General features: G+C 32.1%; 2 protein-coding genes across 4 annotated transcripts; one reads left to right on the top strand and one right to left on the bottom strand.

The window, feature by feature from the left end:
* Positions 1–22592: 22592 nt before the first annotated feature.
* On the bottom strand, positions 22593–55274 carry LOC143064986 (PMS1 protein homolog 1-like). Of its 2 annotated transcripts, XM_076238241.1 has the most exons (17): positions 55003–55274; positions 47530–47689; positions 46322–46447; positions 45261–45541; positions 44478–44600; positions 41790–41930; positions 37525–38929; positions 37361–37470; positions 35513–35602; positions 32418–32517; positions 29977–30100; positions 28367–28448; positions 27320–27444; positions 26799–26993; positions 26464–26591; positions 25827–25981; positions 22593–22795 (listed from the first exon to the last, which is right to left on the bottom strand). In XM_076238241.1, exons 1-17 carry the CDS (start codon positions 55141–55143, stop codon positions 22610–22612), a joined length of 3672 nt encoding a protein of 1223 aa, XP_076094356.1. In that variant the 5' UTR covers positions 55144–55274; the 3' UTR covers positions 22593–22609. The 2 variants fall into 2 exon arrangements, with proteins under 2 accessions (XP_076094356.1, XP_076094355.1); XM_076238240.1 differs by having other exon boundaries at positions 37361–38929.
* On the top strand, positions 55256–71794 carry LOC143064987 (ORM1-like protein 1). Of its 2 annotated transcripts, none has more exons than XM_076238242.1 (4): positions 55256–55369; positions 63743–63926; positions 66646–66797; positions 68072–71794. In XM_076238242.1, the coding sequence occupies exons 2-4, from the start codon at positions 63753–63755 to the stop codon at positions 68205–68207; spliced, it is 462 nt and encodes a 153-aa protein (XP_076094357.1). In that variant the 5' UTR covers positions 55256–55369; positions 63743–63752; the 3' UTR covers positions 68208–71794. The 2 variants fall into 2 exon arrangements, with proteins under 2 accessions (XP_076094357.1, XP_076094358.1); XM_076238243.1 differs by lacking the exon at positions 55256–55369 and adding an exon at positions 61827–61885.
* Positions 71795–72089: the final 295 nt, after the last annotated feature.

Genomic DNA, 72089 nt, shown 5'->3' with positions numbered 1-72089 from the left:
CAAGCTTTCATTTAAACCATTACAACTGAAATTTCCATTAGAAATAAAATGTTTAGCATGGGTGTACTGAAAATTCGACATTTTTTGAAAATGACCCATATATATACCAAAAGTGCGCATATTGTCTTTTTTTTGTAAACGACATGTTGCTAAATTTGGCATTTTGAAATTATTATATAAAGGCACGTAGAGCACTTAGTCTGTTTACTCCTTCTATAGTGTATAATTTCAAGGTGGCACTTTTGTAATGCGACTATAGTGGTTTGTCGAGTATATATAGAAAATGCATACATATTCTCCATTGTTTTTATTGTACAATTTTTCACAAATGACAGAGTGTTGAACTTTGTCTTTTCAAATGTAATTTTGAATATAGTTTGTAAGGTTTGTCCGCAACTACGCACACAACCCAAACCTTTATCTCATACAAAGTATATACTATATTAAAAATTCGCATTATTTTATCTATGGCTTTTATAACTAACGGAATGGTTTTTTTTATGGCTGCATTACAAATGTGTCTTTTAGACACAACTCTATTTCATATTGTATTGTATCGTTCTGAACATGCCTGAAATATTTGCCTCTGGACATTTTGAGGCTTCAAATCAATCATTTCAAATTGAACTTGAAAATCACTGTTTACAAATCAAGTTTTTGAAGCACTTTATCCATGCATGGAAGTAGTGGTGGCATTACCTTTGTCTAGTTTGGTAGTATTAAGATGTGGATATGTTGTTTTTTTTATCCTTGTAGAATATAAAGGAAATTTATTTACATATCCCGTAACATATTTTTTCAATACAATACCTCCGAGTAAAAATATTCAGAAAAGTCATCTTTTTCTGCCAAATTCTATGCATATCGGTAAATTTTGAGGCAATGTATCTAAAAAACTAGAGGTTCTAAAGAGCCTGTGTCGCTCATCTATGAGCATATTAAACAAAGGACACAGATGGATTCATGACAAAATTGGGTTTTGGTGTTGGCCAGTGATGTTTTTGTAGATCTTACTATATTAAACAATCTTGCTGCTTACAATTATCTCTATCTATAATGAAATTGGCCCAGAAGTGACAGTGGAAAATATTTTGTAACTAGATGCTCCGCATGGCGCAGCTTTATACGACCGCAGAGGTTGAACCCTGAACGGTTGGGGCAAGTATTGACACAACATTCAAACTGGATTCAGCTCTAAATTTGGATTGTGATTAAATAGTTGACACAGCATAGGTTTCGGACACAGAATGAATGTGGTCTAATGAACTCAAAATACTTTTTTTGCCTTTGAGCAATTCACTATGCTGTTGAATATTAATCCTCTCAAAAAAATGTTTGAAGAAATTTTCTTTTTATTTATGAAATCTGAAATGGGAAAAATTTAACCCCCCCCCCTCCCCCATTTTTTCACACCCCCCTTTCCCTTTTTCCAAAACTGATCTCAATTCAAATTTCTAATGAAGTTTGCAACAATAACTACTCATTTAAATACATCATAAAATATTAAAATGTAACAAAAGGTGCTTGTTATCACTGAATGGTAAAGATTGTTTTAATTTATCAGTTGGTAGTAAAAGTGAATATACATTGTATACTGTATAAAACAATGATTTAAGTTGATTCAACTACTATTCTGGACAAAGAAAGATAACTCCAATCAATTGAACATTTCTTGCTATTGCAAAATATTGTGCAATTAGATATTTCTTGCTATTGTGGAATACTGTGCAATTGAAAATATTTGCTATTGCACAATACTGTGCAATTCAAGATTTCTTGCTATTGCACAATACTGTGCAATTCAAGATTTCTTGCTATTGCTGAATACTGTGCAATTGAAAATTTCTTGCTATTGCACAATACTTAATATAATAATTTTGGATCCTGATTTGAACCAACTTGAAAACTGGGCCCATAATCAAAAATCTAAGTACATGTTTAGATTCAGCATATCAAAAAAGCCCAAGAATTCAATTTTTGTTAAAATCAAACTTAGTTTAATTTTGGACCCTTTGGACTTTAATGTAGACCAATTTGAAAACGGGACTAAAAATTAAGAATCTACATACACAGTAAGATTTGGCATATCAAAGAACCCCAATTATTCAATGTTTGATGAAATCAAACAAAGTTTAATTTTGGACCCCCATTTGGACCAACTTGAAAACTGGGCAAATAATCAAAAATATAAGTACATTTTTAGATTCAGCATATCAAAGAACCCCAAGGATTCAATTTTTGTTAAAATCAAACTAAGTATAATTTTGGACCCTTTGGACCTTAATGTAGACCAATTTGAAAACGGGACCAAAAATTAAGAATCTATATACACAGTTAGATTCGGCATATCAAAGAACCCCAATTATTCAATTTTTGATGAAATCAAACAAAGTTCAATGTTGGACCCTTTGGGCCCCTTTTCCCTAAACTGTTGGGACCAAAACTCCCAAAATCAAACCCAACCTTCCTTTAATGGTCATAAACCTTGTGTTTAAATTTCATAGATTTCTATTGACTTATACTAAAGTTATTGTGCAAAAACCAAGAATAATGCTTACTTGGGCCCCTTTTTGGTCCCTAATTCCTAAACAGTTCAGACCTCAACTCCCAAAATCAATCCCAACCTTCCTTTTGTGGTCATAAACCTTGTGTTTAAATTTAATTGATTTCTATTTACTTATACTAAATTTATTGTGCGAAAACCAAGAATAATGCTTATTTGGGCCCTTTTTTGGCCCGTAATTCCTAAAATGCTGGGACCAAAACTCCCAAAATCAATCCCAACCTTCCTTTTGTGGTCATAAACCTTGTGTTAAAATTTCATAGATTTCTATTCACTTTTACTAAAGTTAGAGTGCGAAAACTAAAAGTATTCGGACGACGACGACGACGATGACGCAGACGACGACGCCAACGTGATACCAATATACGACCAAAATTTTTTTAATTTTTGCGGTCGTATAAAAATTGTTAAAAATTTACAAAATTGATGAACATTGTTAAAAATTGACTATAAAGGACAATAACTCCTTAAGGGGTCAATTGACCACTTTGGTAAAGTGGACTTATTTGTAGCTCTTACTTTGCTGTACGTTATTGCTATTTACAGTTTATCTCTATCTATAATAATATTCAAGATAATAACCAAAGCTGCAAAACTACAAATTCAGGGGCAGCAGCCCAACAACAAATTGCCCGATTGGTCTGAAAATTGCAGGGCAGATAAATCTCAATCTAATTAAAAACCGATCTCTCATGCTCCCGTTTTCTGATATATCGCGTGGGCGACATATCAGAAAACGGGAGCATGAGAGATCGGTTTTTAATTAGATTGGATAAATCTTGACCTAATGAACAAATTTACCATATGTCAGATTTGCTCTAAATGCTTTGGTTTCAGAGATATAAGCCAAAGTCTACATTTTACCCCTATGTTCTATTTTTAGCCATGGCAACCATCTTGGTTGGTTTGCCGGGTCACCGGACACATTTTTCAAATTACATACCCCATTGATGAGTGTGGTCAAGTTTGGTAAAATTTGGCCCAGTAGTTCAGAGGAGAAGATTTTTGTAAAAGTTAACAACGACGGACGACAGACGCAAAGTGATGAGAAAAGCTCACTTGGACCTTCGGGCCAGATGAGCTAAAAACCAAGGATTATGGCATGTGTTTCTATACATGCACGAACTAACAATAAAATCCTGGAAATTGTTAGTAATAAGACTTTCTTGGTATAATATAACAGATCGTTATGAATTAGTGATGTTAGGTTGTTTTCGGTTAATTTAATATTTAATGGAACTTTATGGGACTGTCATACAAGTGGGAGGTTTGGACAACTATAAAAACAAGTTTAATCCACCATTTTCTACATAAAAAAATATGTCTGTAATATGACAGTTGTTATCCATTCGTTTGATGTGTATGAGCTTTTGATTTTGCCATTTGACTTTCTGTTGTTAATTTTCCTCTGTTGAAGCTTTTTATTAAATAACTAAATTTTGATAAATTTTATAAACATTTATGTCTCCCTTTTCTCCTTTATCCCGCCCCCACTCTCCCCGTCTCCCTTTACCCTGTCCGACACCTCATTTTTGCTTATAGTATCTGAGAAACAGCAAACCACAGAACCTCTACATTTACTTATGAACAATTAATATCAAGTTTCTCAGTAGGGAAAACAAATGAACATAAAATTGATACTGCATCCCTATTTCTCAAGTTTTATGTTCAACCTTCAAGACAAAAACAAAGATCCAATAAAAAAAGATCTGATGGAAAATTAGTTTTACTTATGTGTAGATTTTTATTTTGCTAATCATTCTTTTCATGTTCATAGTTCAAAATTGTCAAGATAATATAGCATTTAACATAAATGTAAAATTCCCCATTCAAGGGCAATGACTCCCATTGGATTGAATTCTCGGTTTCCAGTGTGTATTCTTATTTGAATATTTTGCCATTTCAAAATAGGAAAGATCATATCATGGGGAACATGTATATTAAAAGAGGGACGAAAGATACCAGAGGGACAGTCAAACTCATAAATCGAAAATAAACTGACAACGCCATGGCTTAAAATAAAAAAGACAAACAGACAAACAATAGTACACATGACACAACATAGAAAACTTACGAATAAGCAGCACGAACCCCACCAAAAACTAGGGATGATCTCAGGTGCTCCAGAAGGGTAATCAGGTCCTGCTCCACATGTGTCACCCGTCTTGTTGCTCATGTTAAAACAAATCCGATAAATAGTTTAATTCGGTAGGTCACATTCATGAAAGGATAGGGGATTGTAGTTACGACGTAAGGAACATATTCGATATCATCTGTGAAATGGTTATTCCATAATGGTCAACCAACTCATGATGGCGTCCGTAAATTTTACGAAGGGATGATTTCAACTTCACCATTTGGAACTCTTTGTTTAATAGCTTGCTTGTGAGCAGCAACTCTTTATCAAGAAAATCATGATAGGAAATACAAGCACGGGAATATCGTATCAATTGGGAGATATATACCCCATATGCAGGTGCTTCTGCAATGTTGCTACTTAGAAATGGAAAGTTCACAATTGGAAAGCTGGAACCATCTCTTTTGTCATAAGGTTTTGTTTTCAACCGACCCTCATTGTCAATTTCTAGATGTAAGTCAAGATATGAGGTAAAGGATACAACAGATACAGTTAAGCTGTATCTGGTGTATCCTTTACCTCTAGTTCGATGGGATAGATACATTCAACATAGTCACCAAACTTTGAAATATTTAGTGAGAGAACATCATCTATATAGCAGAAAGTAAAGTTAAAGGAAATCAGCCTCATAATAATAAAGAAACAAGTTGGTAAGAAGAGTGCCCCAATTGGTTCTCATTGGAATGCCGATAGTCTGTTGAAAAACATGTCCTACAAACTTAACAAATATGTTGTCAATCAAGAAATCAAGCATCTTGATAATGTCAGTTTCAGAGAATTTTTTATTTGAATTAGAGAGATCTTTTACAAAGTAGGATGTATCCCTCCCTAACACAAGATACTTGCATCTACATTGGCCATTCTTTTTTATGAAACAAAGCAATACCAACCCTCTCAATTTGTCTTTTAGTTTTTTTAAGTTTCAAGTTGATTGGACTTCAACTTCATCAAAAACTACCTTGAACAAAAACTTTAACCTGAAGCAGGACAGATGGACGGACAAACATGCAGACAGACGCACAGACCAAAAAACATAATGCCCATAAATGGGCCATAAAAATGCACATTAAACAAACAAGATAGACAGCAACAAACAACCTCAGAATTATAGACTTCTCACTTGTGACAGGTATTAAAGAAAGTGTTTAAAAGATCAATATTTTTCTTTGTTAATCATATTTACTATTCCTCTAGTATAGTTTTAAAGATAACTGCCAAAAATTCAAAGTTTGGTACAAAACATGATAATTATGTAGAAATAGGAAAATAGGAGAATGTTAACATTATAAGCTTATTTTCCTGTCAGAATATCTGTTCATTATACCTCAGTATGTTTTTTCTATATAAAAAATAATGAAATAGTTGTGCTATTTCATTCCACAGACTATTTGCCAGTCAATAGTTTCAAAGACTATTACCCCGGTTAATAGTTTCATAATCATCTTTCATATTTTTCATGCTTATTTTTTATTGGACAATAATGATGTCACTGACTATTTTGCTTGGCAACGTCATGAACGTCAAACTCTAATATTGTAAACGGTGTAATCTGTTTGTGTCAATTGTAATTTCACTTACAAGAAGTAATAATAAAAGAGAGAAAATCTTCGCTCATTTTTTAAAGATCTAAAATATAGTACCTTATTCATAATATGGGTTCGGTCGTCGTATTCTAAAAGTGAATTTGCGTTTGGTGTACTTTAGCTTAAATTTATCATATGCACGGAAAATTTAACACAAGTATTTCTAGTCTTGATTGCAATTAATGAAATATTTACAAATACAAGAAGAACTATAAAAAAAACTTGTAGTTCATCTTGACTGTGCATGTCAAGATATGTGAAATTTTTTACTTTTCTTTAAGATGATATATGTACACTTTTAGAAAATTAGTTAATTTGGTATATAAAAACACGTAATGACTGTGTTGTTCAGTATAATAAACCATCTAATGAATGGTTGTGTTGGTAACAGCAAGTTACAATAGTTGGTATCTCAGGGACAACAAACTTGCTATTGCCCTCACACCCAGTCAATAGGTGTATACACTACCAAGAATTTACTCAAGTTTTTTTGGTACATCTCTACCCTCGTATATATCAGTACTGTTCGGCAAGACAGAAAACTTGTAGTAATGTTATACTTTCTGTTTATTCAGTACTGTTTCAGTACTGATTTTGACAGTACTGTTTCAGTACTGATTTTAACAGTACTGTTTCAATACTGATTTTGACAGTACTGTTTCAGTACTGATTTTGACAGTACTGTGTCAGTGCTGATTTCGTCAGTACTGTTTCATTATAACACTAATTAAATCAGTACTGTATCTGTAGGGAATTTTTCATTACTGTTTTAAGTATAAACGTGTACCTGCTCTTTTCATTACATTTATTAATAGATCACTGTGTTCATTAGAAAAAGATGTCCTCTCTTTAAGTATGTAAATGTGCATCTTTTTATAGTATTATAGTTTGCAAGATATTAAACTATGTGACTTTTTTTTATGTTCCTCATCTGGCTCTGTGTGCATCTTCAACATTGGCTACTCTTCAACACTGAATATAATTCAGGATTAAAAGAAAAATTGTTGATCATGTCTTGATAACCATTTTTACTTTCTTCTGTATTTTTGGCCAAAATGGAAAAAAGTAATCAAAGCGCTGTAAGCGCTGAAGGCAGTTAACCAAAAACCAAGGCAACCGTAATTATGAAAACTGTGGCAATGTTGCCTCAACATTAAACATTCATATATAGTACATTCATGTTTATCTTATGATTTATTTATTAAGGCATATAATTTATTTGTTATCAAGGTTTCAAAACCAATGCATATATCAATGTATATTTTTTTATGGTGAGTCTGCAGTGGTACAAGTTCCCAATGATTGCAGTTGTTCTACTTGGTAGTTAACCTTGGTTTTATTTGACTGCTAGAAGTTCAAGTTGACGTAGTATGAACATGTAATTGTATGAATGGACTGGTTTCCCTGGAAAGAAAACTGAGTTTGTGTTCTATAGTACAAAAGTAATTAGACACAAATCAGACAAATGTTCACTACAACAGGGATCAAAGGTGAGGTCTGACTGACCTGCCCATAGTAAATGTAAATGATTTGTTATTTTGTCCCATACATATGAATATATATAATTTAGGGGTGGGGATCTCAACGGTTTTCAAGTTCTCAAACAGGTAGGGGTAGGCAGAGGATTTAGGGGGCAGGGGGCCCGGCCACCCCTTTTTGGGAAAAAATTTGGTTGCTTATATAGGGAATCACTGAAGCGTGACTGGAGCGGACCCTCTTAGGTCAGTCAGCGGGCCCCCACTTATGAAAATTTCTGGATCCGCCACTGGGGGTAGGGTGACCCTAAGGACTTCCCCTACATTTCATTTTATTTGTTATATTGTCTCATACATGAATATATATGGTTCATACATGAATATATATGGTTCATACATGAATATATATGGTTAAGGGGTGGGAATCTCATTGGTTTCCAAGTTCTCAAACAGGAGGGGTAGGGTCACCCCAGGGACTCCACCTATATTTCATTTAATTAGTTATAATTTGGCCCATACATGAATATATATTGTTTTGGTGTGGGGATCTCAACCGTTTCCAAGTTCTCAAACAGGAGGGTTGGGGTGACCACAGGGACTTCCCCTATATTTTATTTGATTTGTTATATTGTCCCATACATGAGTATATATGGTTTAGGGGTAAGGATCTTGACCATTTCCAAGTTCTCAAACAGGAGGGTGTACAGTGACCTCAGGGACTCCCCCTATCTTTCATTTGAATTGTTATATTGTCCCGTACATGAATTTTTGGTTAAGGGGAGGCGATCTCAACGGGTTTCAAATTCTCAAACAGGAGGGGGTGGGGTGACCGAAGGGACTCTCCCAATATATTTCATCTGATTTGTTATATTGTCCCATACATGAATATATATGGTTTAGGGGTGGGGATCTGGACCATTTTTAAATTCTAAAACAGGAAGGATGGGGTTACCCCCCAGCGACTCTTCCTATATTTCATTTGATTTTTCATATTGTCACAAACATGAATATATATGATTGCACCCCCCTTAAATTTGCAAAGTATGGGTTGTTCTCAGCTTAATAAAGAATATTCCGATAATTTTACCGCAAATTTTTTTTAGCCTCGCTCTGCTCGGCGAAAATTTAAGTTTGCGCCCCTCCTAACCTAAAATCCTGGATCTGCCCCTCATATGATTTTGGGGTGGGGAGCTCGACCGTTTCCAAGTTATCAAACAGGAGGGGGTAGAGTGGCCCAAAGAATGCCACCTATATGTCATATGATTTACTTACATTTAGGTATATATAATATAGTTGCATTATTTGTGAAAATAAAGAAAGAAACTTTCAGCTACTTTAATTGACCCTTCAAAATTGAGAAAAACAAATAACCCTTCGAAATTGCAGTAATATGTTTACACTTTAAAAGCATCACACATGCATTATCATCATTTATCACTGATAAAGAAAATTTAGACTGTGACCATGAACATGTATATTGTTAGATATACTGTTCCCAGCTGTCACGTTGTATTTGTTTTTTAAATTAAAATTTGTCAAGAAGTAATTTTGAGTTTCTGTATAAAATATTTTTCTGCTTTTTCTTTCTTTTACATATATCTTTTGGTTTACAATTCTAGTGTTTAATTTCATTTACCATGCATAGATTTATTTTTTCACCTGCTTTGATTTATTTAGTAAAAAGTAAAAACACAAAAATACTGAACTCCGAGGAAAATTCAAAAAGGAAAATCAAAAATCAAAAGGCAAAATCAAAAGTCCAAACACATCAAACGAATGGATAACAACTGTCATATTCCTGACTTGGTACAGGCATTTTCTAATGTAGAAAATGGTGGATTGAACCTGGTTTTATAGCTAGCTAAACCTCTCACTTGTATGACAGTCGCATCAAATTCCATTACATTGTCAACGATGCATGAACAAAACAAACATACTCAAAGAGTAAAAATGTCAAAAATAGGGGTACAACAGTCAATATTGTGTTATCATCTTAATATCACTACATAAATAACAAATGTAACAAAGTAGCACAAAAAGGCATACATCAAATTTAACATTCTCATTTTGCTTTTCTTATACGGCTGAATTTATCTATGTAAAGTCTACCCATAAATGAAAGAAGGTTTTCATTACTGGTGTAAAATTGCGCGTTTGAAATTCGCACAGGTAGACATAAAAATAATTTTGTCGTATGACGGCATACATAAATGCAGACTCACGTAAAAAAGTAGATATAACAAAAAACAGACTTACAGTAAAAATAATAAATAAAATAATGGTGTGGTTCAAAGTATGACGGGACACATAAGTACAGTTTCACGTCAAATACGGCTGAATTCATCTATGTAAAGTCTACCCATAAATGATAGAGGGTTTTCATTACTGGTGTAAAATTGCGTGTTTGAAATCGCACAGGTAGACATAAAATAATTTTGTCGTATGACGGCATACATAAATGCAGACTCACGTAAAGTAGATATAACAAAAACCAGATTTAACAGTAAAAGTAATAATAATTATAAATAAAATAATGGTGTGGTTCAAAGTATGACGGGATACATAAGTACAGTTTCACGTCAAATGTATATCATAAAAAACAGACTAAACAGAAAAAGTAGTCTTATTGAATAAAATAGTTTAGTCATTCATAGTATGTCAAGATCCTTAAGTAAAAATAATATCAATAAATGAAATAATTTTGCCGTTCAAAATATGTGGTTTTACGTAACCACAGAGTCACTTCAAATGAATATCTAAAAAAGACATATAAAAGAATACTATAATACGTAATTAAGATGATAACAAACGTCAGTACGCAAAATCTATACTTCAAGACCATTTTGTATTATTTGTGAAGTTGATACGGAATATTTATCAACAAGTTCTGGGTATCTTCCGATGAACTTTTTTAGAAAAAGGACGAGACGTTCTTTGACATACCCCTGGTTCATCAATTTTCTGCTCAGACACTGGTGACGTTTTACAAAGTCTGAATAGGAGCTGCAAGCTCTTGAATACCTAATAAGTTGGGAAATGTATATTCCATATGCAGGTGAAGTTGGTATATTACTACTAAGGTGGGGGAAATTGATAATTTCAAAATTAAAATCGTCTCGTTTGTCATAGATTCTGGTACTGAGATGACTGTGTATGTCAAAGTCGAGGTATAAGTCTAAAAATGAGGCAGAGGAAGCCGTGTCTGTGGTCTCTTTAATTTCTAGTTCTGGTGGGTATATTAATGGAATCCAATCAGAAAAGTTCGGATTGTTAATGGAAAGAACATCATCAATATATCTGAAAGTGAAATTAAATAACCTGGCTTCTTTGATCTTCTTGTTTTTGACAAGTGTCTGAAGGAACTCCGATTCATATGAAAATGAGAAGAGGTCGGCAAGGAGAGGCGCACAGTTCGTTCCCATAGGAATGCCGACAATTTGTTGAAAAAGTCTACCTCCAAATTCAACAAATATGTTGTCAATAAGAAACTCCAGCATACTGATCACTTGTTCCTCTGTGTAGTATGTTTTACCCTTTTGTTCCTTATTAACAAAATATGCCTTATGGTATCCCAAAGTGATAAATTTATAGCGTATGCTACCATTTTTATGATTAAAAGCATTGTGAATTATTTCTTTTAGACGGGTTTTCAATTTCACATGGGGAATGGTTGTATACAAGGTTGAAAAATCAAAAGTTTTAATAGAACTAATTTCAGAAAAAGACCGAGATTTAAAATTATCCAGAAGTTCTTTAGAGTTTTTCAGAATCCACATATGGTTAATACCACTACGTGAGTAAACAGTTTCACAGTATATCTGAAGACCCTCTTTAACTGCGGACAGAATTTTAGTCAATCTAATGGACAATTCTTTAGTAGAACAAGCAGATGAGCCGGCAATGTACCGTTGTTTGTACGGAATTTTGTGAAGTTTAGGTATCCAATACAAACAAGGTAAGTCCTCCGATTTGTTGTTCAATGTAATGTTCATAGAAGCCATGAAGGACTTATGATTCGCCAAAATCTCATCCTTGTCAAATGATATGTTTTTGTATGTGGGATTACCTGAGTGTTCATTTATTCCTAATTCTTTTATAAGACACTCGTAGTAATACGATTTACATACAAAGACAATATCATTTGAAGCTTTGTCCGCAGGAACAACAACATACTTATCTTGAAGAGATGATAGACATTTCACAGCCTCTTTGTCACTGAAAATGGACTTAGGTCGATCATTCACACAGTTTTTCAACTTATGAATGCGACGTTTTATCAGAGACCTGATTGTTTTGACCCATTCTGACAAAGTGTCCAGTTGCACTTCTTCTCGCTTAGCCCATGCTCTGACGTAGTTCTCAATGGAATCCATAATTATTTTGAAGTTATGGTTCCAATTGATGTGTTGGGGTTCTCTAAACTTAGGACCACGAGAAATCACCTTTCGGAGATTTTCATGTTGAATTATGTTTAGATCCCCAGTAATAACATGGCCAAAGGGGCTGTAATTATAAGGCGAGTTGGAACAGTCACATGTCAGAGGTTTATTTAGGTATTGTTCTAAATCAAGGTCCTGTAATGCTTGTTTATAGTTAAATATTTTGGGTGCAATGGTTTTGGTGTAACTGTAGGATACAATAGGAACAGACTGATTTTGAAAATAAATAGGAATTTTAGATGTTACCTCCTTGTGATGTAGAACGTTGCTGATGTTGATTGCATTAATTCCTCTATTGTTAAAGTGAACAGGAAGGAATTTCCTCTTTTCCTCATGTAAAGGTTCCGATCTTACTGGTTTAAAGAGACGGAAAAGAGCTACATCACAAATTATACTGACAAGTCTGTATATTGGAGAAAATGTATTAGTACCTCCTTTGTCAAGTGCATAATCTCTCAAACATTTTAGAAAATTAACCGCCAGTGAAAAAAGAATAGTTCTAATGTAATGTAACCCTAACGGATGATGCAGATGAGAAAGAAGGTCATCAAAGCTTCCAGAGGCCGATCTCGATTTGAAAGACTTTTTTACATTAGGCCGATGGTAACGTTTTTGTCCATGACTACGTTGGTTTCGTAAGGTAGTATTAAACAAACTCATTACATTAACATCACTGCAGGCTGGACTTGACAAATTTCCTACTCCTTTGACATTATCATTGCAACCATATGGCATTGCAGTACCTAGTTCCCTTATCCAGAAATTGATCGCCAAACCCGGAATTATCCTTATCCGCTTCCGGAATCGGATCCGATATTGTAAAATTTTGCGGTCTCACTAATTAGCGACAACAAGAATTTTAGCGACAACAAGCGTCAACAAGCGACAAGAAGCGACAACAAGAATTATTTTAGCGACAAGAAGCGACAAGAAACTATTTAGCGACAAGAAAACATTTTTTTTTTAATTAAAATTATTTATTGCAATAAATATTAAAAGAATATGCAAAAGAAAATAATTTTAGCGACAAGAAAGTTAAAATTGATAGAAAAAAATGAAACATTATTTACATAATATTTTATCATCTATTATGAATAACAGCCAGTATTACGTTTAATTACGTGTAATTATTGTATTATGAGATTACTTTTCCTTGAGTTTTAGAACATATTATTTATCTTATAATTTGTTTTTGGAAAGATTAGAACTTGTTCTAAATCTTTACTTAGGCACCAGCCTCCCTAACAACAGGACAGGTTAGCTACTGTTACTAAATGTATTCACACTGAAATATAGTTCCCTTTGGTTCTGATGTATGTGCACATAATACACATATAAACTGAAAAAAACTGGGTATATTATTGGAGCAGTTCATTCAAGAATGTATGTCATTAAGGTGTGTTGATGTGCAGGCTTTTAAAAAACATTTTGATTAGGTAACTGGGTATTGATTCAACTAGTATGATTGACAACTGTCATTATCACTAAACAATCAGAGACAAGGTGAACCTTTAATTACAATGCCCCACCTCCTTAACTGCCAATCAAATTGACCACATTACCTATCAACCTCAGTCTTACATAATTATACAGACCACTCAGTATAATTCTTAATACACAAGTATTTGACCTCATAATTGAATACACAAATGTGTATATTAGATGTTTGATATTTATAAGGATGATAGATTTATTTATTGCCAATTACTTTTGATCTACATTACATAAAGTGATTCTGTAAATTATATCTGAAAGATAAATGATTAATGGATTAACAAGATCTTAAAAAAAAATGAAATATGAATATAAATATGAATAAATAAAAGGTATTCAAGTAAGGCCTATAATTTACTTGATAAATTTCCAATAATCATCTGTAATTAATCAACAATTAAATTAGTACACTTTTTTTTTAATTTAGGAATTGGCTTGAAACAGTTTAAAAATTTTAAAACTTTTAATTATAACAAACCATTGTTTATTAGTTTATTTCCCATCAATCATTATGTCTATTTTTGTCATTTGGATTTTTATTAGAAGTGAATATATATTTTTGCAATCAAGAAAGAATCCACATTTTAATAAGATAAGTTTTTTAATTGGTTTACGTTGAAAAAGTACATTTTCAATGCGCTGTGTTGAAAAATACTTTAAAAATTGATAAAAAGGCACTCTAAAACTTTTAATCTTCAATGCCCTATAGCCTCTGTTTCAACTTACAAAATGCCCCATAACAACATTTTTCAATTTTTTTTGTTGACACTCTAAAGTTTTAAGCTGTTGGTCCAGATTTATGTCTTACAAGGATAGTTGGTAACATTTACTAGAAGAATTTTTGCATTTTTTTGTGTTTTTGAAACATGTTCAGAACCGGCAACATAATTTCGATAAGATATAAACTGCAGTTTAAATAAAATTGTGCAAATTAAGAGACCCATATTATTTAATTTGAGCTCATTTTATCCTCATACTGGAAAAGCAAGTTTCCTTCTAAAGACCTGCTGTAAATGCAATTTTCAGCAATAGTGCTTTATAAATGTTCATTTTTCCCCACCATACCTTAATATGAAATAATTCAAACTACTCTTCTAATCTTTCCATGAGTGATTTCCATCACTTTGATTTAAAACTCTCTTCGTGCAATATATATTAAGCTCGCAAAATGAATTATTTGTGCATCATTGTCCTGAAAATATTGACACAAATTGTGAAATACAAAGAACTGAAATCAAACAGGAGGAAAAGAAAATTGAAATGTGAATGTTTTCATCTTTTTATTTGTTAATTGCCTCATTAAACGATATTTATCATGTTTATGCATATTGATTGAAGATGAAAGGAAATTAATGACAATCTTGAGTTTTCAACAGGTGTTCACTATTTACAATGATTGTATATTCTGGCGCGTGTAATTGTATAGTCTGACGCGTGTACAAAGTTGAAGGTGTTAATTGGATGTTATTGTAGCAATAAAACAGGGGACACGCGACTCGTTAATCTCATTTGATGTTCCACATTGTGTGTACTGTTGTTACCTTAGGGTGAAGCCACATCTAATGTTGTTCCTATCAAGAACAATGAATTATACTGTTAGAAAGGAAATAATATTTCATGTTTTTGTTTCAATAAATCCTTCAAAGGAAAGTTGACCTTTTTTTTTGTTTTTGTTTCAATTTTATAGCGTGTGCATTTCCTTTGCTCTACCAAGCTGACTGAAGCCATTCAACTTTTATGTTTAGTATAAAGTAAATTGTCAGCATTTCAGTATTATTCTCGCAGAAGTACGTGCCCTGTGCAAATGCTAGAATCTAAAACGCAACTAGGTATACCTTTGATTGATAAATCAGTTACTTTGTACGTCTTTGATACTGCGCGGTATCAAACGAACCCTTTGGTACAGGGTTTCAATTTCCTTTTGGGCAAGGGAAAAAAAGGTTACGACTCGAACTTCGATAAATGCATATAAGAAGTATTATTATTATACTATAGTGGACACGTCCGTTCATGATATCCCCTTGGGCAAGGGTAAATATTGAAACGCACTTATTTTGTCACATCGCCGTGTCAAACTGAATCCCTTGGGATAAGGGTTTTCCTCTTGGGTAAAGGAAATAGTAAGGGAAGTTATACCCTACAATATTAGTCTTACACTCTAAAAATGGCACACCCATGTGGTAACTGTTAAAAAAAAACTGCACTCGAATGTGTGTGTTTTGTGAAAAATGTGAAACATGGTTTCACCAAAAATGCCAGAAATAAACAAAAGATCAGTTTTGGATCTTAAGTCAGACTAAAAGCTGTGATTTCATATGTACACAATGTTGTCATATAAAAGATCATTTTGAGCTAAGCTCCTCAATAAGCCATTTTCAATGCACAAAAGCTCTATGGCATATTAAATCGGAGAAAGAAAAGGCTTTTGCATTGCAAAAATTCTTGACTCATGGTAGAAAGTTAAACGCAATCCCAGAGTCCACCACTTCAACAGATGGTGGGCTGACAATCCCCAAAACAAGTGCATGTGCACGTAAACCTTGCCAACGGACACGTATTAAAAATGCTAAAACTACAACTTCAAAAAGGGCAAAAATACAGTGAACCTTAGTGGTAAAAATCTACGGCTTATCAAAATGTATAAATATTATGTTAGATAGGAATGTACATATTATTATATAATGACTAAAAATAATTAAAAAAAAAAATTTAAAAAAAAGCATCGAATTGACATAACAAGAGTACACTTAGAGCATAGTATTAAGCAAATGAATCAAAATATTGTTATGCTCTTAATGGGCCCTTTAATTTGGAAAATAAAAATATTGTATTGTATTGTATTGTATATAATAATAAAACATTTTAATTAGACATATCTGCTCGTATATTTAAAAAAAAACATTAAATACAAATTTCTTTATATCTAATAAAAAAAAAAAAATGTTTTCTTGTCGCTAAATAGTCTTCTTGTCGCTTGTTGTCGCTAAAATAATTCTTGTTGTCGCTTCTTGTCGCTTGTTGACGCTTGTTGTCGCTTCTTGACGCTTGTTGTCGCTAATTAGTGAGACCCAAATTTTGTCTTCAGGGAAAACGGTACTATTTATTCTGCCATAGGCGACAATGTTAACATTTTCTAAATTTACCACTTTTTAAGATAAAAACCTGGATAAAACAGTTATTTGTTGTGTTAGTACTTTATTACTCTGTTTTAAAAATTAAAGCCAAATAGTATCATGACCAACTTCCAACGGAGCTTGTTTATGTTATCCATGCCCACCGTCATTTTGCACCAAATTTATGAAAGTTTGCAAGTCTTTTCGAATAATTCTCTAGAAAATATTTCAATAGGTTTTAAAATTTATATTGTAAATATACACACTGCAGTTATTCATAGATAAATAAAAAATATATTGTACCCTTACATCCAATCACAGCGCTCATAATTTGACTTCCTTCACCTGCCTTGGGTACACAAAAGGCCAACCTAATGCTGGGAAAATTAAATATAACCGTTTTCCCTATACTGTCACATAAAGATATAAAGAATTCTTATGACATTATTAATGCAACACTGGGCTATTGTGAAAACCTTGGCTATAATAAATACTTGTATGTCCCCAGTACTTAAAGAAACATAGATCATTTTATGTCCCCACCCCTACATGCTGGTTTACCTCATTCTCTAGTTCTTTCAGAAAAGCCTTAATAAACAACCTGTATCCAATCATATCTTATCTTATTTAAAAAGAATGATAAATAGTTCCATTTAAACAGATAAAATGGACAGTTCCATTCAAGTTGTATTCATTTTATCAAAAATTTTCAAGAAATGCACAAATTCAAGATTTTTCATACTAATCTCCATTCCATGCTTTAGTATATGCCATATTGTGGTCAAAATTTTTAGAGCTTGTTATAAAATCTATTATTCTGTCTTGAGATGATGAAAACAAAGATATTAGACACTTTAAACATTAAATATGCAAACTACTCAGCTGTAAAGTTGCCTTTGTTGCCTGTATTAATCAATGAAAAAGCTGAATTATGTCCCTTGGGAGTATTAATTTCCAACAAAAGTCCTTTCAAACAGTAGGAAATGAAAAATTATTTATGTCTGATATAATAAAAGAAAGAAACTACAAAATGAAGCACTTTTGAAATATTTGCTGCATGCATTATCAAGAATGTGAACAATTCTTTACACAGGAGAGTATAAATTCTATGTCAATTTAGACTCAAGTGGGCCTCTTTTTTTCTTAGATGAACAATTCTAACACTGAAAATGCTTTCAATGTGACCAAATATTGCCTAATTCCATAAACAGTACAAACTAAACCAGACAATTTCCCATTTTAATAGATTATGTTTACAGAAATACCCAAGTTATACATTTAGGGAATTACGCAGTAAAAAAGACAAACATTTCAGTAAAAAATATTTGTCGCGACATGAATTCTGGTGTTTCCAATTGAAACAAGAGGCTCTCAAGAGCCTGAATCGCTCACCTGAATTTTTTTGGTTTAATCTCATATCAATGATTATTTTGGCTTTTCAATTTATTTAAATGTTCTTTGAATCGTCCTATTTTCTTCAAAAGCAAAAAAAAAATCATTTTCTCCTATGTTCTATTTTAGCCATAGGAGCTATGTTTCTTGACATACAAGGAAATGAAATATAAAATTTATACTAGATACTCTGAAACTCTAAAACTCATTTAGCCTAAGTTTGGCTGAAATTGATACAGCAGTTTCAAAGGAGAAGATTTTTTTAAAGTAAGTCAACATGATGAACAAATTGTGAAAAAAGTCTTTAAAGGGCAATAACTCCTTAAGAGGTCAATTGACAATTTTGGTCAAATTGACTTATTTGTAGATCTTACTTTGATTAACATTTTTGCTTTTAACAGTTTATCTGTATCTATAATAATATTCAAGATAATGACCAAAAACTGCAAAATTTCCTTAAAATTACCAATTAAGTGGCAGCAACCCAACAATGGTTTGTTTGATTCATCTGAAAATTTCAGGGCTGATAGATCTTGACCTAATAAACATTTTTATCTCATGTCAGATTTGCTCTAAATGCTTTTGTTTTTGAGATATAAGCCAAAAACTGCATTTGACCCCTATGTTCTATTTTAAGTAACGGCGGCCATGTTTTTTGACGGATCAAAAATCGAAGCACACACTTTGTGCAGGATAATCTAAGGAACAATCATGCTAAGTTTCATCCAAATCCATTCAACAGTTTCAGAGGAGAAGATTTTTTAAAGTTAGCAAATATGATGAACAAATTGTGAAAAATTGTCATTAAAGGACAATAACCCCTTAAGGGGTCAATTGACAATTTTGGTCACATTAACTTATTTGTAGATCTTACTTTGCTGATCATTTTTGCTGTTTACAGTTTATCTTTATCTATAATAATATTCAAGATAATGACCAAAAACTGCAAAATTTCCTTAAAATTACCAATTAAGTGGCAGCAACCCAACAATGGTTTGTTTGATTCATCTGAAAATTTCAGGGCTGATAGATCTTGACCTAATGAACATTTTTATCTCATGTCAGATTTGCTCTAAATGCTTTCGTTTTTGAGATATAAGCCAAAAACTGCATTTGACCCCTATGTTCTATTTTAAGTAACGGCGGCCATGTTTTTTGACGGATCAAAAATCGAAGCACACACTTTGTGCAGGATAATCTAAGGAACAATCATGCTAAGTTTCATCCAAATCCATTCAACAGTTTCAGAGGAGAAGATTTTTTAAAGTTAGCAAATATGATGAACAAATTGTGAAAAATTGTCATTAAAGGACAATAACCCCTTAAGGGGTCAACTGACAATTTTGGTCACATTAACTTATTTGTAGATCTTACTTTGCTGATCATTTTTGCTGTTTACAGTTTATCTTTATCTATAATAATATTCAAGATAATGACCAAAAACTGCAAAATTTCCTTAAAATTACCAATTAAGTGGCAGCAACCCAACAATGGTTTGTTTGATTCGTCTGAAAATTTCAAGGCTGATAGATCTTGACCTAATGAACATTTTTACCCCATGTCAGATTTGCTCTAAATGCTTTCGTTTTTGAGATATAAGCCAAAAACTGCATTTGACCCCTATGTTCTATTTTAAGTAACGGCGGCCATGTTTTTTGACGGATCAAAAATCGAAGCACACACTTTGTGCAGGATAATCTAAGGAACAATCATGCTAAGTTTCATCCAAATCCATTCAACAGTTTCAGAGGAGAAGATTTTTTAAAGTTAGCAAATATGATGAACAAATTGTGAAAAATTGTCATTAAAGGACAATAACCCCTTAAGGGGTCAACTGACAATTTTGGTCATATTAACTTATTTGTAGATCTTACTTTGCTGATCATTTTTGCTGTTTACAGTTTATCTTTATCTATAATAATATTCAAGATAATGACCAAAAACTGCAAAATTTCCTTAAAATTACCAATTAAGTGGCAGCAACCCAACAATGGTTTGTTTGATTCGTCTGAAAATTTCAGGGCTGATAGATCTTGACCTAATGAACATTTTTACCCCTGTCAGATTTGCTCTAAATGCTTTCGTTTTTGAGATATAAGCCAAAAACTGCATTTGACCCCTATGTTCTATTTTAAGTAACGGCGGCCATGTTTTTTGACGGATCAAAAATCGAAGCACACACTTTGTGCAGGATACTCTAAGGAACAATCATGCTAAGTCTCATTCAAATCCATTCAGTAGTTTCAGAGGAGAAGATGTTTGAAAAATTGTTAACGACGACGACGACGTCGACGACGACGACGTCGACGACGACGACGGACGCCAAGTGATGAGAAAAGCTCACATGGCCTTTTAGGCCAGGTGAGCTAAAAATCATTGCGAAAGGTGAAATCAAATACAAAAGAACTATAATATGGTGCATTTTACACAATATAGCTAATATTGACATCCTAGAATAAAGTTTTATATCATTACCAATCAATTTGACCTATCATGATGACTCAGCACTTTTCTCAACACAGTATTGTTCTCAGTGAAAATTTTCTATTCTTTGTGATAAAAATCAAATGTACTAATCAAAAGCTTCAAAATAGTATAAAAGAATTGAAGTTTGAGTGACTTTGATTTCCCTTGCTATCTTCAGTATAGGGAAAACGGTACTATTTATTCTGCCATAGGCGACAATGTTAACATTTTCTAAATTTACCACTTTTTAAGATAAAAACCTGGATAAAACAGTTATTTGTTGTGTTAGTACTTTATTACTCTGTTTTAAAAATTAAAGCCAAATAGTATCATGACCAACTTCCAACGGAGCTTGTTTATGTTATCCATGCCCACCGTCATTTTGCACCAAATTTATGAAAGTTTGCAAGTCTTTTCGAATAATTCTCTAGAAAATATTTCAATAGGTTTTAAAATTTATATTGTAAATATACACACTGCAGTTATTCATAGATAAATAAAAAATATATTGTACCCTTACATCCAATCACAGCGCTCATAATTTGACTTCCTTCACCTGCCTTGGGTACACAAAAGGCCAACCTAATGCTGGGAAAATTAAATACTACCGTTTTCCCTTCACGGCCGCCATTGTTATGTGTTTACAATGTTGTTTTTGTCAATCAGATACGATTTTCTCGAATTTATACAATATTTGTCGGCGATTTTCTGTATAAAGCTAGCGGTTGAACAAAATGAACATCGCTGTCATAAATAATAATGATAAAAATAATTTTTAGCTCGTTTAATTGGAGACTTTGGTGAACATGGTGAAAAGGTTTGCAAAGTAATTTCTTATTTTCTTTCAAGTGGAAGGTGACTACGTCGGGCGTAGCTAGAAACCAACTATCCTAGTCGAAATTCCGCTTGCAAAAGTGGAAGGTCGCGGACCTCGGACCACCGCTAATTTGCACACCTGCCTCCAAATTGAAAAGCTACGAAAATGTCTTTTTCTAATTTGAAATTGCCGCCAACAGCATGAACAGTTGAACTTATTATATAATAGATTACTGACGTAATTGTACTACGTATTGATGACAAACAATATCCCTACGACTTTTGCCACTTGGGAAATCTAAACTACTTGTCTTAAGAGATTTTCGGCGATTAAATATTTCATGCAATTGTTCTTTGACATCTTAGCTAAAAGCACAAGTCATAATGAACTACACAAGGATTCTTAATAAGCACTACTTCCTATGTGTAACTTCAAAACTTTTGGATAAATCGACGATCATTTAAGGTTTTTCTGGTCATATTTTTTGTAATCCAGAATAAAAAATATTCAAAAAGTGTTCAATTAGTTATATATAACATAGTAGCAAGCTAGATAATAACAATGGCAAGTACTTCAGCATTTATTGGGTAGAACACAAATCTAGGGTGCTCGCATAATGCAGCTTAACTGCATAAAAATCATCGTCTAAGGGCAATAAAATTTTCTCTTATTAAGACATGTAAGATTTGACTGGCTGTGTTCACTTATTTTTGTAGATCTTGTCTTGCTATTTTCGTTTTTTCTTTTATCCAGTTTTCAGCAAAATTAGGTATAAATTACCATTAAGGTCAGGGCAAAAACTCCAACAAAGGGTTGACTGACAATATCATCCATTTAGCTCATTTAAAGAACTTGTCCTGCAGAGAATAATTGAGCACATTTTTCATTGATAAATTTCTTAAAATTTTCATAAACAGGTTGGATAAAAGAATGCTTAGTGCTGTTATCTTTGTTTATTGTTTTATTTTTCTACAATGGCATTGTTAACGTGTTATAAACTCATGAGTTTGAATATCATGTAGTTTAGAATTATATCTTGAAAGTTGACAGTTATGTCAATTTCAGCCCGCATGTATAGTAAAATGTTTATAAAGGGGTTTAAAATACAAAACATAGAGATTAAATTTGTTTTATTGTGCCTGAGATTGTGTCAGAGGTATATCATCTAGTGAATACACAGTATGATAAAATGGTTTGTTATGCAAACAGTTTTCACATTTTAATGGTAACATAGTCTCTTTCTGAATAAGTATATCAACCATATCGTCTCTGGATTGTTGTCGTGGTAATTGTCTTGCCATTCGAACAGCTTCTCCCTAAAAATTAAATTATAGATATTAATATGTTCAACTGTGATTAAATGTGTTATTTATTCCTTGGCAATACTGTAAATGAATTAGTTTTATTCACACTAATTTTGGCTCAGGAATTATTGCACTAATCAATAATGTTGTTCTGTTCATTACATCTATAAATGCAACTTTATACCTGTCAACTGACCCGTATTTTGTGGTTGTGACCAGTGAATTGATTTTTCAATACCTATTCCTGTCATCAAATAACCTGTTTTAACACATATTCAAGTACCATGACACTTTCAATGTCTAAAATGCTAAGTTTTACTTTGAAAACAACAATTTGAAATTCTTTGATAGAAAGTTTGAAAATTTACTCACTAGATACTCCAATGAGGATTGTGATAAAGCTAGGTTGCAATTGCCCTAGTAATATAAAGAAAAGATTTTTCTAAAAGTAAAAGGATGACTAATGCAAAGTGATGAGAATAGCTTACTTGACCTTTTGTGAGCTGTGTTGAGCATTTCTATTTTTCTTTTTGAACCAAGTATGGTCCGAGACCACAATTATTTCATAGTGCATTTCTTTTAGAACATAAATGAAAATAAAAAAAATCCCACCTGCACTTTCTCAAAGAAATTTTTACAGTGTGTTGTGCTACTTTTGGGACAAATTATATCAAAATTATAGAAAACTTCATCGGCTCTAACTCAAAATATGGACAATTTTATGTTTAGGGCGTCTTGAAATCTTTTGACAGCTTCCGAAGTGCTAATTTTTAACCTTTTTCAGCTGGACCTAATCACTACTTTCCTTTCAAGTTCTGGACCCAAATTTTTTTACAGTGTAATTTCACCCCTCTTCTTGCAATTTGAGGCATTAAACATAAAGAAATCAATTTGGAAGGGGTATAAAAATTAATGGCAAGTAACCCACTGTCAACACTAGGGACTATATTCGTGAACAACGAAAATCAAGGGACGACAATTGTGGTCTCGGACCGTATGAATACAAAATACGCTTTGAGATATTTATACTACAACTCAACTGTTATATGAAAAATGCCTTTTGACGTGTGAAATAGAAATGCTGCAGTATAAAAAGTTTTATTGTATAGCAATATAATATTTCCCACAGAAAGTAACCAAAAGTTAGAGTGCAATAAATTCCAATATTGCACTAGTGCAATAAATCTTCAAATTCATGACGTCATCAACGTCAAAATCTTAGTATAAACCAATTTTTACTTCCAAATATTATATTGCTATACAATAAAAGGGTTATTGCATGAATATTGGGAAATATTGTCCCTCGTAGAATATATATTGCACTCGCAAGCTCGTGCAATATAAAATTCTACTCGGGACAATATTCCCCAATATTCATGCAATAACCCTATAGTATTAAACTTTGGAACATACAACATATAAAATAATTGTTTGGACTTGTACTATTGGGTTGCTGTCTCATTGAATTGATGTTTAGGCCACACCAATTTAATTTCTTGTTCTACGGATTTTTGGACTCCAAAAATTGGGGCGAGCGAGCGATTTGAAAATTTTAATAAAAAAATATTTATTTTGCAAATTTTTGAGGCGAAGCTTGAAAAGTAAAGGCGAGCGATTATATTTTTTTTTTTGTAAACATAAAATAGTAGGTTTTGACAATATTAAAACTTGATTTATGACTTGTACTTTGACATTTCTTTAATTTATGAAGTATTTTTCCCTGTCCACCAATAAATAATTGAATAATTAGATTTGGTATATGTATGTGTGCCAATTAATGAGACAATTCTCCATCCAAGTCATAATCAGGTTGGGAACAACCCCTCAATTTTATAAATTTATCCTTTTTATGAGGGGTCAATATAAGTTACAATATATTTTTTGGTAAATAAAACTTTTTAGTACAAAAGAGCTCATATTTTCCCAAAGAACTATATATCTATCTAGTATTAAATGGTCAAAACGTGCCCAAGAATTTTGTAATATTCCTGGACTTAGGCCATGTTAACACATTTACTTTAATATTATTCAAAATAAATAATATCATAAATAATTCTCTTTAAGAATATAGTAATGTTGTTTAAAATTATTTAAATATGATGTATTTCTCCTTTCTTTTAGTTAATTTTTTAAAGTTCTTCAAAGGATTTGTATAGTAACACTATGCAAATCCTTGGTATTTCTTCAAGTTTCTTTTTTACAACAGTAAAATGACCCCATATGTGCCCTTCTGGGGGATAATAGCAAATACAGGTCATAGTACGTACGACAGAGCTTTGACCCAGACCAAACAGCAAGCTATAAGGGACCCCAAAATTATAAGTGTACACAATTCGAACAGGAAAACCAACGATCTAATTTATATATATACAAACGGGAAAATACCAAATACTATTTATGAACATCAACGAACGATATCTAACTGCTGAACGACAGGCCCCTGAATCAATCAGGACAGGTGCATAAACATGCAGGGGGTATGTATAGTTTTGTATCGCCAGCATATTGCAGTTGAAGGAATTTCTTTCCGAAGTTCTTTGAAGTTTATTACTAACAACGAACATATTTTGATAGGGAATCTAAGTAAGGGGGAAGGAAACCAATGTTTTGTTCTGTACAGGTATTTTCTGCTGTTTTCTATTTATATCGGAACACTCCCATTTGGGATAAATGGGTTTCATGCTGAATCAAATATTATCACAGATATTGACACAGTGTACTTGGGTGCTTATATGTTTAAATCGTTATAAATACATGTTAGATTGTGATTATAAAAACAAGTGCAAATATCTGTTTATAATATTTACAAAAAAAAACGGCCCGGGAAATGGACACGATTACATTTCCGGATGCGGGAAGCGGGAATATAAAAAAAATAAAAAAATTCTGCTTTGAAAAAAAAAGGTGCGGGCGGGCCCGTCGAACAAGGAATTAAATTGGTGTGGCCTGTAACCACACATTTTCTATTTCTAGTATTGATACTCATTACTGAAAGTTTTTTGTGTAATTTATAAAATAAGCCTTTACAGAAATGTAATTTTACCTGTAAGTAGTTAAGCACTTTTAGAGGTCTTGTTTCAGCAACAGTGATTGCTTTTGTTGTAGATATAAGCTGTAATACTTCTTTCACGTCAGCTAAACCATACACTGGAATACATCTACACAGTTCTGTTATTTTAGCTGTAAATTCTCCTAACTCTTGAAAAGATAACAACTTTTTATATTTTCATGAATAAAGAAGTACTCAGATGCTTATACTTACTTTTAACATGTTGGTTTCATTTTCAAAGCTTTTTTTTTCTCTTCTTGCACATTTTTGAGTCTTAAAAGAACACAACTGTATAGAAAATATCATTGATTTAGCAGAAATAATTCCTATCAAAAAGATTGACGCAGAAAGCTTAACATTGAAAATTGCAGATTAGTTCAGTCACTTGACCATGACCAAATGCCTCTAAAAAGTCAGCCTGGCAAACAACAATATGGTTGGACTGGCTTTTAACATGCTGGACCTCATGCTGGACCCAATATCTGACAGGAAAACAAATTATTTCCATTTTTGAACTATGAATATTTCAACCAAATATACTTTCTATGTACCTTATTCAATTGTTTCAATGTATGTTTGCTTGTTTTATATGTCACCTTACACTTTTTAAAATTGTGTTAGACAACTTTACCTATGTGGAAAGTGACTCCAATGCCATTTGCTGTTAACCGTTTATCCTGTATAACATTATATATACCACTGCTACACATCTGATCTGCAAGTGATGTTAAAGTTGTCCATAATGTCTCTCCTAAATGACTACAAAGAAGTAAACTACATTTCAGTATGACTATGTATTAAATTTTAATGTAGATAATCATGAACAGACTTAAAGGGGGAAGTCAATGAATTTTGTCTCAAGACAATTAAAATGATTTTGAGACTAGACTGAGTTTATTTTCTTTATTGGAACAAACTATTAATAATTATTAAGTAATTAAATTATATAATTTCTTATATCCCTACCTTTTTGTGAGCTGCATTGGTGGTTCTAATTTTTCACTCTGTACTATATGGTTTGCCATCAAATTGTGATACAGGACTGTCTCCTGTATACGATGTGGATTGATGATCTTGAGACAATTGCTATGGCAACCAATCCAGACACCACAAGTCTTTAACGGTCCAATCAGATTAATATGTGATGAATTCTGTGACTGGCTAAAATAAAAGTAAAAGCAATTTCATGCTGATTTAATTAATTTCTTGAGAAATATATAAATCACCATTTTTGAAACTTTTTCCATACATATTACATTTTAACACAAACTTTCATTATCAAAAAACATTTTATAATCTGACACTTTATTTGTATAGATTAATGGAACAATTTTCAGTAATGATTTTTTATTTACCAACTACATTGATCATGAATGAGCAAAGACTATCAAAATATTTCAGTGTGGTATCATATATCTGACTTGCACTCTATGCTGCAGTAAAGCTATTGGTCATGTTTCATGTAAATATTAAAACTAAAAATCAACCTTGCAAACATTTTCTGTGAGAAGACTGTCTTGAGATCTGGTAGACTAAATGAAACATTCTTTGTTTTCTGTAAAGCTGATGATAACTTCTGTTTCATTAACTGATCCTTAATAGTTGTCCATGACTGAATAAGACAATAACAATTAGGGTTTATCTTGTCAAAGTTATCAAAAGTGTTAAGACATATATATATATACATGTACTGTAAATTCAGAAACTATTGTGCGCATTTATTATTGCAATTTTGTCATTTAATACTATTATGCGATTTTAATATTTGCAATATTGAGGAAAATTCAGTTTAAATCATATGCTAAATTTCTAAATGCTAGTTTAAGTTATTGCAATTACAACCCTGTCACATTTTTCACAATAATTTCTGAATTAACAGTATATATATATATATTGCATTCAGATCAAAATCTTCCCTTGCAAAGTTAAAAATCAATTTGTTTCCATCAATAAGTTGACACACGCTATTCTATTTTTTTTCTTTTTTCATTTTTATATTTAAACAGCAGTTGTGGCTCCAAGTAGCCTGTTTATCCATCATAAACTTTTGTATTTCACAAGAATTCTGCTGCCAAACCTTGTTGGAAGTTTCCGTTACATTTCAGTGTAAAGCATTTAAAGTAAAAGTGGCCGACATGACTTGTGGGAACTTCACCATAGGACAAATTCAATAAATAAGTTCTGTTGTTTATGGGGTAATTTTCATATTTATATTTACATAGCTATGTTGCAAGTCCATAGAGATCCTATTTTAGAAGCTAAATACACTTGGGGAGGTTCAATGCAATATGTCAGAACAGTTAAAACACTAAAAAGTAATTAATTAAATATTTAAAATATGTAAATTGAAAAAAACTTTTTTTGTTGTATTTTTTGTATAAGTCTATTCTAGGATCATATAATGCACAAACAAACATGACAGTTCCGGGGATATTCTAGTCCCTAGACACTCTCGTTTCCAAATCTAATATTCAAAATATAAACCACATCACACCTATTTTATTCAACTTACTAGTTTTATTTGTTTTGTTTACCTTTGATGACTTATTTTGTTGCTTCATTTTACTACAAAAATTTCTTTCCTTCTTCTCAGATCCAATACTGGTTCTTTTAATCCTATAATTGGAAATGTTTTCAGTTATTACTAACCGCACTACAGCCTGTATCCCTAATCTGGTTTCCATTAAAAATGTTACAAGAGTGTACACACCAGGGACTTTCTATACTAACAGGACTGGTCACTTATAACAATGTCTATGCAAATTATTAGACTGATCTTGGCTGTAGCTGATGTCACGTGACTTTATAGCAAATTATTTCACAGTAACAAATTGTTTTTCATAACTACAAGTTCAAGTTTAACAAAAAATCGTTTTTAATGAAATTTTATACATTTTGTCATTACAAAATGCTGTTTTTCAAAAAAAAATCTCGGATCCTTTTTTTTAAATATTGATCTTTGAACTTTGAGGTATTTGTTCTTTGAATTTTCAGTAGCCGCCATCTTGTTTGATATGTAAACCATTTTACACAGCTGGGGGTTCTTCAAAACGATACGTCTAAGTTTAATAATTCATCATCCTTTCAAAATCTTATATTTTTTGTCATTGTTAATGGCTATTAATAAGATTTTATATTAACAACTAATAATAATTATATAATATACTTTGAAATATGCAAATAAATTGAGTTATGACTTCCAATTGATATTTTATCGTGTGTTTTTCTATGTTGTGATGTTATACTATTGTCTCAGTAAAAGGGAAAAGGTTTGGTACCTTTAAAACGTTAGATCCCGCTGCAAATGTTTACACCTGTCCTAAGTCAGGAATCTGATGTACAGTAATTGTCGTTTGTTTATGTAATTTATACATGTTTCTCGATTTTTTATATAGATTAGATCGTTGGTTTTCCCATTTGAATGGTTTTACACTTGTAATTTTGGGGCCTTTATAACTTGTTGTTCAGTGTGAGCCAAGGCTCTGTGTTGAAGGCCGTACCTTGACCTATAATTGTTTACTTTTATATATTGTTATTTGGATGGAGAGTTGTCTCATTGGCACTCATACCACATCTTCCTATACCTAGCATTGTATATCAGAGATACTAAACTAAGTTTATTGTTGGGTGGTAGCTTTAAAAAGGCGGCTTAGTAATCAGCTAAAATCAAGAGACGAGTCCCGTTGGTATAGAAAGTTCCTGTACACACTGAAAAGTCTTGTCTGCTTTACTGATCAAAGGTTTTAATTTTACTATAGATGTAACTCTTTAAAATCAACTTTTAACTAAAGGTAATTATGAGATCAAGGCCAAGTTAACAGATAGACATGTATACCTTACAATCATTCTCCTCACTCAATATAGTTGTTATACTACTTACAGTATCCAAGAAACAGATCTAACCACAAAAATTTATCACTGACCAATGAACCATGAAAATAAGGTCAAGGTCATATTAGTCCTGTTGGAAGAAATCTTTGGACAATATTGCATTTCCGAGAAATGGAAACACAACACTTCACCTTTCATTAAATCATGGTGACTTAAATGATGTTAAATTATAGGACTTTTATAAGAAGACTGGGCGTTTGAACCACTTTTCTACTTATTACATTCCTCTAGTTTAATAGTTTCAACTACTTACTTTGTTTTAACAGGTGATGTTTTTTGGAAGTATTTATCCTTGTCTTCATCAGGTAAATCTTCCCATTTGTTATCCAGTATCCTGGTAACCTTGTCATAATCTGCCAAAGGATTCTCAGCAATGACTGAAATAACAATATAGGAGTGCACATGCTGAAATGCCATGCTTGTTCTGCTTATGTTTGAATTTAAGTTGAAAGTCTGTAACATGAATTTTTATAATACAAATATCACATAAACTAATCTGGGGTCTCGATGGCTAAGTGGTCTAAGTAGTTCTACTACTGTAATCACTAGCCAGTCAACACTGAGGTTGTGAGTTCAAGCCCGGCTCATGCAGGTGCACTTGACTCCAACCTTAATTGACTAGGATTGTCAAGGACAATGGACTTGACATATTAAAACTTTGTGACATAGGTATTTGCATACAATTTTGCAAGGTATGAAGCATCCTGGTATTCTACTTTCTAAAATACAAAGCTTTGAACAAAGTTTACACCGCTGCTGAAGACAAAACCATGAAAACTGGCGAATATAAATGCTGTGGACAGGAAGAAAATTTATGAGGCTCTGGAGGGCCACAGCATCATATCGTCCTTGGGAGAGCGTAGAGTTAATGCCAAAAGATAATAAAGTTCTGGCCCAAACATGCAGTATGAGAAGAACAAAAGAACAAGTGAATCTGCAAGCTACTGCTCACTAATGATACCCAGACCAATAAAACTACAAGCTTTACAGGAAGTTGTTAAGGGATGAATCTAATCAAAGAGCAGATTGCTCTGAGGGATACGATTGCCGTTGTTTCATTGACACATGTATACATGTAGCTGGATAATATTATTTTCAAAACTAATTCAACTGCACATGTAAAATAGTTACAAAATAGCCAATCCCGGATAAAAGTGTATGAACAATGTAATTAGGCCTATTGTGTTTTATTTTTGTACTATCAATTCCAAGTTTACTTTCCACACAGCAGAGACATGTATTTATATGTCTCTGACAGCAGTCACTGAGACTCAGAGTGAGAGAAGGTATCTTATCACCTATTTTCCTACGTTAATTCTAGGAGGAACCCCATTTCTAACTCTGTAAATATTTAATTTCCTTTGGGTCAGTGATCATGACTCCTTTCCGTACACATTCCTCGGTTTAAATTCAATCGTTTTTAATATAATATGACGTTTATTGACAGAAAGATTCAGAATTCACGGAAGTGTCTTCCGGAAGGGAGACAACTCGAAATGATAATATGGAAGACTCCATTTCGCCTGAAGGTGTGTTCTACGATGCGGATTACATTTATTTTGACAACAATAACTCTCAATAGCAGACATACATAGAAAAGATCCCATGAGTTATAAATTAGTTAATTGAGTGGGGAATCCAGAGCAACCATTCAATCTAAAACCCCTTGAAGTCAAGAAACAATACGCATGCGCATATTTCCAAAACAAACCCTTGAGCAAGAACGTATATTAAATGTTTATTAAACGACCTAGATGGTTCTCTATTTCTTTATGGAAGTACAATCTCAAATATCAGTTTCATAACGGTAACATATAAGAAAAACTCCACTTCAGTTCTTATATGACAGAAATAGATTCATCGGAATTCAGAGAACTCTCGCATTTTATCAAAACTGGGAATTCCCTCTGACGTGATTCTAAATTCATAAAACACTAAATATAAATACTGCTTAATTCTGATTTTCCGTGTTGTTAAAAACACGCATATAAGTCAAGGGAATTATCAAACATGAAGATTATGAAAAGAACATTATAGGAAAGTTGTTTAAGTTCAATCCCTTTGTTTGTTTTTACCTTTTAAAGCAAGACAATCATAAGAATCTGAGATGTTCCTTAATGTTTAGAATAAAACGATTGACGTGAGGGCAATGCTCTGAGCCACCGGTATAAGTCTACAGATTGCTTGAAAGCAATTGTATCCCAAAAACGCACACCAAGATACAGCTGACTTATATTAACCCTGAACCAAATTTCAAAAATCCTTGTATTGTAGTTCCTGCGAAAAATATGACAAAAAATTTCAAATTGGCTATCATGGGTAAAATGATACAAGTGTTCGGTAAACAAGAAGTTATTGAGTGATGAATCTGAAAACTTATCACAAGGTATAGCTAACTCATATGGACCCTGAACACCAAACTTCAGAAATCCTTATGATGTAGTTCCTAAGAAAGATGCAACCAAAAATATTCATGTGATGGACATACAGATGTAAAAAAGTTTACCCACCCCCACTTTTTAAAAGCAGGGTATAACCACTTTTTTAAAGCAGAGATATAATAATGCTTCCTTCATTGAAACATTTGTGAAATGAAAACAAAATAGGTAAGTATTTCACAGTAGATTTTAGAATAGTCCTCTCTTTACATTCTATGGCTTCAATGTAATGAAAGAAAACTGAAACAATCCTTACCTCGACTTCTGTTGTCTTTACAATACAGTATAAATGCTGTTTGGGGATGCTTAACAGGCTGACTAGATACTATGTCTGATAATCTTCTTTGACCTTCGTCCTGTTAAAATAGATATGCAAGATTATGCTGAATGAAAATGTAGTCATTTTCCTTACACATGAAATTGATTCCTAGTCTTGCAGCTACATATTCATTTTTTCTACTGATATATAATAACTAGAATCATACAAATAAATTTAAACTCATCTTATAAGTATGACACTTTTTCTAGACCACAAAACAGCACAATCAAAATAGTCGTCGCAAAGAATTGTAACCTTTGAAATTTTTGTCGCGCACTAAAACCCCCATGGGCACTTTCAAAACTTGGCAGGTATGTCATTTGAAAGATTAAATTAGGTGCCAGGAGATTGCGAGAATGCAGGATTTTGCTCTATTTATGCCAGAGCTTCTGGGGGCCTTGAGCGGCCCCCAGACCCCCTGCCCTAAGGGCGTCCGGCTTTGCCAACCACATGTTATAGCTGCCGATAATTTTAATTGAGCCTTCTACTTCAATTTCAATGGAAAGCCCTCCTAACTTAGCTAATCCATTTATGGTCAAATTTGTTTTTTTTCCAAGTATGCATTAGGCATTTGGAACTATATGTTCAATAAACAACCTACCAAATAAACTGATGATTTTTCGCTTAAAACCTTTATATCTTCCTTTTCAATTATTTCACCAAATCATATCTTTAATAAACATGTTTCTAAATAAGGATATTGATTGATGACCAAATTTATGTTATGCTATTTAGAGATTTTGTGGTAATAAGATACCAGTATCATATGATTATCAAAATGTCCAAGATGTCATAAAATGCTGAATGGTTGGATCTGTTGTCATATTAAAAATCAACTTTGCTCACTTATTCAGCAAAGCAAAACCTTAATATGATTGCATTTATGTCTATTTATCAAAAAGAAACATAAAATCAATTTTCATTCTTTTTTTGTAAATTTTCCCTATACCAGTGACCAGAAAATTTATTTTCACTGTTAACTGAGCATTGCAAGCAAAACGTTAATATGCAAAAACCAGATGCTCCACAGGGCGTAGCTTTATACGACCGCAGAGGTTGAACCCTGAACGGTTGGGGCAAGTATGGACACAACATTCAAGCTGGATTCAGCTCTAAATTTGGATTGTGATTAAATAGTTGACACAGCATAGGTTTCTGACACAGAATGAATGTGTTCTAATGAACTTAAAATTTTTGTTTTCTCTTAGAGCAATTCACTATGCTGTTGAATATTAATCCTCTCAAAAAAATGTTTGAAGAAATTTTCTTTTTTATTTATGAAATTTCAAATGAGAAAAATTGAACCCAATTTTTTTAATCACATCCCCCTTTCCCTTATTCCAAAACTAATCTCAATTAAAATTTCTAATGGAGTTTGCAACAATAACTACTCATTTAAATACATCATAAAATATTAAGATGTAAAACAACTGCTTGTTATCACTGAATGGTAAAGATTATTTTAATTTATCAGTTGGTAGTAAAAAGTGAATATACATTGTATATTGTATATAACAAAGATTTAAGTTGATTCTGGACAAAGAAAGATAACTCCAATTAAAAAAAAATCTTGCTATTTCACAATATTGTGCAATTAGATATTTCTTGCCATTGCGCAATACTGTGCAATTGAAAAGACTTGCTATTGCACAATACTTAATATAATAATTTTAGATCCTGATTTGGACCAACTTGAAAACTGGGCCCATAATAAAAAATCTAAGTACATTTTTGGATTCAGCATATCAAAGAACCCCAAGATTTCAATTTTTGTTAAAATCAGACTAAGTTTAATTTTGGACCCTTTGGACTTTAGTGTAGACCAATTTGAAAACAGGACCAAAAATGAAGAATCTACATACACAGTTAGATTTGGTATATCAAAGAACCCCATTTATTCAATTTTTGATGAAATCAAACAAAGTTTAATTTTGGACCCCGATTTGGACCAACTTGAAAACTGGGCCAATAATCAAGAATCTAAGTACATTTTTAGATTCAGCATATCAAAGAACCTAACTGATTCATTTTTTGTCAAAATCAAACTAAGTTTAATTTTGGACCCTTTGGACCTTAATGTAGACCAATTTGAAAACGGGACCAAAAGTTAAGAATCTACATACACAGTCATGACAGTTAGATTCGGCATATCAAAGAACCCCAATTATTCAATTTGGATGAAATCAAACAAAGTTTAATTTTGGACCCTTTGGGCCCCTTATTCTGTTGGGACCAAAACTCCCAAAATCAATACCAACCTTCCTTTTATGGTCATAAACCTTGTGTTTAAATTTCATAGATTTCTATTTACTTATACTAACGTTATGGTGCCAAAACCAAGAAAAATGCTTATTTGGGTCCCTTTTTGGCCCCTAATTCCTAAACTGTTGGGACCTAAACTCCCAAAATCAATACCAACCTTCCTTTTGTAGTCATTAACATTGTGTTTAAATTTCATTGATTTCTATTTACTTAAACTAAAGTTATTGTGCGAAAACCAAGAATAATGCTTATTTGGGCCCTTTTTTGGCCCCTAATTCCTAAACTGTTGAAACCAAAACTCCCAAAATCAATCCCAACCGTTCTTTTGTGGTCATAAACCTTGTGTCAAAATTTCATAGATTTCTATTAACTTAAACTAAAGTTATAGTGCGAAAACCAAGAAAATGCTTATTTGGGCCCTTTTTGGCCCCTAATTCCTAAAATGTTGGGACCAAAACTCCCAAAATCAATACCAACCTTCCTTTTGTGGTCATTAACCTTGTGTTAAAATTTCATAGATTTCCATTCACTTTTACTAAAGTTAGAGTGCGAAAACTAAAAGTATTCGGACGACGACGACGACGCAGACGACGACGCCAACGTGATAGCAATATACGACGAAAAATTTTTCAAATTTTGCGGTCGTATAAAAACACCAGAGCTTCCGAAAATAACCAATTCTTAATCAAGTTTCTACTAGAAGTTATTTACACAGCTTATACTTGGAAAGTACACAAAAAAGGATATATTCCTGCTTTCTAAATTCTAACCTGTGGTATCACTAGTCTTTTCTTCAAAGGAGGACCCTCATCACAAACTGACAAAGACATTAATCTTTTTCCTTGTAAAATGGTAACTGGCTGTAAATAAATAATAACAATTGTTACTTTTATATAAAGTGATATTCTTCAATGTAAGTGTGAACACAGTGAAATTAAAAAAAAAAAAATTTAATATCATTTATTATGTCAAAGTGAGATTTCTAGTCAGTTTAGTGCAGCTATTAGAGCTGCAATAAATCTGATTACAAATTGCTATTGAACAATAATAACAAGTTGATCAGCTTAACTGATTATGACCGAAAAATATGCTGAAAGTCTTTGAAAACATAGTCATATTTATAACAAGTATAATAACAGGGCGCTCTCACCTGTAATTTTTTGCTTAAATCTTTCGTCAATGATATTTTTTGCTTTTCAATATATATTAATGAGTGGCTTAAAAATGCCATTTAAATGTTCTTTGTAACTGTCATATTTTCTTCAAAAGCTTAAAAAAATGCATTTAACCCCTATGCTCAATTTTTAGTCATAGTGGCTCTATTTCTAAACATGCTAAATGTACTATGAAATAAAATACAAAATTTATGCTCGATACTCTGAAACTTATACAGCCCAAATTTGGCTGAAACTGATTCAGCAGTTTCAAATAAAAGAATATTTAAAGTTAGCAAATTAGACAAACAAATTGTGAAAAATTGTCTTTAAAGTGCAATAACTCCTAATTTTGGTCATAAATCTTACTTTACTGAATATTTTTGCTGTTAACAGTTTATTTTTTTATCTATAATAATATTCAAGATAATCATGATAATAACTGAAAACTGTAGAAACCTTAAACTTTGGCTGATAATTTTAGAGCAGATAAAATACTTAAGCTGCTTGTTCGATTTCCTCTAATGAAATTCGTTAGTTTTTGAAAAATAAGTAAAAAACTGCATTTTACCCTATGTTCTATTTTTTGCCATGGCAGCCATCTGTTTTTAGGAACAAAAAGTAAAACAAGCACTTCGTTCTAGATAACCTAAGAATCATTTAGCTTAAATTTGGTTTAATTTGGTTCAGTAGTTTCATAGGAAAAGATTTTTTTTAAAGTTAGAAAGCATGATAAACAATTTGAGGGGTCAATTGACAATTTTTGTCAAATAAACTTATTTGACCAATATGACCCCAAAACAGCATTTACCCCTACATTCTATTTTTACCCATGGCATCCATTGTTTTTCTGAAGAAACAGAAACTTTATTCTAGATACCCTAAGGATTATTTAGCTCAAGTTTGGTTGGAATTGGTTCAGTAGTTTCAGAGGTGATTTGAAATAGTGAACACAGGAGACAACAACGGATGCCAAGTGATGGCAAAAGCTCACACTCCCTTTAGAGAGGTGAGCTTATAATTTACCACTGACCAATGAAACATGACTTTAGGTTTGCAATTAGGTAGAAAAGAAGATATGTCTATAATATTGATAACACAATCTAAATTAGGTTCATAGAAAACGAAGAGCAAATTAAGGACTATATAATAATAAACCTATAAAAACCAAAAAATGAAAACTGGAATTTCCAAATACTTTTTTGTGTGAAAATAAGAACTTTTTACCTCAAGTTTAGAAACACAAAGGACTTTATAATAATGCCAAATTTTGGAAAAACTCACTTATGTACCCCACAAATTTAATCACATGTCATGAATGTGAAAAATGCCTGAGTTTACAAATTTGCTTACATACATATCCAAGTAAAAAACTAGGGGCAGATGAATTGAAGATATGAAATTATTACAGCATACCTAAAATAAATTACCCCATATCATAATAAACGGCATCTTTTAGTATACCTGAATGTCGGTTGTATCATTGGTTAATGATTTTCCATTACTCCACATGTCAGCACTACTTGACGTCTCATTGGTTAATGACTTTCCTCTACTCCACATATCAGCACTAGCTGATGTTGTCCCATTGGTTAATGACTTTCCATTACTCCACATTTCAGCACTACCTGACGTCTCATTGGTTAATGACTTTCCACTACTCCACATATCAGTACTAGCTGATGTTGTCCCATTGGTTAATGACTTTCCATTACTCCACATGTCAGCACTACCTGACGTCTCATTGGTTAATGACTTTCCACTACTCCACATATCAGCACTAGCTGATGTTGTCTCATTGGTTAATGACTTTCCATTACTCCACATTTCAGCACTACCTGACGTCTCATTGGTTAATGACTTTCCATTACTCCACATATCAGCACTGCCTGATGTTGTCCCATTGGTTAATGACTTTCCATTACTCCACATGTCAGCACTACCTGACGTCTCATTGGTTAATGACTTTCCACTATTCCACATATCAGCACTGCCTGATGTTGTCCCATTGGTTAATGACTTTCCATTACTCCACATGTCAGCACTACCTGACGTCTCATTGGTTAATGACTTTCCACTATTCCACATATCAGCACTGCCTAATGTTGTCCCATTGGTTAATGATTTTCCGCTACTCCACATGTCAGCACGAGCTAATGCTGACTTTGTATCATTGGTTAATGACTTTTCTTTACTACACATGTCAGCATTACCTGATGCTGTCTCATTTCTTTTTGTTTGACAAACGTTTTCCTGATTAATTTCATCAGTATTAGCATCAACTTCCATACCTTTATTCTGACCTTTTTCAGAACAGTTTTGGTTCTCCGATAGGCATGTTGATTCACTTTGGACTTCAGGAAGTTGAACTGGTATTTCTGGTCCATCTTCCAAAGGGGAATCTTTCCATGTTGATACTATATCACTATATATATCACATAGCTTAGGATTAGACTCAAAGTGAATGTTACATGTAATCTGATTGACACTTAAATTATCTATATTTTTATCTGAGGTACAAGGGTCCTGCCCTTTCTCAATATTCTGAATAATATTGTTTGGTGTTTTTTCAATGTCGGCTACATCTTTTTCAATTTGTTTTGATACTGTTGAGCTGATATTGTCATTCTTTTCATTAATCCAGTCGTCTAAAGACTCCTCAACTACCTGGAAAACTGGCTTGCCTAATTGTGTTAATGAAATATTCTCCTCTTTTTCCAAATCATCATTATAAATTTTGTTCGAAACAATATTTTCTATCCCTTCCTCAAGTTTTTCAGAAATGGTTTCTGGTTGGTAATGTTTTGTTAATACAATATTTTTATTATTTGTAGAAATTTTGACAACAGGAATATTTGGTTGGTTACTAGTGACTGGAATAACAACAAGTGAATCATCAAAATCTGACGACATATCTCCTTTGTTACTGTCAGTATAAGAATTGTCATGGTTTGTTACTGTGTCATCATTTGATTTAGATATGCTACCATACAGTTCTTCCAATACAGATATCAACCCTTTTGTTATTTCCGCCTGTAAAATACAAGAAACACATCATAATCCATGGGAAACAAGGTTTTGCGAGTATGTAATAGGTGAACAGGAATTCAAAATGTTCAAAGTTATTCAACATGTCTATAGGCTTTATACAGACTTTTTGAAAAACCAAATATCCATGAAAATTGGTACTTATGAAAATGAAGAAATCCAAAGTCATGCAAAATCAAGAATTTGATTTGTCGATATGGTAGGTATGGCAAACCAATGGGAGATAACTCCAAATTACCCTAAATAATTGTTCCCAGATGTGTGTAAAAATAAAATCTTTGGGTGACCTCCGATTACGGCCTTCTGTTAACTTGTTAAACCTCAGAAGGTTCTAATTGCTTTTGATAGATATTATATGAATATTCATGATTCTGTATATTATAATTTTCGGGAATATGATGAAATATTTGAGGTACAAACAAGGGTTTGAAAGTTACATTCGTTTCAAAAAAATACAAGGGAACATTATACAGCCATAAAATGTACTTTTTCATTAAGTTTAATATATTAATTAAATAATAAGGTCCAATAAATAAATCTAGATAGCTGTGTTCATATCAAAATTAATTTTTTTAAATTACCCTCTTTTTTGTGTATACAGAGTTATTTCCCTTGCATGGACAATTTTTGGTTTAGTTTTGATTGGAAATCAGCGGTGATAGGTTTTTTTTGCATTATACAGCCAGTTTATTGCGATTTAAAGATAGTTCAACCACTTGCCATTGCACACGAGATAGTAAGGATACTGAATAATGTGGTTTAACAACAATCAATATATGTATTTTCAACATGTTCAACTAAAAGAATAGGAATCCATGCAGTAGCGGCAGTAGTCCTATAACATATGACCTCGGGGGCATTATTTACTATTTCTATTTACTGTTCTGATAAAAAAAAATTACTATCAATGTGCCACCCGAGCCTATTCAGAAAAATAAAAAATGAAAATATCAGTATAAAAACGTTAAAAATTGAATAAGAATGCGAAGTCATATGTTATAGGACTATAGCGGCAGTTCACTTCGAATGCTATTCACATTCAATGCATTTTGAATTTCAGTCCTGAATGAGATTGGTTTACAGATTTCACTGTATAAATATTGTAACTGATATACAGATATGAATTTACTTTACTTTTATACATACAAGTATTTACAGTGATCTGACATAATTATTTTGTTTGAAATTTCTCAAATAAGAATAATGTTATATTAGTTTCATTGTTTTTCAGTGCAACAGGTATTTTAGTCCGGTAGAATAATTGTTAGAAGGTTGTTGTTTATTTTTACTTATAGCATTCACTATACATGCTATATAAGAATGAGAATATTTCATTAAATAGAATGTTAATGAAAAGGGAAGATTCTAAAACTATCATGACTATACAAAGACAGATGACATATTTCAAAACTTTTCTCGTCTCTCATGGTACAACTGATTTTTATAGTTTATTCTTATGTTGTACTGTCACAGGTCAGGGGATTGGGCACCCACTAACATGTTTAACCCGCCACATTCTGTATGTATGTGCCTGTTCAAAGTCAGGAGCCTGTAATTCAGTGGTTGTCGTTTGTTGATGTGTTAATTATTTGTTTTTCGTTCAATTTTGTACATAAATTAGGCCGTTAGTTTTCTCGTTTGAGTTGTTTTACATTTGTCATTTCTGGGCCTTTTATAGCTGACTATGCGGTATGGGCTTTGTTCATTGTTGTAGGTCGTAAGGTGACCTATAGTTGTTAATTTCTGTGTCATCTGGTCTCTTGTGGAGAGTTGTCTCATTGGCAATCATACCACATCTTCTTTTTTATACACACACACACAAACATATACATTTGTATATAAAGAGTAATATTTATATTTATTTTTTGTTTCTTTAGATTCAAATGTTTATAAAGTTTTACTTTACATTTTCAATATACCAACTGATGCTCTGAAAAAAGGAATATATAAAGGTATCGTCATGTTATGTGACTTTGGACAATAGAATTTCATGAGAGTGGTTGACATTTTCATGCTTTATGCTTCTATTTTGACCAAAAAACTTAATATTGAGGATTGAAATTGACTAACAAGATGTAAAAGAAGCAATATAAACAAAACTATAACCCAAATGATTAAAAAAAAATATTTTATTATTTTTTAAAGAGAGGAAACAGTTTTTCCAGAATAGTAAAAAATTACCATTTTGAAAATTTGCTATTTCTTCGTTGTTATTATGTGTATTGATAAAAGTGAAACTGTTTTGAAAATGTCTTCACAATGCCTTTAAAATGAGGTAAAGTTGTCTAAGATCAGTTGATTTAAAAAAAAATCATTTTCCGTACCTAGATATGGTATTTTTTTTCTTTCTGATATATATTTTGAGGTTTTAGAACTGAGGTTTAGAGAAAATTATTTAGTTCAAAAACAGCACAGATGAACAATGCTGGTTGGTGTGAAGCTTAATGATGTAGCTGAAAAAAATTAAACCTTAATATGCTATTTTATTTACCTTCAGTATATATTTACATGACTTATAAACAGTGTGTTCGCTGAAATTTATTCCCATCATCCTATACACCAAATATACTTTACCTATTACTTAAGCTTGAAACTAAGAATCTGACACAAGCATGAAAATTTTAAAAATTAATAAGCTGGCAACACAAATCTGTCTTCTTGTTAGGAAGATAACTTTACTCTACCAGCATGAATTACCAAGTGAAAAACAAAGTTACAATAACTAAGGTTTACAACTGCTTTCTAAAAAAGCATATCAGTGTTTATATGTCAGTATAAACATGATAAATAAAGTGATAAAATACCAAAAATATGCAAATAATCATAATTGCTGTAATTATTATACCTTTTGGTGAAGTAAGACTATTGTCTTGTTAGGATCAACATTAACATCAATCTGATCAGTTGCCAGGGTAACAGATAAGAAGTAAATAGGATGACGGTGGCCGTCTGTCTTCTTGTGTGAAACATAGTGCTGCCTAATCAGCTGAAATCAGAAAGTTAAATACAATTCATTCAAGGATGGATGGATGGTTGGTTTCTTAGCACCCTGTTGTAAATCATATGCATGTACAGGTCTTCAGAAGTCCAGTGCTAGACCCAGACACTGAGTCAAAATTTTGATGCACTAGTTCACAGGGAAACATGTTACCACCTGGACACACTAGTATATGTCAGACATGTACTGTCAGTTAATTTGACAGTTTTACACAGCTAGTTGAACTTCCTGTTCGTGGAAGAATTACAAATTTGCTGGTTTTTCAAAGGAAAATCACTTATGAAATTAGTTTAAAGGCTTAGGAATCCAGGTGAAATAGTGCATTTTTGGAATTCCCGGGTTATTTAACAACCAGGCGGGTATCCTGGGTGACCCCTCAGAGTTGTGAAAATCTCGGGTCACACCCTCAGAATATGGGTCAGTTGACAGGAATGACTCTGATGAGAAAGTTACTAGCACAAGTTTTCTACTAGTACTACATGATGTGAACTTGACAGGGATAAAACTCAGAACAAAGACACAGTATCAAGGATCCGGAAATTTTTTCACCTAATTTCGGTCATTTTCATATAACTTAAAAGTTGGTGCCCCTTTTCAAAAACAGATTGTCAAAATCTCATGACTGCATTAGTATGCTCCTACTCGAAGAATCAACGAACTTGTTTAACTGTTGCATCGCGTTTACTTCATGATTTATCCTACCATTTTCCTAAAATCGATCAAGAGCAATTAAGGGAAGGCAATAGTTTAAGAATAAAATGATTTTAATGACTCAAAATCGTAATTTTCTCAGTCATCGCTTACGTTTCTTTCGATTCTGAAGTCGAAATTCAAACCGGATGTAATGCGACAATACTAAAACGAACAATTCCGGACTTATTCCTGGGATTAGTTTTGTTTATAAATCAAATTCACAGGAAAACATCGTTTTTTTTTAATATTTTACCTTTAATAGTGTAAGAATATTAATGAAAATAGTTGCACTTGCTTAATTTAGCAAGAAATCATTTTAAATTTACGATTTAGTGTCAAATCTGCGGAAGAGAATTTTAGGCATGCGTATCATAGTAAACAAAGCACGTGTGTTAGTAGTGAAAAAAACTATTTTCTGCGTAAATTAAATCAAGTTTTAATTTAATTTTAAATCATAATTGACAATTGTCTTAGCTGAAAAGTAATTAAATAATGAAGACAGTTGGTATTGAATTTTAATTTCTTTATAATATTAGTCCGGAGCTTGTGATTAATAGCCAGGTGTGAATTAAAAACACAGGTAAAAAGATTAGCGATCATTAGCCAATAGCTCCCCGAGGCACTAATATAGCTATTAGGAGGGCCCTCAGGATTATAACACTTTTCCCAATTAAGGGAAGGCAATAGTTTAAGAATAAAATGATTTTAATGACTCAAAATCGTAATTTTCTCAGTCATCGCTTACGTTTCTTTCGATTCTGAAGTCGAAATTCAAACCGGATGTAATGCGACAATACTAAAACGAACAATTCCGGACTTATTCCCGGGATTAGTTTTGTTTATAAATCAAATTCACAGGAAAACATCGTTTTTTTTAATATTTTACCTTTAATAGCGTAAGAATATTAATGAAAATAGTTGCACTTGCTTAATTTAGCAAGAAATCATTTTAAATTTATGATTTAGTGTCAAATCTGCGGAAGAGAATTTTAGGCATGCGTATCATAGTAAACAAAGCACTTGTGTTAGTAGTTTAAAAAACTATTTTCTGCGTAAATTAAATCAAGTTTTAATTTAATTTTAAATCATAATTGACAATTGTCTTAGCTGAAAAGTAATTAAATAATGAAGACAGTTGGTATTGAATTTTAATTTCTTTATAATATTAGTCCGGAGCTTGTGATTAATAGCCAGGTGTGAATTAAAAACACAGGTAAAAAGATTAGCGATCATTAGCCAATAGCTCCCCGAGGCACTAATATAGCTATTAGGAGGGCCCTCAGGATTATAACACTTTACTGGAGTGGCAGTTTAATTACATAAAATCGATAACAAAACAAAAATATGTTTAAAATGGCGATTTGAAACTCAATCTCAACGAAATGACCGAAATTATTTCTGTTGAAAAATAAAATTTGACCTAAATCCCAATAAATGATTTAGGACTTTTGAGTTTCCAAATCGGTCATGTCTGGCATATATGACCGTTTCCGGACCCTTGCACAGGATACCTGTTATCTGTGTACAATTTTGTCTAAAACTAGTTGAAGCGTCAAATGTATATTACAAAGAGTATACTTATGCTGGAAAGCTGTCATACATGTACTTGTCTTGCATTATATGATTGTATAAATGAAGGTAAATTAGGTGAAAACTAATTGTATCTCCTCATTACATATTGAAATAATTAATTCTGTTTATTCATAATGTTTACTAAAAGATTACATTTACTCAGCTCTTTGCAATAATTTTAACAAAGAAAACCATAGTCTTAACTAATCAAAAGTTGATTATAAAGTATACCTGCTCTTCAGGATAAACTGTATTTGTATCATTTTTTACCTTTTCCATATCTTTCATTTGAACTGGTCTTCTATTGATTGCACAAATACATCTGGAGTTATCAGACTTACTCGTAGTCAATACATCACTTGCTGGATTAGGTAAAAACAGGTCTATAGTTATCTGAAAATGAAACAAGAATGTGTCCCCAGTACAAGAATGCCCCACTCGCACTATTATTTTCTATGTTCAGTGGACCGTGAAATTGGGTAAACCCTCTAATTTGGCATTAAAATTAAAAAGATCATATCATAGGGAACATGTATACTAAGTTTGAAGTCGATTGGACTTCAACTTCACCAAAAACTACCTTGACCAAAAACTTTAACCTGAAGCGGGACAGACGGACGAACGAACGGACGGACGTAGGTGGGGCATAAAAAAAAAACATAGAAAGAAAAGTTTAATCTTGTGAGCAAATATATTGCATTTTTAAAAAAAGGAGATTTCACCTGCATAAATCAACCTGTGGCGTTCCAGTTTCACTAGATTTTATAACAGCTTCAGGTTTCTTGTTTTATTTATCTATACACTGAGTCAACCAAGAGGTGAAAAGTTTAGTTTATCACACACTGTAGTGGCAGATTTCCAGTTAATCAGCATGTTATTAAAAGGCAAGCAACAGCATAGTTGAAATGTTTTAAGTTTTATTATCATAGATCTTTTCAACATAATACTTACCTGTACTTGATTCCAATGATTTATTGCAAGGGAAAAATACTGTATTATCAATATGGAATGATTCATAAACCATAAAGGGATGTTATAATAATAAGGAATCACCTTCAAGTCTTCTAACTGTACTGTCTTTTGAACTAAGCAATTCAGAACATTTCTACCTAGAATGCTAAGCATTGCTGTTCGTACATCAGGGCATCCATTTTTTTGAAATATTCTTTCCTTGTCATGGTTCAAAGTGAAGCGCAATTTAGGAAGTATTATACTGAAAGCTATAAGCAAATCTTCAATTTTTTTAATTTCTTCTTTCTTCTTTTTATTTGTATTATAGAACTGTCGCCTCACTGGAATGTTTTTGAAGAGACCAATTGCTGTTACTGTGGTTCCTAAAAAATACAGGTAAAACATACAATGTATCAATCAACATTCATATATGTATGGAAAACTAAACTATGAGGTTGAAAAAAAATCTGAAGTAACATCAAATAAAGCAATTGGTGCGATTCCAATAAGACAAATATCTAACAGAGACAAAGTACAAGGATGTAAACAACACACTTCATCTTCAACAATGATCAAAATTCAGTAAAGAAAGAATATGAATTATATTTGCATATTGCAAGACAATCTGTTGGAAGATAAGGCAATGCCTTTACAATGTTTCATTGTTAATTACCTTTTGTCAAATGAGAAGAATGTGATGATATTATCTGCCCCTGATTGTTGAAGGTTTCATTGTTCATTACCTTGTGTTAAATGAAAAGGATGTGATGATGTTATCTGCCCCTGATTGTTGAAGGTTTCATTGTTCATTACCTTGTGTTAAATGAGAAGGATGTGATGATGTTATCTGCCCCTGATTGTCGAAGGCTTCATTGTTCATTACCTTGTGTTAAATGGGAAGGATGTGATGATGTTATCTGCCCCTGATTGTTGAAGGCTTCATTGTTCATTACCTTGTGTTAAATGAGAAGGATGTGATGATGTTATCTGCCCCTGATTGTCGAAGGCTTCATTGTTCATTACCTTGTGTTAAATGAGAAGGATGTGGTGATGTTATCTGCCCCTGATTGTTGAAGGTTTCATTGTTCATTACCTTGTGTTAAATGGGAAGGATGTGATGATGTTATCTGCCCCTGATTGTTGAAGGCTTCATTGTTCATTACCTTGTGTCAAATGAGAAGGATGTGATGATATTATCTGCCCCTGATTGTTGAAGGCGTAAGATAAACTGACCTCGTCTTCACGAGTCTTGGTTGTAATAGACAATGTTGATACTGTACACAATGAGCCTAAAAAAGGAATAACAAATTAACGTATTATTTAAGCCTTCACATAGACATAATAAAAGGTTCTATACATACTTTGGGTCTGCATTCAATAATTGTGAGCATCCTTTAGTATGGTTTTAAATGCATAGTTGTATTGATCAGAACATGTTGCTTTTTTTCTCTCTCACATTATTATGCTCAAATAAAATTCAGTATTTTTCCTATTAGGTTTTTTTTTTTGTGTGCATGTCTAATGGAAAATGTATCCTTTGTTTTGGGCAATTAATATTGGAGTAAAGGATCAAATGACACCTTGTGGCTGTCTATGTAAACACCAGTCGCCTTTTCATAGAATAAAGTTCAAGAACTTCTCAATGTCGTATCAGAAATTCATGAAAAACTAAAGGGACGTTATCTTAATAGATATAAACCAGTCACCAAAATTTCATGACAACTGCTCAAAGCACTGACTGAGAACTGAAAAATACCTCCTTTTTTATGAATACAATCACAAAACCCTGAAACTTAAAATCTAAAATTTATAAAAATCGAAAGGGAGCTTACGTCAATAGACATAAAAAATTCACCAAAGTTTCATGAAAACTGCTGTAAGGATTTTTAAGTTATTGTCCTAAAACTGGAAAAAAACCTTTTTTAATGAATAAAACCCCATAACTCGGAAACCTACAATCTTAAATTTATAAAATTCGAAAGGGACCTCATGGCAATAGATATACAATGTAAACAATTCACCAAAGTTTCTTGCAAATTGGTGAAAGTGTATTCAAGTTTTTGTCCAAAAACTTGAAAATACAAATGTACCACTTTTTTAATGAAAAAAAAAACCAAAACTCTAAAATTTAAAATCAGATGGACGGACAATGGTATACCATAATACATCCTGTAAACAGGCATATAAGTTTTCAAGGTAGTGGAGAAAACTTGCATATCACCCTTCTATTCAATGTGGACCTTTTTGGTTGGATATTCTGACAATTTTTAGTTACCAGATACTCAAATCTTAATTGTGGCACAGACTGAGAGTAAACAGATGATGTTGACAACAAAGTTTCAAGTGAACTTAAAATTCAAAAAGCATTTACCCAAAGCCTCTCCTCTGAACCCATATGTTTCTAAATGTTGAATGTCACTGAAAGATTCTATTTTTGATGTATGGTATCTCTTTGCAACAAACGGAACATTCTGGTTGGGTATACCAATTCCATTATCCCTCACTTCAACTTTATCCAATCCATAATTTTCCTGAAGAAAAGAAACAGTATACATGATATATATATATATATGTGTGGTAAATCAGGCTTTTTTTTTTACAGCAATAAAAATGCAGTTTTAAATTATGAAATGTTAAATTCAAAACTTGTAAAAGAAAAATTTCTCATCAACAATGATGAAAGCACCAGCTATAAACTAATAGAATGATTTCCTGATTTTGTAAAAGTATGTCATCTTGGACCAAATAATTAAAGGGGCACTAGCTACGAGATACATACAAAATTTAAATTATGATTTTTTTTTGTTCAATTTTTAATGAAAGTGAAATAGTGAAATAATATTTCACTTTTTGAAGCCAGTTTGGTTCCATTTTGTCAAAATAACAGAAACATCAATGATGAATTATTCACTTGCAAGTGAATAATTTCTACCTCATTGAATTGGTATTCATGTGAACTTCAATTTAACGCCTTAGCTAGAGATGGAATATGCATGATTGATGCGTGTTAGGCTAAAAAAAAAAGTATGTCAAAATTGAAAGTGAAACAAAGGTAAATCATTTGATTGACTGAATTGATCCCCAAAAAATTATCTTCTAAAGGAAAAATCGAAAATTAAGTAGTTTTTTTCACCTTAAAATTGATATCAAACAGTTTGAGTATAGTGGTTACTAGTTTTGCAGTCATATTTCTGAACTATTACATACTTATTTTTCCTTGAACAAAAATGCACCATAAAAAGCTATCTAAGCCATGTCTTGAATAATTTTCTTGAATTTTTCCTTTAGAGAGAATCCATGCAAATAAACTCATCATACATTGTAGATACCAGGACTAAATTTTGTATATACGCCAGACGCGTGTTTCGTCTACAAAAGACTTATCAGTGACGCTCAAATACTTTTTTCTATGTCTATAATGAGATAAATATCAAGAGTAGTGTCCCGTACAAGAAGGATCTAATTATTTCTGAAATAAAAGTCTAGTAGGAGTAAAATTCAGTAGCTCCTAGATTGATGAGATTATTTGATTGAATACCATTGATACAATTAATCATGCTCATAGTAAATTGTAATAGAATTGATAACAATGTGCAACTCTTGGTAATGAAATGATTAGAGAAGTTGAATACAAATTGAAATGGTAGCAAATACCCTACAGTTATCAATTAGTCCTAATTTACTGGATTAACAAGGATAACCTGTAGAATATAAAAGGCAAGTAGTCAAATTGACATTCGTAGGCTACTCATCCCCGCATCCAAATGCCATCGGATCAGGAATGAAACATGAAATATACATGGAAATTATCACAAATTGATTAATACTCAGAACCCAAACTCAAGTTTTATAAATAAATATATAAATTAAAACAATAAAGGCAACAACACCCATCAATTACCGCATGTAAGGGTTTTTTCTGGTCGACATGTTTCGCCAACAAGGGTGGCGTCTTCAGGACAATATTATACATGAAATCAAACAGTAAAGTACAAATTTTGCGGTTGTGTGGTTCGCCAAAAGTATCATAACAATAGAGGTTTGTTATGACGTTATATATGAAATAAATATATAGTAACTGAACAGTTTTTCTCTCAGTGTTAATAAATATTCTAAAAATGGGAGATTGTGATTTATGTGTGGGAAGACATTTAAAACTTATAACTAACTTGTTCAAATCTTATACCAGTCAAATATCTATTTTTAATTGTATACATGTATAAGAAACTCTGAATCAATTTGCAGCTTTTAATAGAGAAAAAAAAGACCTTGAAACAGAAAAATTAAAGAAGAATTAAAGTTTGAAAGACTGAATTTTTCCTGTAGGCGGATAATTTCAAACAAATTTGACAAGAAAAAGGCCTAATACAAGGTATCTTAACAATCAAAGAGCAGATTGCTCTGAGGGATACGATTGCCATTGTTTTCATTGACACATGTATACATGTAGCTGGATAATATTATTTTCAAAACTAATTCAACTGCACATGTAAAATGTAATTTACGTAATCTGAATGGTTACAAAATAGCCAATCCCGGTTAAAAGTGTATGAACAATGTACTTACGCCTATTGTGTTTTATTTTTGTACTATCAATTCCAAGTTTACTTTCCACAGCAGTCACTGAGACTCAGAGTGGGAGAAGTATTTCACTTCGTATCTTATCTGATAATACTTTAATAATCTACATCTGCCACGGTATTTTCTATCCAATAGACAAGGAACATTAGCTACAAATTGTTCATTGTGTTTTCAAACTATATACATTTCACTAACTAAAAGAGGTATTGAGTGAAAGTAACGTATATCATGTATATATTCATCATTAAACACCATTTAAATGCATTTAAATAAGTTGGCACGAGTTAGCAGTGGTACGAGTTTGCATTGGTACGAGGTTTTTTTTAGTGGTACAAGTTGACGTTGGTACGAGTTTACAATGGTACGGGATAACTATAATTCACCCCATTCCTAACTCTTTAAATATTTAATTTCCTTTGGGTCAGTGATCATGACTCCTTTCCGTACACATTTCTCGGTTTAAATTGCGATTGTTTTTAATATAATACGACGTTTATCGACAGAACGAGTTAATTTTTCTCAACGTGTTGTTTTGATTCAGAATTCACAGAAGTGACTTCCGGAAGGGAGACAACTCGAAACGATAATATGGAAGACTCCATTTCGCCTGAAGGGGTGTTGAAGTTAAACCATTACGATGTGGACTACATTTATTTTAATTTAAATGATGCATATGATTTAAAATTATATGCAACAGCAATAACCCTCAATAGCAGACATACACAGAAAGGATCCCATGAGCATGATGAGTTATAAATTAATCAATTGAGTGGGGAATCCAGAGCAACCATTTAATCTAATACCCCTTGAAGTCAAGAAAACTATATGCATGCGCATAGGGTGCTATAAACAGTTTCGTATAAAAAACTAGGGGTTATTCCCCAGCTAAAAATAGACATGGAGGGAAGTCCCTTTTTATCAACATAATTGGTGAAAAAGTATCATGTTTTTTGTATTTGGTTGTAAAGATATGTCAATTAACTTCAATTAAAGCAGGTTGAATGATTAAACTAATTTAAACAATTAGATTAAATATACATGTTTTGAGGGGAGACAACACTGTAAACAGTCTGTTTTTTTGGCAGTGAAAATTGAAAACTTATTTGCAGCCGCTGTAGCTCTTTTCGAAGCAGGCGAACGTACCCTGAAGCATGAATTTTTTAAAAGACCAGGTAAAAATCTATGAAATTCATACAATTTTGATTATGAAAAATGTGCAGGTATCATGTCTTCAGGGGTGTGCACATGACCTGATTTCAGGTTTTTTAAGCTTAAATCAGGCAATGTTTTTCCCAGTTTCTCTGGAAAAAACTTTTTTATACCATTAAAAGTACACTTTTTTTTTATTCCATTATAAACTAGAGAACATTCTGATTCCAGTGATATCTAGTTTTATACAAGTATCTTTATTAATCAGTCCACCACTAAGGGTCACTTATACATGGTCCCTCAAAATATGACCTCATAGAAAATCAAAGAGCAGATTGCTCTGAGGGATACAATTGCTGTTGTTTCATTGACACATGTATACATGTAGCTGGATAATATTATTTTCAAAACTAATTCAACTGCACATGTAAAATAGTTACAAAATAGCCAATCCCGGATAAAAGTGTATGAACAATGTAATTAGGCCTATTGTGTTTTATTTTTGTACTATTAATTCCAAGTTTACTTTCCACAGCAGTCACTGAGACTCAAGAGTGAGAGAAGGTATTTCACTTCGTATCTTATCACCTATTTTCCTACGTTAATATAATACACTTTATTGACAGAACGAGCTAATACTCGACGTATTGTTTTGATTTAGAATTCACAGAAGTTACTTCAGGAAGGGAGACAACTCGAAACGATGATATGGAAGACTCCATTTCGCCGCCTGAAGGGGTGTTCTACGATGTGGACTATTTATTTTAATTTAAATGATGCATATGATTTAAAATTATGCAACAACAATAACCTTCAATAGCAGACATACATAGAAAAGATCCCATGAGTTAAAAATTAATTAATTGAGTGGGGAATCCAGAGCAATCATTCAATCGAAAACCCCTTGAAGTCAAGAAAACTATACGCATGCACATAATTTCCGAAACAAACCGTGGAGCAAGAACATATATTAAATGTTTATTAAATGACCTAGATGGTTCTCTATTTCTTTATGGAAGTACAATCTCAAATATCAGTTTCATAACGGTTACATATAAGAAAAACTCCACTTCATATCATATCGTCCTTGGGAGAGTGTAGAGTTAATGCCAAAAGATAATAAAGTTCTGGTCCAAACATGCAGTATGAGAAGAACAAAAGAACAAGTGAATCTGCAAGCTACTGCTCACTAATGATACCCAGACCGATAAAACTACAAGCTTTACAGGAAGTTGTTAAGGGATGAATCTAATCAAAGAGCAGATTGCTCTGAGGGATACAATTACCGTTGTTTCATTGACACATGTATACATGTAGCTGTATAATATTATTTTCAAAACTAATTCAACTGCACATGTAAAATAGTTACAAAATAGCCAATCCCGGATAAAAGTGTATGAACAATGTAATTAGGCCTATTGTGTTTTATTTTTGTACTATCAATTCCAAGTTTACTTTCCACAGCAGCAGAGACATGTATTTATATGTCTCTGACAGCAGTCACTGAGACTCAGAGTGAGAGAAGGTATCTTATCACCTATTTTCCTACGTTAATTCTAGGAGGAACCCCATTTCTAACTCTTTAAATATTTAATTTCCTTTGGGTCAGTGATCATGACTCCTTTCCGTACACATTCCTCGGTTTAAATTGCAATCGTTTTTAATATAATACGACGTTTATTGACAGAAAGATTCAGAATTCATGGAAGTGTCTTCCGGAAGGGAGACAACTTGAAACGATAATATGGAAGACTCCATTTCGCCTGAAGGTGTGTTCTACGATGCGGATTACATTAATTTTGACAACAATAACTCTCAATAGCAGACATACATAGAAAAGATCCCATGAGTTATAAATTAGTTAATTGAGTGGGGAATCCAGAGCAACCATTGAATCTATAAACCCCTTGAAGTCAAGAAACAATACGCATGCGCATAATTCCAAAACAAACCCTTGAGCAAGAACGTATATTAAATGTTTATTAAACGACCTAGATGGTTCTCTATTTCTTTATGGAAGTACAATCTCAAATATCAGTTTCATAACGGTTACATATAAGAAAAACTCCACTTCAGTTCTTATATGACAGAAATAGATTCATCGGAATTCAGAGAACTCTCGCATTTTATCAAAACTGGAAATTCCCTTTGTGTTTCTAAATTTATAAAAACACTAAATATAAATACAGCTTAATTCTGATTTTCCGTGTTGTTAAAAACACGCATATAAGTCAAGGGAATTATCAAACATGAAGATTATGAAAAGAACATTATAGGAAAGTTGTTAAAGTTCAATCCCTTTGTTTGTTTTTACCTTTTAAAGCAAGACAATCATAAGAATCTGAGATGTTCCTTAATGTTTAGAATAAAACGATTGACGTGAGGGCAATGCTCTGAGCCACCGGTATAAGTCTACAGATTGCTTGAAAGCAATCGTATCCCAAAAACTGTTGCTTGCACCCATAATTACCTAAACAAACCCTGTAGTAAGAACGTATATTAAACCTAGATGGTTCTCTATTTTTTTTATGGAAGTACAATATCAAATATCAGTTTAATAACAGTGACATACAAGTAAAACTCCACTTCATTGACAGAAATAGATTTATCGGAATTCAGAGAACTCTCGCATTTTTATCACAACTGGGGAATTCCCTCTGACGTGTTTCTAAATTTATAAAAACACTAAATATAAATACTGCTTAATAATTCTGATTTTCCGTGTTGTTAAAAACATGTATATCAGTCAAGGGAAATATCAAACATGAAGATTATGAAAAAAACATTATAAGAAAGTTGTTTAAGTTCAATCCCTTTGTTTGTTTTTACCTTTTTAAACCAAGACAATCATAAGAATCTGAGATGGTCCTTAATGTTTAGAATAAAACAGTTGACGTGAGGGCATTGTCCTGCGCCAATGGTATAAGTCTACAGATTGCTTGAAAGCAATTGTATCCCAAAAACAATTTTTTAAAGTTATAGTTTTAAATCAAATTTGCCACGATTCATTCCTTAGTCAAGTTTTTTTTATGCAACTTCTGTTGAATACTTTTTCTTTCTAGTGTAAACCATTCATGATATAAAGATATAATACTTATTAATTGCTTCTTTAATTTATGTATTCACTCAAGCTTTATTTTCAGTGGTTTTGGATATTTTTAATTTTCTTTTTCTGTTCTGCATTTTTTTTAAAATATTTTCATACACTAGTTTGCACAGAGCTTTTTTTTTACAAATTCATCGAATTTTTATTCTTTTAATGAACATTTACATTTAATCAAATAGTTTCTAAATTTTATCATATTTTCTTTTACAGGGCCTAACTACAGTTTTATTCCTTCAGTGTGCATCTAATTTGCAATGTTTATAATGTATTATTATCCAATACCGGTAAATACAATTTAAAAATATTATTTGCCCTTCTTTTCACCGAACTCACAAAATCCCTGCATTACTGATAAATCCCTGTATATTTTACGTTTTATTCCAGATCTTATGACATTTCTGTATAAAACCAAATGCAGGGACCCGTAGCCTACAAATGCCAATTTGACTACTCGTCCCCCCATGCTGGGTTGCATAAACCGCCAATATATTTAACATTTTCTTTGGTGTCTTTAATTTTAATCTATTGTTGAATACTGTACCCAAGTCATTTTTTTCAGAGACAATATGCCAATTTGACTACTCATCCCCCCATGCTGGGTTGCATAAACCGCCAATATATATTTAACATTTTCTTTGGTGTCTTTAATTTTAATCTATTGTCATGATTGTTGAATACTGTACCCAAGTCATTTTTTTCAGAGACAATATTAAGTGCCTGTGGACATTACCATTTACTTAGGGTTAACATACAGAAGGGAGAGCACCCACGGCAAACACTTACTACCATCACAGCTATTAGTCGTGTAAAGTTAGCAGTTTGAACGAGAATCAGTGGAAAGGACCTCTATTCAGTCTTGATAAAAAAGTATTTTAGATAATGTTACATGACGTCATGGTGGGAATTTGAGTAATAGTAATCTCAGGGGGAATACTTATTTTATTTGTGACTTTTATGACTAATTTATGTCTGAAGTAAAACTTTAGTACACAGTCACAGAGCACTAACCAGTCTAATATCAATTGTTGATGCACCAGCATCCAGTGCATTTTCTATCAACTCCTTTACAACACTAAATACTGAAGTGATCACTTGAGTGCCCCCTAACAACCGAATTGTTGAAGGATTTAGAGCTGCTAAAGTCGACATTTCCCGCGGATTCTTCTTATAGAAAACAATTTCGGTCTTAAAGATTTTTCGTCTGACACAACGATAAATTCCGAGGCTTAGGTCAATTATTTCCGCATGCGTTGATTGATATATTGTACATGTATTTCCGGTAACAATATTGTCATTAGACTTAGTGTACAAGGTGGCATAAAACAATAATTTTCAGCTTCTAAGGATTTGGTTTATGTTTGCCATGGTTAATTGAGTAAGTCACCCAATCTTTTTTTAAAGGCTTTAATTTTTAGTGTTTCTTTTTTAAATGAAATCAATAGACAATACTGACTCATTATTCATGTGTTGGACCACTCATTTGACTCATGGCAGAATCCTGAGGGAAGAAAATCAAAGAAGAACACAATGCCTTTTGTTCTTCTTTTAATATTTTTAAATTACAACTGAAAACTGAATCCTTTCATTTGTTTTCTGCATGATAGAAGAAAAAAAGCTTGTTATGAAAATACCCTTCACATATATATTTTTTACGACTAAACAAGGATTTGTATTTTGTCACTAGTCTATACAAATTCTTGTACTAAATAATGACTGCCTCTTCAAATTTATATTGCTGTCATAAGGACATATAATTTAGTAACCCAAATCTTCATTTAGTCACGGACATATTAATATGAAGCAAGTGTTACCTCATTATCCCTTTCCTCCATTGACATTTTTTTTTACACATACCTGATTTGCATAGGATTTTTTCAATTAAAAAAAAATCATCAGGTTTAAAGTATCAATGCATTGCGAAAAGGAATATTTCATCAATGAAATTCCAGTCAGATATTCTCTTGAATATCCTTTTTAGCTCACCTGGCCCAAAGGGCCAAGTGAGCTTTTCTCATCACTTGGCGTCCGTCGTCGTCGTCTGTCGTCGTTAACTTTTACAAAAATCTTCTCCTCTGAAACTACTGGGTCAAATTAAACCAAACTTGGCCACAATCATCCTTGGGGTATCTAGTTTAAAAAATGTGTGGCGTGACCCAGCCAACCATCCAAGATGGCCGCCATGGCTAAAAATAGAACATAGGGGTAAAATGCAGTTTTTGGCTTATAACTCAAAAACCAAAGCATTTAGAGCAAATCTGACAGAAGTAAAATTGATTATCAGGTCAAGATCTATCTGCCCTGAAATTTTCAGATGAATCGGACAACCTGTTGTTGGGTTGCTGCCCCTGAATTGGTAATTTTAAGGAAATTTTGCTGTTTTTGGTTATTATCTTGAATATTATTATAGATAGAGATAAACTGTAAACAGCAATAATGTTCAGCAAAGTAAGATTTACAAATAAGTCAACATGACTGAAATGGTCAGTTGACCCCTTTAGGAGTTATTGCCCTTTATATTCAATTTTTAACCATTATTCGTAAATCTTAGTTATCTTTTACAAAAATCTTCTCTTCTGAAACTACTGGGCCAAGTTCATTATAGATAGAGATAATTGTAAGCAGCAAGAATGTTCAGTAAAGTAAGATTTACAAACACATCACCATCACCAAAACACAATTTTGTCATGAATCCATCTGCGTCCTTTGTTTAATATTCACATAGACCAAGGTGAGCGACACAGGATCTTTAGAGCCTCTAGTTATATTAGATACAAATTTTATTAGGTCTGATAAAGATTTTTCCTAGATAAGACGTTTCAACTGAGGCTCTACACAAGCGTCAAAAGGCGTCATTATGGAGTGAAGGGGGTGCATCAAAAAGCGTCATTATGGAGGAAAGGGTTAAAGGACTATGTTTTATACGTCATATGTCTATGAAATCATATTATACATGTTTTTTCAATGGAATTTGTGACGTCACAACAGCCCTCAATTTAATTTACTGAAATGTTCGCCTGGGCGACTTTAAAAGCTGATCGGCGACTAAACATTCATAACTGGTCGCCATATGGGCTATAGAAATTGAAGACCTGGCTACTGTAATTTTTCCGAAATTTTGTCCTGTTGCCGTATTTTAGCACAGCCTCAGTCACAACTTTGACTATTACAAAGAAAACCTGATTGGCATTTATAGCTTGTGTTTATTGAAAGCACATGGTTGAGCCTTATTTGGACTTTGTCAATAAACAGATGAAACAAAGTTTGGCAACAATTTTGTAACTTGTTCTCATTGTTTCAATCAAATACCAGCTACTATTTGGCAAACAATTTCAGGTGTTCACTTGACCAATGGGGAATCACCATTGCTTCTGCACAAGATGAGAATTATACTAGACTGGGGCTTCAGACTACCACTTAATGTAGCAATTGTTTTAAAGCATGTACAATGTAATAAAATTAAATAATCATGTGGTTATTTTACAGTTGATTTATACAAACTATTTTTTACCCTCGACAGCATAAAAATACAAAACGAAAAATTACTACACTTATTTCACAAGGGTTTTTTTTAGCTAGAAAGAAAATGTAGGCCACCTGAAATTATTTCTTGACCACTGAAATTTTGAGTTGGCCACTAAATTTTCATGTCTGGTGGCCAGTTGGCAACTTCATTTCAGAAGCTACTTTGAGGGCTGCACAATGTGGCATGCAAATTTGATGAGGTCAGACTTAATTCATTAATAATAATTCCAACTTTACTTGAAGTCAACCAGATACATGAAATTTATTTTCACTCAGACCAGGGCAAGAATATTTATTTTCTGCTTGTCCCTAATTATGGGGACACAAACACTACCGCATCCCTAGTCCAAATATTTATGACGTCTTGAAAGGTTATTTTAATAAATTTTTTCTGTGATGCCTTCCTATGCATCATAATGCTGAAGTCGAACTTTTTCGTCTTGACTTTGAGAGAGAATTCTGAGGGGAACTTTAAACCCAAGTTTGGCATAAAATCTTCATTGCCTTTTTGAAATTTTTGCATAGTTTAAAAGTCTTACCTTTTTTAGCTCACCTGACCTAAAAGGTCAAGTGAGCTTTTCTCATCACTTGGCGTCCGTCGTCTGTCGTCCGGCGTCCGTCGTCCGTCGTCTGTAAACTTTTACAAAAACCTTCTCCTCTGAAACTACTGGGCCAAATTTATCCAAACTTGGACACAATCATCCTTGGGGTATCTAGTTTAAAAAATGTGTCCGATGACCTGGCCATCCAACCAAGATGGCCGCCATGGCTAAAAATAGAACACAAGGGTAAAATGTATATTTTGGCTTATATCTTTGAAGCCAAAGCATTTAGAGCAAATCTGACGGAGTTAAACCTTAAGGAGTTATTGCCCTTTGTAGTAAATTTTTAACAACTTTTCGTCATTTTTTGTAACTTGTACAAAAATCTTCTTCTCTGAAACTACTTGGCCACAATTATTATTGTGGTTTTTAGTTTAAAAAATGTGTCCGATGACCCCGCCTACCAATCAAAATGGCCGACATGGCTAAAATTAGAACATAGTGGTAAAATGCAGTTTTTGCTTTATATGTTTGAAACTAAGACATTTAGGGCAAATCTTTCAAGATTTAAATGTCCACCAGAATAAGATCTATCCCCTCACAAATTTTCAGATGAATCTGACAACCCGTTGTTGGGTTGCTGCCCTAAAATTGGTAATTTTAAGGAAATTTTGCAGTTTTTGGTTATTATCTTGAATACTATTATAGATAGAGATAAACTGTAAACAGCAATAATGTTCAGCAAAGTAAGATCAACAAATAAATCAACATGATCAAAATTGTTAGAGGACCCCTTAAGGAGTTATTGCCCTTTATAGTCAATATTGAACAACTTTTCGTCTTTTTTGTAACTTGTACAAAAATCTTCTTTTCTAAAACTATGGGCCAAATTTAACCAAACTTGGCCACAATCATTACTAAGGTATCTATTTAAAAAAAGTGTCAAATGACCCCGCCTACCAACCAAGGTGGCCGACATCAGTAAATACAGTAACAGGTGAGCGCCACAGGCTCTTGAGAGCCTCTAGTTGTGCTTGTGATTCATAATATTTCCAAAAATATCCAAAAGAAATTATCCAATTGAAATAGATACAATTCCATTTGAGGTGAGCAGATATTTATTTTGATTTCAAAATGGTTTCCCAAAATTTCCAAAATATATTACTTCCAAAGAGTTTAAAATATCAACCTTAGTAATATTTGATTGACCCCAAATTTCTATACGTTCGATTTATTTTATAGATCTGGAAAACCAGCCTGCCTACATGTAATTGGACCGATGTTTGATATTTTATTTAAAACTAGTTTATGTTATTGCTACAATCATAAAAATATATATAATTTCAGTCTGTTGATTTTATGAACTAGAATGAAATTATTTTCTTCTGAATTGTCTGCCCATAGATGCCGTTTAGGTTAAGTGTTTTGTGTGATTTGGTGGTTAAATCATTCGGCACGACAGGTTCTACTCCATAGGTCACATTAATTTTTACATCCATCATGTCCATGCTACTTGATCTTTTGTATCATGCATTAAGAGATTGATTGATTTACAAATGATTGTGTGTATTAAAATACTAGTATATATATGATGCCTTTTTGTTCTGATTCGTAATTTGTATGCAATAAATATTATTAAATGGTTGTTATTAAACTAGCCCTCGGCTCTGTCGTATGGTATTGCACTTTACTCTTTTTTAGCTCACCTGGCCCAAAGTGAGCTTTTCTCATCACTTTGCGTCCGTCATTGTTAACTTTTACAAAAATCTTCTCCTCTGAAACAACTGGGTCAAATTAAACCAAACTTGGCCACAATCATCATTGGGGTATCTAGTTTAAAAAATGTGTCCGGTGACCCAGCCAACCAACCAAGATGGCCACCATGGCTAAAAATAGAACATAGGGGTAAAATGTAGCTTTTGGCTTATATCTCTGAAACCAAAGCATTTAGAGCAAATCTGACAGGGTTATAATTGTTTATCCAGCCAAGATCTATCTGCCCTGAAATTTTCAGATGAATCGGAGAACCGGTAGTTTGGTTGCTGTCCCTAAATTGGTAATTTTATGGAAATTTTGCTGTTTTTGGTTATTATCTTGAATATTATTATAGAAAGAGGTAAACTGTGAACAGCAATAATGTTCAACAAAGTAAGATCTACAAATAAGTCAACGTGATCAAAATGGTCAATTGACCCCTTAAGGAGTTATTGCCCTTTATAGTCAATTTTTAACAATTTTTCGTAAATTTTTATAATCTTTTACAAAAATCTTCTCCTCTGAAACTGCTAAGGCAAATTTAACCAAACTTGTCCACAATCATCATTAGGGTATGTAGTTTAAAAATGTGTCTCTTGACCCGCCAGCCTGTCAGGGCTAAAAATAGAACATAGGGGTGAAATATAGATTTTGGCTTATAACTCTGAAACCAAAGCATTTAGAGCAAATCTGACCTGGTAAAAATTGTTTATCCAGTCAAGATCTATCTGCCCTGAAATTTTCAGATGAATTGGAAATCATGTTGTTGGGTTGCTACCCCTTAGGCCAGCATTAAAAATATCTTTGTTTCCCCTCCCCGACTGAGGTTATCAGGGTATGGGTAGGTAGGTAGGCAAATTATTTTTTTTTTTTTTTTCTTGATATAATTTTTCTATATTGAATTTTTACAAAATTCAACAGGTAAGATAAGTCAAGAAAAGTGGGGTATTCATAGTACACCCCAGTTTTCTGGTGTTAAAAACAGTATACAGGGACCTCCTTTTTCATATTTATTTTATGGTATGAAATCTACAAAAGCACACATTCTTCATGTGATAACAATGTTTAATGAAAATAAGTGTTAAATTAGTTAAAAATCAAGCTTATGTCAAGTCTAATTTGATGCATAACTCACAACAAAACAATTCCTGTGTTAACTAATTCATACCTTGATCATCAATTTTGAGATGACAAAATGATATGTTAATGACTTGCCAGTTGGGAATTCAAATTTAATGAATAAAAATTTTCAATAGAAGTGAAAATAATTCAGTTTAATATGTTCAGTTGCACTTGGATCATGCAGCTTGGTCAATTAATTCCTAAACAAAAGATTTGTATGTTTTTTCAAGTTCTAGAAAAAACAAGGCTTCAATTATATGTTTTGTTGTTCCTAAAATACTTTAAGTATTTACAAATTCAACTGATGCAGTTATAACGTAAAACGTGCCCTTTTGTAAATTTCATGCCATAAATGGAAAAATAAAACACAATTAAACTGGTCTTGTTTACACCAGAAATCAGGGAGCTTCCCTGAAAGCAGGGAATTCACGTATCCAACATTTTCTGACTTGTGCCCAACCTGTTCAAAGTAGAAGACAAAGAAGATTGATTTCAAAAGCACAATTCAGATCATTTTTACTCAAAGATTTTATCCTTTAAACAGGAACAGAGGTAAAAGACAAAGCCAATCAAGGTGCACTCAGTTAGTTTCATGTTATGTTTTTGGAATGGGGAAATAAATCAACTCTTGATCATTGTTGATAAAGCATGTACCGGTATCATGCATGTGTATTTATGTCTCCAGTGATGTTATAGCTATGCTTTGTCGACAGTCGGTATTAAAGGAAATAAATACATGTTGTATAGAGAAGTCATAGAATTAGTACTACCAAGGTCTTCTTAAGTATATCTATTTATAATAGAAGTCATATAAACAACTGTTGTTAACTTTATAAATAGAAATATCAATCATATGACCCATCCAAGTGTTTATGTAGTGTACAGGAGGTATCATTGAAGTATGTGTACTTCCATACAAGGAAGTCCTCAGGCAAATAACATCAGATTTGGTTTGTATTTTACCATGTTTACATTTTACATTATCAAAAAAAAGTTATCAATAGGTATGTGTATGGTCCAAATACTCATATGGTCTGGAACATACCTATAATAATTAGTCTCATCCAAAGTTCTTAAGAGTAAAAATGCTTGCATGTAGCATTTATATTCATTTGCATGAATTTTACAGTCAATAAAAATCTGTAGGCAGGAGATTCCAGGCATTATTGAGTATGATTTTCCAGTACTAGTTTTATTAATGAACTTTTACCATGTTTACTGTAATTGAGTCCGGTATGGTGACTTATAATGTCCTAGTTCAACATAGATGTTAAAAAATTTCTTTGATATACTGGAATGCTGAGACTTCTAGAAGACTTGAAGGACTATAAGGGCACTAAAATTCATAGAGGTTTTTGAAGTAAGGAGAACAAAGAGATCATATAATTATATGCTTAATGCTTATAATTTTTCAAAATAATTTCAATGCCATATACAGCCTTTTTGTACTTAGGTAGTAAACAGTGTACCTCAATCAATCAAAATAGGATTAATAAAGTCAAATAAAATCCATTTGTGTATCAAGGTGATGAAAAGTAAGGATCAGTAAATCAAAATAGAATTAAAAAAGTCAAATAAAATCCATTTGTGTGTCAAGGTGATCAAAAGTAAGGATCAGTAAATCAAAATAGGATTATGAAAGTCAAATAAAATCCATAGTTATTCTACAAAGATCAGAAAAGATTGATGTTTAACTTTGATCATACAAATACATACATGTACATATCATGTTTTTCAAATAATACTTTAAAGAAATAAAAAAATAACAAAGGAAAACAAGGGGTTATATATAATAGCTGTATACTCCTGTAGCCTTTCCTGGCAGGATATTTTGAATAAAATTACTAAGTTATGTAAGTACAAATTACTATCATTTGATCAAGTTAATGAAAAGAAAATTATTTTAAAAATCGTTGTCAAAGGATACTTGTGAAGAATTTTTATTAATGATCAATAGTTCTGAAATATTGGTTTAATATTACAACTTATTGATTCTAGGTATATTAGGATAGGTTGCAGTAAAGAAAATGATTAGTAATCAAAACCACCTTTATATTGAATCTTGCATACTCAAGTTATCAATTTTATTGAAAATCGTTTTTGCTGATAATTTTTTTTTTTTTTTTATGTTTCTAAGTTTAGATAAAGAGATAATTCCATGCTGTTGTGAAGATATTGATCATGTTGATGATTCCTTTTAACCACCTTGCTGTGTCATAGACCATAAAACTTATTTACATGTAGACACTTAAGTATATATACCTGTGAAATTGTCTTTAAAATTTTGTCAGGTTATAAACTTGATATCGAAGGAGAATTATAATTTTTATTATAGGAAAACTATAATTTTTATTATACATGTAGTAGTAGAAATGCATTATTTTTACTTTGTATTGTAAGTTGGCATTAAGAATTAATAGAAATTGTGATCCTTCTTTTCTTTGTATTGTAAGTTGGCATTAAGAATTAATGTAAAATGTTGATTTATTTATTAACTTTGTATTCCAAATTGACATTATATGCATCAGTAGAAATTGTAAGTATATTGAGCTTTGTTTTTGATGTATATTGCTAATTCTATCAATATCAATGTCAATTTCATGGTATATAATTTGTAGCATTAATTTTGTAAATGTCATACATGTTTTACAGAGGTTTTAATTATGTAATGATATGATCTTACTTCCTGTTTTGTAACAAGATTTATACTGGTACATCAGGAGGTAAGAGTACTTGTACATCTTAATTTGATGTTTTTTCTATATAAATATATCTGTTAAATTAAATTTTGTTTGTTTTCATTTCAGATAAACAATCATGAATATAGGAACAGCAACAAGTGAAGAAAATCCCACACATGTGTACTTTGGTACTCGTGGGTTCTGGATAACATACACTATAATCGTGTTGTTCTGTCATTTCTTATTATTGAGTATGCCGTTCTTCTCAACAGCTCTGGCATGGACAGTCACATGTTTATTCCACAGTGCAGTAAGTTATGACAAATTTTATTTATGTATACTACTTCAATTTATCCCCTCTTTTTTTATTTTGTAAATTATTCAATATTGTATAAACTGGAACTGAATTTACTGTCACACAAGTCTTGCTCGGTTAAAAACCATGTTTATGCTCAAACTGCCTGTCCTAAGTCAGTGTTCCAAGTATGATTTCCATGTTTAAAAAGGATGAAAATGTTTCAATAGACATGTATATTCAATTTAGAGATGGATACAAATACCAACCAATTATCCACTGATCAACCATATAATTTGCCTCAAGCACAATTGTTGTGATGTTGAAATAACTGGCAGTGAATTCAACAGTTGAATTCATTGAGCCAGTTATAAATAAGTAGACAATTATATCAGATAACTAGTGTACATACTTTTATACCCCTATATGTATTCTTATGCGAACGAATAGTCACACAGTTTGTTCTGTGGGAAACTATTTTAAATGCTAAATACCCTCCAACACTGATGGTAAATATGGTAATGAGAAATATAAGAGTTAGCAAACAAAATTATCAATCAGAAGTAGAAATCTTTTATTATATACTGTGAATGAAATGCATTGTGTAAATAGAAATCTTCTTTGATGAATTAATATTTGATAGTCTGTACCAATTTGCAGATTTATAATCATATTGCACAGTGAAAAATAAACAAAATTTTATAATTACTGGTATACAAACATTCTAAGTTTTTAACTGCATGTGTTCAGATATCAATGAGGCAAAACATATGTATAATCAATACTCTATTTAAACTAAAATGAAGAAGTTTAAAAGATGATTGAACTACATTCTTATGTCAAACGTGTTTCATCTATCAGAGGTTGTTTCAATTGACCTAGTTTAATAATAAATAGCAGTTATTGCGTGTGAATGATGATTTTGACCTTTTTTGCATTTTTGACACTTACTATAGTAGAGAGAGAGAGAATTTTTAAAGAAGATCTATGCAAATACAAAATCTACAAAAAAGTCAAGTTACCAAAATGATATTTTGCATAAATTATAGCAGACAGATAAAATCTTCAAGTAGTAGAATAAGAAATGATCGGCAACATAAAATCTACAATTAACTTGGATATATGGAAATTTGCAATTTAATGGAGTTATTACCCTTGAATGAGGTTTGTCCCCCATGCAACACCTTACAGGGGACATAGAAATACTGTCCGGCCTTGTTAGCGCTCTCATGTGTACAAAATAGAAGAAAGGGGTAACATTCAGTTACTGGATTGTGTAGCAACAATTAAATCCATTAGAGCAAAACTGACTGGGATAAAACGGTCAAAAGGTCAAGATCTATTAAGGTAGCTAGATAATTTTCAGACAAATCAGACTCCCCAACTTCAGTATATCCACTGAAATAAAAATTTCTCAGTTATTGGTTATTATCTTGAAAGCTGTTATATATATAAGTAGATAGTTAAACAAGAAAAATCTTCATTCTACCTAATAGTATGACAAATCTCTTCACAGTGAAATCTAGATTTGTTGTTCTGAAACAAATGCACTTTAGGAGGCTGGAGGGTACAAAAATTACAGAAAAAATTTAAACTTTTTTTTTCATTACAAATTTTATTTATTATTTTATCAGTTGTTACTTTTAGTTTATCATATGGTACAAAAATTATCCAAAACAAGGAATTTGTAGATGGCCTCAAATGACTTTTAACATTTATATATCATTGAAAAAGTTCCAAATTATCTCCCTTTGGTGCAAAAATGCCATTTTTTTGCATTAATTTTGAAATATCTTTTTTCACTCACCGGTGACCTATATTTTTTATTATTTTTTTCAAATATGCTGTACACTTAGCTATTGTAAAATTTGAGCGATTTCTGTAATTTATTTCTATTTTATTTCGATATTATCTCTATTTCTCCTATTAGTTCAACTGAAAAAAAGAACTTTTTCTAAAATGTATGCTTCTTTCAAAGGCAGATTATGAGCTTAAATGAATGGGGACCCCAATTTTTTATTTTATTTTTCTATTAAGTATATGATAAATTACATTTATAGAAAAATATAGCGAAATCCTATATTAAAAAAAAAAAGATTTATACCGGTGAACCCCCTTAATGTGGTTCGCTACTCAGTTTTAAGATAACAAGCTTTTCATAACACTAGTATATATTGCTAGGGGAGTATTAAATGAACCAAAAGAGCAAAAAAAAAAAATAAAGGTCAATGTGCTTGTTTTCAAGATAATAGCCATTGAATTTTGGCGAGAAAAATATTCTCTCTTGACTTTTCTTAGCTTTATCATTGACAAGTTTAAGTTCTCAAAAACTATTAAAAAATAACAAAGATTTTGTAAGACTTTTACAAATGGCTTATAACTATACATGCAAATGATTTATAAAAGAAAAATGGGAGTCAATGGGCAACTTTTTAAGGCATTTAAATGGATAAAACCAGAGGATTCCAAAAAATATGACAAAAATTCCAAAACATGACTAGCAAACATCCATAATGTTCAGTGTGAGCCAAGGCTCTGTGTTGAAGCTGTACTTTGACCTATAATAGTTTACATTTACAAATTTTGACTTGGATGGAGAGTTGTATCATTGGCACTCATACCACATGTTCTTATTTTTTATTAAGATTTGGGGTAGCTCTCTTAGAGAAAAAAGAGTTGATCTGAAGTTTCATGATCACAGTTGTTGTCAAAGAATTTTACCATATTTTTTCAGTTTACTTATATAATGTTGCACAATACAAAAGGAACCCCATTTGGCACCCCAGAACAGGGGAAAGCAAGATCACAGACAACCTGGGAACAGATTGATTGTGGACAACAGTTTACACCAACAAGAAAATTTTTAACTATTGTGCCTATAGTTTTGTAAGTATTGATGCTAATATCAGTTATAAATACTTTTTGATCAGATTAGATACAGTTGTGTTTGAAGCAGAAACACGTTTAGAATGAAGCCTTGTGCCTTGACAAGTCAACGATTAACCACAAGGGGCTGCAGCCCTAGGACCCAGGCCAGTAAAATTGTTGTCAGGGCCTGTATCAATTACCAAGATTTTAATGAAATAAATTTCTCTAATTATATCCCTGCTTAACCCCTGCTTTTAAAAAGTGTGGTATACTGTTTTACCTCTGTCTGTCTGTTGTCCGTCCCTCCTTCCATACGTCCGTCAGTCGTACCGTCAATCTATCCCATTAATATTTTTTCTCAGGAACTACATCATAAGGATTTCTGAAATTTAGTTTCAGGTTTTATATAAGTCTGATATATTGTGTGAGGCATTTTCAAGTTCATCACTCAACAAATTCCTGTTTACCGAACACTTGAATCATTTTACACATGATAGCCAAATTGAAAATTTTGTCACATTTTTCTCAGGAACTACAAAACTAGGATTTCTGAAATTTTGTTTCAGGGTTTATAAGTCAGCTATACCGTGTGATGCGTTTTCAGATTCATCACTCAAAAACTTCCTGTTAATCAAAATATTTGTAAGGGGTATCATCAGTGAGCAGTAGCTCACACTTTCACTTTTTCTTAATCGCTTCATCCTTATCCTGACCTGTTGATTATTTTTATTTAACAACGTGTGGTTCGTTTGATCTCAGTTTGATCTCAGTTCTTCATTGGTCAAAATTTGATTATGGAGTCAAATTTTCTTGCTTTCATCTGAAATTCCTATTTTGATGTCATGTAACAAGGCGGCCATGCCTGGTAACGTTGCATTGAAAGATTGAAAATCTTTTTGCAGGTCATTCGAAAAAAAGGATCGATGAAAATAGTCTGCATATCGTCTAAAAATCATTAGCAAAACAGATTCCTGGTGCAATATGATATTTATCCATCCTCTACAGTTAAATTTTAATTATTTAAAACGCTCAAGCCTCACATTTTAGATTTGAAAAATTGAACTGTCTTGAGTTATAATAATGTACCGTAACAGTATCACACTCGATGCAGTGCTAGAATCTATATTTATTGAAATAAAGTTTAAAATGTTTTAAGTCAATGTTGACTACTTTTTCAGAATGAGATAGAATGATATGAATCAATTAAAGCTGTTAATCACCATTATGTGTGTAATTGTCAAGTTTGTTATCTTGCAGAAATGATAATAACTTTATTCAAATGATATTTTCAGATTTTTTCTTGCAAGTTTCTATACCAAGTATGACACAGTACATTTTATCTTCAATCTTGGAGCCCTTGGATTAGGAGTTATACCAAAACTCCCACAGTTACATGGTGTGAGAATATTTGGAATTAACAAGTGGTAAACAACCAATCAGAATGCTTATAACAAGTGGTGGACATTTCAATTGAGCAAGACATACTTCTGATGTTTGCTTTTATCAATTTGTAAAACAAGTTCTGAATATTTATTTGATAGTGCTTTGGTCGCCTTAAGAAATGTTAAACTTTAAGACCTTTTAAATTAATTGATCTTTGTATTTGTATAGATCATATTTGGTATTTTATGAATGTAAGTTTATAGGAATGATTGTTTTTGTATGAAAATGTGATGTTGAAAATTATGAATGTTTCATAGACCAGAATGATATTTTGTTGTATAATGTAGCAGAAATGCATTGTAAAGGGAAAAAGCTTGAGGGATTTGTGAAATATTTTCCATTTGTGATAAACTTTTCAATTTCTTTGGAGGATATTAGTATTATGGTATTATAAGAAGGAAATGCCAGATAAGATCTCTAGCTTCATATCAGATATTGGTACAGATAAAATGTATATGTCCAAATCCTCTTGTTGATTGGTTCATTTAGTACAACTGTTGAACATTATCAGTCATGAACTGTGTATTGTTATATTAATAGAAATGATTTAGATGTAGGTGCTTTAATGTAAATATTTAATATTTATAGGTACTTGTAGTACTGACCGATAACAATCAAGGCAAAGACACTTTCAAGGGACTATTTCTCATGCACAAAACAGTGTTCTAGCTAGTAAATAATCGTAGAGGTGCCAAGTTTGGAAATGAGTGCGTTAGTTTGGGTTTGTTGTCTAAAAAGGGACAACTAGATCACATTTTGAGATAAAATATTGGAAGAATAAAATCAGGTTTAATTAGTTTTCTCAATATTTAGTACATATATTATGGGATTGTAAAAAGCTTTTTTAGTATTGGTAATTCAAAGATAATTTTTGCATTGAACATATTTATATATTATTCAAAAAACAATAATGCCTATGACAGGACTATGAGGAGTATTAAGGACAGAGGTGACCTGTGTCCCTTAATTTCGGCTAGCTAGGACACTGCTCCTAATGCACTTACCAAAACATGTACTAATATGAATGAACTCTTTTCATGATAAAAAAGATGACAATTACATTTTTAGGTTAGTGAAAACTACATTTACTGTCTTTAATTAGCAGTTGTTATCTAATAGCCCGTGTCTATGTGTGTTGTCGTTTGTTTTTGTTGCACTTCAGTGTTTCTGTTGTTCAGTTGTTTTCCTCTTATAGTTGAACATAATACAGTGATATGTTTTTTATATCTTTGGTCTTTAATAGATATTTGTCTCATTAACACCAAATCTTTGTATTTTTATCATACTGATAAGATAGGCACATGAATATCTTATGGGTTTATCATTTTTTTTCTTTATCTCAACTGTCCTTTTTGAATCTCAATTAAGTTAAAAGGATTGTTTTCAATTAAGATTAGTTAAAAAGAAGTACCTAAACTATATAGTACAACATTTACGATAGACAACTAAAAGTCCTTTATAGTTAGATATGAAAACATTTAATGAGGGCACCTGTTTTTATGTGTCAATTCTCTGTCTTCCAGATCAAATGAATCCATATATGGGTCTCTACCCTAAAGATGTATACAAATTGTTGTTTGCTATCTTTCCTAAGATAATTAATTTGGCTTAGTTGGGGAATAACTAGTAAAACCAAATGAATCTTTGAGGTCCTCTCTGTCATTACCATTGGTTTTGGGTTAAATGCCTTCCTCTTTTATATTATTTACAGTTGTCTCCCTTTGTATTTTACAAATGTTAATGTAGACTGGTGAGAAAATCTATGAAATTCAATGAGAGTCTCTGTAAAACATTTATGATGGTAGTTTGATTCATGAGAATATTTAATGTTCATTTCAACTGAAACTTTGTTGGTTACTTCTAGTTCAATAGAAATATTCAGGGCTGTAATAAACTAGAGGCATTATTTTACCCTGTTCGAAAAATATGGCTATTAAAAAGTTTGACAAAACAGTAGTTGAATAAATCGAACTGGGCCTTCAATTGCATAGTGATTCTCAAGCATTGAATGAATACAAATACTGTATTTTAATATTAAGCTGTCTCATTAATATGTAACAATGTTGTTGAATTGGTTTTATTTTTAATGACAAAACATGAATGTAAATCAGATCGTTATAGTCTTTAATATCATCATGAAAGTGTAAATGAATTTAACATCTAGCATTTTAACCAGATATTATATTTATACATCTATAAATGGTATAATGAAGCTTTATCTTATTATTATTAGGTTGGTTTTGTATTAGAATGTAGTTATAAATGTAAATACACGAAATATATAAAAACACCATGCTTATTTTTCTTATATTTGAGGTATTAGAAAATTTCTGACATTTTATTGAAAAAATCTATCACCATTTTGATATGTTTTTTATGACTTTCAATTAACCAATTTTACAGTTGTCTGCATTTGACTTTTAGCAAGTGCAGGGATTAGTTCTCACATATTATTATCAGCAATGTCAACTATTGCTATAGCAACTATCACAAATAAGATTATTTACATACGAGACAGTGTGTTTTGTAGGTTATTGGGCATCACTCCACTTAAAACACTGTTGATTAGCAATTGGTATCTCATTTTCATGTGTTCCTCAAATTATGTGAAATAGCTTTAAGTTTTAAGCTAACTCCGTTAACGAATTTTTGAGCTTTAACCATTATATAGTTTCCACAAAAATCTGTCATGCAGTCATAAATTGTACAACCAAATATTGTTTGGAGATTATCCATTACCATCATATCAACATGGCTTCTATAACAATAGATAGAAGTTCTAATAAATGGGGTGAAAAAATAAAAAAAATATAAAATATAGATTTAACTTTTTGCTGTTTTTTATTTTTACAAAATTTACATCGAATGACCTGACTTAATGTAATTTTCAGCAATTGTTAACTTTTTCCATACCAATAGAATGTTTTTTTCCTTAATAAATAAACACAAATAAATATATAATGTTACAACTCTGATATTTTTTTATTAAATATAATTATTTACAAATATAAAGATTCACTGAGCTGTTCCTTAAAAGGAATAATTAATAAATTGCTTTTACCTTTGTGATGTCATTTACCAGTTTGTGTACTAGTTAAGGTAAAGAGATACCGGTATGCATTTTGATAACAAGAAGGTATAGAAATTAGAGAATATAGAATACTTTTAAAATCAATAACTTGGTCTGGGATTTGTTTTAAATTTGTTATTAATGAATTTGGACAAATGTTTAAGTTTTATTTTTCCTTTGCTCAACTTTGTAACTAGCATCTGATGCTTTTAAAGATATAAATAATAATGCTTTAAATCTAGATATATTCTAGAATGAGTATGGCTCAAAAAGATCTGTTTACACCAGTTGGGATACACTTTTTAAAAGTAGATAATATCTAGAATATATAAACTAGGACTGTTGAAGCACTGCAATGCAACTTGTATTCAAACATTTAAGAACTGACCATAATATTTGTATATATTGTAAGAATAGTATTGTGCTAATTAGATGTGGAATCATCTTGAAATTGTCATAGAAATCATGTGAAGTTTGTTTATAGTAAATATAAATGAGGTAACTTGTCATATTTTTAATGCCATACAAAATATATACAAGAACCAAACAAACAATGCCCCTGCAACAGAGTGACATATTAGTTAACCCTTGCAAGTCCATCTATCTGTCTGCACATCAATCCACATATAATCTTGATGGTGTTTTATGCCCCCACCTCTAGGTGAAGGGCATTAAGTGTTTCCCTTGTAAGTCCTGTCCTCTTCTAATCTGTCATGTACATCTCCAAATTGGTTTCCATTCTCTAATATTGCAACAACCAAATGTTATAAAACTGAAATACAATACCAAAAAAAAAT

Source organism: Mytilus galloprovincialis, chromosome 2 (assembly GCF_965363235.1).
Source record: "Mytilus galloprovincialis chromosome 2, xbMytGall1.hap1.1, whole genome shotgun sequence".
NCBI lineage: Eukaryota > Metazoa > Mollusca > Bivalvia > Mytilida > Mytilidae > Mytilus > Mytilus galloprovincialis.
The sequence above is the reverse complement of the archived record's forward strand: the minus strand, read 5'-3'. Positions and strand labels throughout refer to the sequence as shown.

Excerpts from the sequence above, each read along its gene's own strand:
- LOC143064986 (XM_076238240.1), bottom strand. The coding sequence starts at position 55,143 with ATGTCGACTTTAGCAGCTCTAAATCCTTCAACAATTCGGTTGTTAGGG. Across the intron at positions 35,603-37,360 it reads ATGATACAACCGACATTCAG|CCAGTTACCATTTTACAAGG; the intron begins GTATACTAAAAG and ends ATTTATTTACAG. Across the intron at positions 25,982-26,463 it reads TGGAGTCACTTTCCACATAG|AGTTAGGAGAATTTACAGCT; the intron begins GTAAAGTTGTCT and ends TATCTTTTCAAG.
- LOC143064987 (XM_076238242.1), top strand. The coding sequence starts at position 63,753 with ATGAATATAGGAACAGCAACAAGTGAAGAAAATCCCACACATGTGTAC. Across the intron at positions 63,927-66,645 it reads CATGTTTATTCCACAGTGCA|TTTACTTATATAATGTTGCA; the intron begins GTAAGTTATGAC and ends ATATTTTTTCAG. Across the intron at positions 66,798-68,071 it reads ACTATTGTGCCTATAGTTTT|ATTTTTTCTTGCAAGTTTCT; the intron begins GTAAGTATTGAT and ends TGATATTTTCAG.